Below are 57,895 nucleotides of genomic sequence, written 5' to 3' on the forward strand. Positions count from 1 at the left end.
GATTGTGGAGGATGTCACAGTATCCTGTGCCTCAGGCAGCAAAATGTCTTGTGCTGGCCCTAGAAATCTGATTCCTGCATTCCAGCCAATGGGGCTGATTTGAATAAGGGGTGCCAACTTGAATAAAATATTGAGGGTGAGGGGAGTAAGCCCTGCCCCACATAATAGATCACGAGATGTGGCGCGCGCACACCATTTGAATGGCAATGCCCATCAACTGGTGGGGGCTCAAATATTTTCGGGGGGGGGCAAGGGGACCTCAACAGAATTTAATACTATACTGTGGTTTGGTGTTACATGAGGGCACCTTGGGCTCATTTGCTTCCTCCTCTCTCACCTTGTAGCTTGCCTGACTTTCTCTTTCACAGCAATCCAGAGTTTGTTGGGCATCTGAAGTGGGCAAACTATGCATTGCACAAACCGCAGTCTGCCTGCAAATCAAAACTAGGTCTTTGGATTCATATTTGAATGTTTGCCCAGGTTGACTGTAATGAAAAACTATGGCTGGCTATGAAAGGGGATGTCGAGGAGAACACGGGCCAATAGAAAGGCAAGGGGAAGGAACATGAGCCTGAAATGTGAGCCTGAATTTATTTTACAGTCTGCACCAGCTTGACAAGGGTTATTGGATAACTTGACGTGTGTGTGTGTGTGTTTTCACCCATTTATAATGCAGCTCCATCCCTCCCCTCCCCCACTGTCCAGTGTGCCCTTGGACTTCAGCAACACATTTCTAGCTGTGGGCTTGCATTTTGCATAACTGTATAATTTACACCTAAATCTCTCGCTTAAACCAAGACTGTCATTATCACAACTGTCTAGGATGATTTCTGAAAGTCTTTGAACCCATTAACATCCCTGGCACAGCTCCCTATTAGGTCGTGTTTAGAGGATGTTAGATTGCAAAATAAATATTCTTTACCCCCCCCCCTCTTGTTTATGTGATCAGACTTTGGGCATTTCATCCTACATTTTTGACTTCTTGCTACATACTTGCTCTTTGTAAACTGCTCTGTACAGGGAGGGGGGAGGGACTACGGTTCCCAGGATTCTCTGTGTGAAGCTACATGCTTCAAACGTGCTTCCCTGGCATATTTTCAGCACCAGGCAAGTACTTAAAACCCAGCTTTTGTTGGACTGTATGGTATGGATGTGGGATGCGGGTGGCTCTGTGGGTTAAACCACAGAGCCTAGGACTTGCCGATCAGAAGGTTGGCGGTTCGAATCCCCACAACGGGGTGAGCTCCCATTGCTCGGTCCCTGCTCCTGCCCACCTAGCAGTTTGAAAGCACGTCAAAGTGCAAGTAGATAAATAGGTACCGCTCTAGTGGGAAGGTAAACAGCATTTTCGTGCGCTGCTCTGGTTCACCAGAAGCTGCTTAGTCATGCTGGCCACATGACCCGGAAGCTGTACGCCGGCTCCCTTGGCCAATAAAGCGAGATGAGCGCCGCAACTCCAGAGCTGGTTACGACTAGACCTAATGGTCAGGGGTCCCTTTACCTTTACCTATGGTATGGATGTGGTCTCAGTAACATCATGAAGGAAGGCAATCTGCAGACATCTGCTTGAAACTTGCAGAAGACTTCCCCATCGTCATTCACATGAGCAGAAAGGAATAGGCACCATTTCGACTATGGGTGCTGCCAGGTGGATATTTATTATGGAATTGGTGCTCCTCATGAATGCACATTTTTGCAGTAACCACATGGCGTTGCTGGCATCAAAACGCCTCATTAAATTTGAAACTTTCCTATTCTGGGAAAAGCCCAAATAACCAATATATTAATATGTAAATTTGCCAAATGAAGTCCCTGTTTGGAAGCACCTTGCGTTTCGCAAATATGCTTCTCGAACAACCCTACTTTTCAGTGACTCTCATGTGACTCTCCACTGCTGGCCCAAGACATTTTGCTGCCTAAAATGGAGCCCAAAATGTTCCTACCCACCACTACCAGGGGGAGCACTTGGCAAGGTTTTGCTGCACCATTCGGACACAATTTTTTGCCCCCATCTATTCCGCAGCATTGTCTGAAGCAGGTTGCTCAATCCTGCTGTGACGTAGGACCAACCCATTTCATCTTCAGTCTAAGGAAGACATTTCCAATCAAGTTTTAATCAAGGGCGATGGAGTGTTGGGGGGTGAGCCTGTGTCCTGGGTATCAAATGTTTCAGAAACTCTGTTATAGTGCCTTTTAGCAGTGCTTGTTAGAAACCCCTCCGTTCACTGCTTCTGTTCAGCAGACAGTATTAAGTTTCTGTAGTACACCATGTAACATTCTGCATGTCCTCGAAGGCATTTACAAATATCAGATGAGGGGTGAACGAAATAAGGACATCAGCACCGTCCAGTGTGAACTTACTACAGTTTTATCTCCCCTCACACAGGTATCTTCCCTGATTCAAAAGACAAATTTGTGTGTTTAATAGATTCATGTTCCACTTCTTCAAGAGGCTTTTTGAGGTGTGTATAAAGAATGAATCAAATGTTTAGAATAAAAGTAAAGTAAAATAAAAGCAGGAGGTAAAAATAGCCAGCAGCAGAACATTAAAACAAGTAACTCTAAAATGCAGAGATGAAAACTCTTAAAAGTAGCAAATAGAACTCCAAGTAGCCTGAACAAATGAATACTTTTACTTGTTACCTCTTGGTACCTAAAACTCATGTAGGCAGTGTTTTTTTCTGGGGGGGCACGCAGGGGTACACATACCCCTAAACATTTTGTGAATCTTTGTACTTTTGTCCATTTACTGTATTTATTTTTCCCAATTTCAAAAATAAAATGGGGGTTTTCTTGAGTCAAAATGAAAGTATTGCAAACTTTTTTTAGGAAAAAAGCACTGCATGTAGGGAACTGTTAGGTATATATGGACCCAGGGAGGGCATTCCAGAGCTGAGGTGCCACCACTGAGTAGGTACGATCCCTCATCCCCACTAAGCTCACCTCAGCTGGTGGGGCAGCTCTAAAAGGGTCTCCCCAGATTCACTCAAAATTTTGGGCCAATTAAGTCAGGGGTATGCAGTCCTTCAGACAGCCTGGTTGTAAACCATGCACAGGTATTGAACATTAGGTGAAGACAAACACCTTCTCAGGTGCGTACAGCAATGTAAAAATGAGATTTGAAATGCAGAGGAGAGAAACTGCATTTTAAGCCAATAATGTGTACTGTACACAGCTCTAGTCATGTTACAGTTTATACAGAATCCATTTTCACTTGATGAAGAAACATGCTGGGATCGTGTTTGTGAAATATGGCTGGCAGGATAAAACAAACCAAAATGTACTTTGGCCTTTCCCCCTTGTTTCACATTCTAGTTTAAACCAAATGAGAAAAGGGCCTTGAAAGAAGAGGGAAAACAGAATGGAAATAGGATAATATTCCCTTTGCAACTAAATGGGTTTTATTGTTATTTATGTTGCTCTTGTGATCAATTGTATTCATGTTTTTTTAGTAAAATTTGCACAGAAAAGCAGGCTCGTTTCCTATGGTTATGTTTCTCCTGTAAAAGAGCCTTTGGGGGAATTATTATAAAAGCCTGTTCAATGTTCTGAGGGCATATATCATATAGTGCCAATGGAACATTTTCAGTGGCTTCCAAAATCAAATATATTGAAGCAATGTTGAGCTTGCATTTTCTCTTTCTCCCAATTTGACTTTCTATTCCAGATTTAAACACACTAGTATACGTAGGACACCAGTCAAGTTACATCTATTTTAACTTCTTTGGGGTTCCCTGTTCTTTGACTGATAGAATAGCTATCCAGACCTCAGCGTCTATGAGTTCCCAGCATCTATGAGTTCCCAAGTCTTGCTCTCCCGGCTTCAGCAAAAGGAACCCAAAGCCTTTGGAGCGCAGTGCGAGTTCCCGCTGTGCTCCAAAGGCTTCAGGCGGCTATCCCTGAAGCCTGGAGAGAAAGAGGGGTCGGTGCGCACTGACCCCTCTCGTTCTCCAGGCTTCAGAAAAAGCAACGTGAAGCCTCCAGAGCGCGGAGGGAACGCTCCCTCTGCGCTTCAGAGGCTTCACGTTGCTATCGCTGAAGCCAAGGAGCCTGCATTCGCTCCATAAGATGCACACACATTTCCCCTTAATTTTTGGAGGGGGAAAAGTGCGTCCTATAGAGCGAAAAAAATACGGTAGCTTCTCTCTATGAGCAAATGCAGTGCTGGCTAACAGGGCCTTTACCCCATTGATGTGAGGAGCTGACGACAGCCATGCCCATGACATTTTATGCCCCTGCCTCTTTTCCTCTTCTTTTACATGGGACCTTCTACTACGCCTTCATGGCAACCATTTTGCATCATTACATACCTCAATAGCAGTCATTTTGCATTAAGCCACAATTCCTTAGTGGTCATTTTGAGACTGGTGTCTGTGATGCTTTCTCAAAATGTGCCCGCACTGGGTCAAAATATTTGGCAACCCGTGTACCGTGTGGCCATTTCTAGTTCCTCACCCTTGTCTACAAAACGCTTCCCAGAACACCCCTCTTGTGCATTTGTGTTGGTAAACACTAAAACAAATTGGGAAACATCATTTGCTGCTTTAATGTGTAACAATTTGCTTTCATTAAAAACAACTTGTTTGTAGCCTCTCTTTATGCAGAGCAAATGCATTAGAATATGTATAACTACATCATATGTTAAGAGCTAGCAATGACAAGACATTAGCAAGATCTCTCAAATTCCGCAAGAGCTCCTCTAATAGGAAGTGCCAGGCTTTCCATTATCATATCTCCAATCCGCTCTGCCAATCTACTTTATTTTTGCCCTGAGCCTTAATGTGCAGAATGAATGAATGCTAGGACAAAAGACAATCACTGAAAATATTCCAAAAGAAGACTCTGAATTGTTATTCAAGGTCATGATGAGAGCTATTGTGCAATTTATTTCTGACTTGCCTAGTCGGGATTAGGGATGGATGATTCTGTCAATGCAGGTTTCTCTGTTTTCCAGTCTTAAGTGCTATTTGTCACATTTCTGCATCAGTCTGCAATTTTTATTTTTTTATTTTTTAAAAGGTCCTAACAGAAATTGGTCAGCATTTTAGTGCACACTGCTCCCGATGTCCTCATTTTTGTATGCAAGTTTGCCTAATATGCACATTTTTGCATATATTGCATTTTTCTACATAGTTTTTGGATTGGAGAAATGCTTTGCAAATTTCAGGAAAGGGTGGGATTTCTTTCGGTTCACATATTGCTTTGGGAGGCATGCATTGGGTAGGTTTGTATTGAAGTGAGAACCAAACCTATTTCCTTATCCTTCCCGGCCTTCCATTTCTGTCTCATTAAGAGTTCCATCTCATGCAGAGTTGACCTGTACAGTGCAGGAAGTGGGCCTTTAGCGTGGTGGCACCTGCCCCTTGAAACTCCCTCCTGTTACACATCAGATAAGTTACTTTTTGGTACCTACTGATGCCCTTCCTCTTTCAACAAGCCTTTTAAGTGGATGTATTTTTCTTCTTCTTACCCCAATCTGTATCAGGATTAGGTTTGAAATTGTTTTTACTGATGAAATGGATTCAATTGGTTTTACATCTGAAATGGTTTTGTGCTTTATATTGCTGTGGTTTCTGTAGTTAAATGTCTTTGAGATATTCTATAGGAAGCATATACTGAAGCTAACTAACTAACCATGAGGGATGGGAGGGGAGCATTCCTTTGCCCCCAGCAGTCCACTTTCTCACGCACAACCTGGTACCTGGCTCATCACTGAAGCTTCTGCTCTGAGAGAGTCTAGAGAGGAAAGGAAGAAAGGTCAAGCAGCTCAGCTTACTGATGAACTGATGCAGAGATGTGGGGTGGGGGTGAACTCCCTGTGCAGCACTGTACCTCATAGCCCTGCGCTAGTCTTTCTAATGTTCTCTTGCAGAGATGCCGGCAATTAGTGGGATGGGGGAGATGAGCCTGCTCACCCCACGACACTGGGGCCTATCTTGGCAAGATAACAATGTCAACATGAAGTGCTCTTTAACCACAGAAGCTCAGTTATGTGTAAGGCCCTTGTCAGTTCTTCTGGGAAGTGCTGGCATTTTATATCAATCCCTGAAGAATTACATTAGCTGCCTTTTTGCTTCTGAGACCAAATCAATCCAGTTAGGCTCAGGTAAAAATTAGCAAATAAAAAAATTTAAAAATTGAGAGTGTTTCTCCATTTGTATAATCTACCAGAGTCTGCCACCTCTCTGTTCTACCACTTGAGACAGGGATGATGAACCATTCGGATGTTGGACTCCCATCTTCCTCAGCCAGCATGGTCAGGGAGGATGGAAGCTGTATTCCAACAACACCTGAAACAAAACTGACGGCAATAATTAGAATGCAATCTAAACAAAATCTCCAACAGGAATGGAAGTGTGTAGACAAATACATGGTTAAAAGATGCTCCAACAAAAATTATTGATATGTATAGATTGATCTCACAAAGTTAATATAAACAGAAATACAAGAACATATGTTTAAATTATTAAGATATGAGTACAATCACAATAATAAAGTTATAATATAAAAATTAGGAAGTCATGCATGGGTGAAGGGAAGACACAGGGTTAAGACATAGGGAAAAGATAAAATGCAAGTAAGAAATGACTAAATGTTGATACGTAATGAAATGAAAAATGTGAATTTGCAAGTATAATGTATATGTATATGTAATATTACACACACACACACACACACACATATATATATATAGTCTGTGTGTGTGTATATATATAATTGATAACACCTGAAAGAACAATTGCATGACCATCCATCCAGCCTTACTTCCTGCTACACTCTCCAGGCCTGTGCTCTGCCACTCCAGCTTGAAAACAATAGCCAACACCTGCCACGATCTTGGCCAATCTCCTGGAGAGACCTTGGAAAAACTTGGGCCCTCAGGAAGAACCTCTCTCACTCTGAAAACATAAAGGAACCTGCACCAGCCCAAAGCCACCTTGAAGAGCCCCAGTTCAGAGATGCCTCCTCTGTCCTGAGACCCACCTTGATCCCTGATTCTCTACCATTGTCCCCTCAGGCCTTGGGAGCAAAAGCATGGGTAGTCCTAATACTACTTAGTTTTGTTTGCTCATAACTTGGGGAGCATTTGATGATAATGTTGTGTACTTGGTGGGCAGAAGATTAAAGGCGAAGAACCACTGGTCAGCAGATTCTGTCTGCATTCTCCTCTGTAACCTGCCATCTGCTACATCCTGTAGCCGGGAGCACTGCCTTCAGGACAGGCAAAATGCCATTATGTTGGAATGGCATGAGGAGAGATCAGCGAGAGAAAATTAAGGAGGTTAAGTAGGTACAGCATTCCAAGCTGGGAACGTCACAGCAGCTGAGGCTTGGACGGCACTGCCTATTTTTAATAGGATGTGTCCTTAGACTTGGACTCCTCCTGGAGGATTGCATTTTGAGATTATTTCTGTCAGTGTGTGGGCCCAAGTGTTTCCTCCTTTGCTGAACTAATAAGCAGAATTGGGTGATTTCAAAGTCACATATATTGCTCACTCTGCCAGACCCACTTCCTACGAAACATCCATGGGATGGTTTCCACTTAGCTGGATCACAGTAATGTTAGCACAGTGCCACCTAGCCGGCCATTTAACTGAAGTGGCTCCCAACTCGATTATAGAACTATCAAACAAGCCATCAGAAATCTTATAACTGAAGCAGCAATCCCCCGCTCTATAGATCAGAACCTATATGGGAAAAGAACACCCATCATGACATCAGCACTGCCTCCAAGCTCTGCTGTCAGTTTCGGTAGAATCTGGATTCCAGCCATCCTGCTTTCCTGCTGGTGTAAACACCATGTGACCTCATCTATGTTCTCAGAAATGTAGTCCCCAGCTCCCTTCTCTAAACCCATGTGGGCTCCTTGAATGGTCCCCCAACTGCCACATTAAAGTTCACAGATGCTGCTGCTGAAGGTAGGTGCTTGTGGTGCTTGCCCAGCTTGCCTGTACTTTGAATCAGAAGGACCTCAAGATGCAAAGTCTTTCCTCCTCCTAGGTACAGTCTTCCACCTCTGTGGTTCAGCCACATCCTTTTGTTACCCCAAGTAGCAGTAGCCCGTAACCTGAGGACTGTATCCTAGGAGTTGCTATAAACCTCTTCTTCGGGGTGGGAAAGGGTTTAGCATCCTCTGTGGTATAGCACAGGTTCCTGCAACGGATTTATCGGATTTCAACTTTGCTTGTTGGAGTCCCAAAGAATAAGGCATCATTCCCAGATGAAACATTCAAGAACAACTTGAAAAGTGAGTTGGATAGAAACCTTACATATGACTCTAGAGGGATGCAACCTATGTAGAATATATTATCAAGTATGACTGGATGCATTCTAAGAAATGGGGGAACAGTCACTATATAAGTGTAGACTTGCTGATCAGAAGGTCGGTGGTTCAAATCCCCGTGACAAGGTGAGCTCCCATTGCTCGGTCCCTGCTCCTGCCAACCTAGCAGTTTGAAAGTATGTCAAAGTGCAAGTAGATAAATAGGTACCGCTCTGGCGGGAAGGTAAATGGTGTTTCTGTGTGCTGCTCTGGTTCACCAGAAGCGGCTTAGTCATGCTGGCCACATGACCCAGAAGCTGTATGCTGGATCCCTCGGCCAATAAAGCGAGAAGAGCGCCGCAACCCCAGAGTTGATCACGACTGGACCTAATGGTCAGGGTCCCTTTACCTTTCAGTGTAGAGAAACTGAGGCTCCAATGCTCTACTCAATTCCTGAGAGCAAGCTCACTGAACCAAGACATGTATAGGATTATGCTGAGAAAGACTTGGACCTATGTTTAGTTACAAAACAGGAATGGGAGCGAGACAGACTTAGATACATACACAGCAAAATGACTGGTTGAAGACTAATTTACAGATCAAAACACATAAGAGAGCTTTATTTGAGGAAAGGAAGATAAATATTCATAGTCCATTAGGTGAAGGTTGTATCAAACATGCAAAAGTTACTACTGGAGGAAGGGATCGTTCTCGAGAGCTCCTGAAATCTGTAGCACTGGAATGTGCTTGGTATTTAACACACGCAGCAGAACATTGCAGGATCAGACCCGTGTGTAAGTCCCTAGGTAGTTAGTAAACAAATAAATGGCTATCAACAAGGTTTAGCAGCAAACCAGTCTTTCCAAGTTTGTGAGTGTGTTTTTAAAGGCTACACAAATATAAGATCTATTTGCTAAATAAGGTAATATCTGAATTTAAAGGGGAAGGATATTGGAGGAAGGATATAAGATGGATATGTGCCAAAAAGTGTGCTGTAATTTATTGCAGTTAGGATCTCAAGGTGAACTTGAGTGTGCAGTAATCCTGGTTATGGAAACATAATATTTGTATCCATGCAATGACTGCTATAACCTTCTGAAAAACTTCAGCTGCATAAACCGACCGGTGCCCTTTGGTCAATGCTTGGTAAAAGCAGACATATCCAAATTAACAAGAAGCACAAATTTTAACTGAATTGTTAAGTTAATTAGCCACAGTACCAGATAAAATATGCTTTAGTTTGCAGGCTAGTATGAAGTCAAATCCCAAAAATGGTGCTATGTAAACATTGTGAAATTAGCTTGCTTAAAAGTTCAGTCTTTCTGCTTTTCTCCAAAAAACCACCCCATTTTGAGAACTGACATTGTACAACAGTATTTGGGGAAATACACCTTGGTGAACTTCAAGTTTATAGACTGAGTTATGTTTACAGCATGAAATACCTTTACATGAAATGATTGGATTACATCTAAGCAGAAGACCTCTGAAAACAAAAAGGGGGAAATCATTTGTTATCAAGCCACAAAATATACTCAATACAGGACACTTAGCATAGGAGCCAACTCCTAGGGGCTGAGGTCCCTTTGCCCCCCACCCAATAAAATATCGGGGGGGGGGCAAAGTTGATGGGTATTGCCATTCAAACAGTGTGTGCGCACCCTGTCTTGTGATCGGTTATGCAGGTCGGGGCTTATCTCCCCCCCCCCATATTTTATTCAAGTTCACACCCCTGCCACTTAACTTGGGGACCTGATTCTCACAGATGGAGAACAACCACAGCCTAAAGGGATTCTATAACTAGAGTAACCCCACATACATTCAGTGCTCAGAACTAAGACAATGAGATAGTTATGAGAATAATATTGTGTGAATGCAACCAAACATTGTTTACATTTATCATCTTTTCTTGGTGGGATCTGTTGCCAAAATTAAGCAATACATTCTGTGTAAATGGAACTATCTCCAGATTATCTAGGATGTATTGAACTCATAATTTCCTATTCAATCTGGAGACACAAAGTGTTGTTTTCCCTGTATTTTTGTTGGAAGCCGCCCAGAATTGCTGGGGCAAGCCAGTCAGGTGGGTGGTGTGTTAGAAATATTATTATGTTTGAAGCTAATAACAAATTAGTGACAATATCACATCAGTCCTGCACTGAAAAACCTTTGTGTTCTATACATCTGGAAACTGCAGAACTATAAAAACATTTGGGTGTGGATTTAATAGTTTATTTGAAGCGCCATTTTGCAGAGTATTAGCAGAGTAAAATCACCTTAAAATGTTTTCTTCCTTAAAATATAACCCAGGGATACTACATGGCTCCTCTGTGGAAAATCAGAAATCATGATTGCAAGAAATTGTATTATTTTAATATTGGATGTACAAAATGGTAAAAAAATACCTACAATATTTCCTTGTTTACTGCATGACAACATCCTCAGGTTTAACGACAGCATACATGAGAACCAAATATTTCTACTTAAAGAACAGTTTCAGAAAATCCAATTTAGACCAGCAAGAATTACAGGATGAGGCACATAATATACTTAGGCATTAAGAAGTTGAAATGCTAGAAAAGGTAACCGTATTAACCATTGAAAAAATAGTAGATCTTCTCACATAGTTCTTCTCCGTACTAATTCAGAAACATGTACCAAAGAGCTGCCTGGATATTTTGTAAGAAATAGTTTGACGTTCTTAAAAGGAAAAAAAAAAATCAGGCTTAAACAGTAACTGCAAAAAATATAATTGATGCAACTTGAAACCCTTTAATCTAAACACAGCTGAATGATTTTGTGTGATGCTATATTTTAAAAGCTTTACATAACATGAAAAATGGTTAGAGCACCTTTGTGAGTTTTTTAAATTGCAGAGGCCCCACCCCCAAAATAAAATTGTTACATTGCCGGAAAAGCACTTACAGTAAAAAGTGTACAGTAAAGAGCTGCACCCCCCCCTCCCCCCAGCTAAAACCTTGCTAATACACAATTTGAAAGGACTAGACACATAAACTCAAGTATATTTGAAGAAAGAGTTCACCACAAGCTCTAATCACATCACGGCTTGGATCCAAAGATCCTATAGCACAAGCAGAAAGCAGAAAGGGATCACACACCCCTATTGGCAGCTTCCCAAGGTCAGGTGCTCTGTAGAATCCCCTGACCCTTGGGTCAGATTTCAGGATGTGTGAGACTAGACTGCAGGTGCTGGGTGGAGATATCCAGTGTTTTTCTTTCCCTGGATTTCCTTTACTTGCACTTTATTTATCATGATTTTACATTCTTTTACAATAAGGCACAAAGGCTGGGATCTAAAGATCTGCATTACGCACATGCAATCATTTGACTCCACCCCGCCAGTTTTTGAGCAGAAAACCTTCAGCTTCAAAACTGGTTTTCTATATTACATAGAGGACTGCCTTTTGAAAAATAAAAGCCCAAAGGTCCCATGGGTATATTAGTTGTGCGGTTCTTTGGATCCTGTCTACTGAGCAAACTGCTAAACAGTCATGTAAACCAAAGTAAACCAAAATTTCATGTATCACAGATTGCCAATGTGCAGAGGGCAAACATACACTTTTCTCTTTTTGATTGTATTTTGGCACATAAACATTTCTCAAAATGAACAAAAATATCCCTTGTCCTTAAATTATCTGGACAGCTGAATTTTAGATCTGATCTTTTTTGTGTAGAACATATTGCAGGTATCTAGTAGTGAATTCCTTTAAATAGGACAACTGCCTTCCAGGAGCTTTAAAAAATAAATAAATATTGCAGCATTTAAGACTGAGCTCATTCCCATCTCCATTTACAGTGAACAGCCCACTTGGCATCAGTTTCAGGGAGATGCTTCTTGCATTCAGGTTTTTGTTTTTGCAGCCATTGAAATGGTCTTAAGTTTCTAATTGATTATATGTACGCAGATAAAAGGTACATTTTATTAATTCTCCCTGTAAGATATTAACAGGCGGGAAATCTGATAGGCCTATGATGACACTTAAAGGAAGCCACAGGCCCGGATCCCAAGGGATCCCAACAGGATTCCTGCATTCCCCTGAAAAGCTCTCCTAATGGCTAGGACCCTTCCGCAGAAGAAAGGAGCCCCCTCCGAGTACATGGTGTTTTGAACATATGAAAAGGACCCTAAATTTGACAAGTGGGGGTGGTGACAGTACCAAAAATTAATGCAGACTTGAAATAGCGAAGTCCGAAAAATATTAGCGTTACTAAATAATATGATCTATGTTGGTTTTGTGCACTAGTTATTTTTGTTCCATGATTTCACACTTGGACTCGTGCAACACTTTCTGGATTTTGGTTTGTTACTCTGAAGAAGCACCGTGGTTAAAAGGGCTTGTTTTTAATCGTCCTTTTCTACAATCACTTCGCCGTGAAGCACTTTTCTTCTTTGACGAAGCATGTGGAAGTACAGTTGTGGAAACACTATTAGGAAAGAAAAGAAAGAGCAGAGATGTGTAACTGTAGCAAACGGAATTGGGTATTTTATGTCATCCAAACCCCCCCACCATGGCTGCAGTAGGGTCACCATTGCCTTGCTGTTCACATTGGTCAGGAAGCAAGGCAGGGAGGGGCCAGGCAAATCAGAGGTGGTAATGGGGCTGGCTCAGTCTGTCCCCACACCTGGAATGCCCAGTTTCAGGGATCCAACCACAGCATTTCTTATAGGGACAGAACAGGGAATCACAGAGGGATTGGGGCATCGCTCCATGGGGTGGAGGTGGGCTTGGTGGAGGAATGGCTCCACCCACTCAAAGTCTGAATTTCAGCCATATGCCCCAGCTTCTTCTTTTTTAAGGATTCAAGACAGCTTACAAACAATCATGCAATAATTTTTAAATGCATACATCAGCCAAGTCCTAAAGCAGCAGTCTTAAAACCTCCACCAGAGAATGATGGAAACAATTTCTAAAAAGAGCAATCGTAAAGAGAACAGTTCTCAATGAAAATAAGCCGAAAGAACATGTAGCCCAAAGCTGTGTTTCATCCTGAGCAACTCATTGAAGGCAGAAAGCACAGGGTGGTTAGCGTGATTGAATTTGGAAGTATGGGGATGGTTTGGGTTTATTACATATTACTTTGTTATGGAAAGATGCAAGGTATGGTAACTGAGTAATAAAAGAAGATAGGATAAGCTTTTGAATGGCACTTTTAAAAGACAAATGTTTCTATCGATACCTACGTGGTACATAGGATGCCATGACGATGAGAAGGAAATAGTAGTAGTCAAAAGAGACATTATACTTGTTGGGAAGTCTCACTGAAAACATCCCCGATCTCTTCACGTAAGGTAAGGCAGCATAAATGGTTAAAAGCTCACCGATGACTCCCACGGGATATAAGATGATGAAAAAATTGTACCTGGAAGAAACAATATAACTAAACAAATCACTCCAACCATTATCTTTCTGATTTTCTGCTTTGGATTACAACACTTACCTGGGAGTAAGCTCCCCTAGATGCAATGGAACTTACCATGCTTGCTGCCCATGTGTTCTGGTTGAGCAAAATGCTGTAAATTCCTCAAAAGCTATAAACTCGGGTGCATGAGCCAGCCAGCTGAATACACACCTCAGTCAACTGTGGGCAGCCATGGGTCTCCCTACTGTCTTCCTCAATTGTGTTGGCTGTCAGCAATCGCCAGGGACCAATGGAACAACTCCATTTTGGGATGGAGTTTTTAATCCCTATGAAGAATTCCTTGGTGGGCGGTTATTAATATATTGTTATTTCTCCCTTTGCAATCAGGTTTACCTAAGTCTGCAATTGGGAAAGATGGTCTGATTTGCCTAGTATTTCATTTCATTGGCAGAGTCAGAACTTTTATTTATTGAACATGGAAATTTTCGATCAAGATCTGAATTTAAACTTTGGCCCCGAAGATCAGACTTTAAACATTTACCCTGAAGATACTAAAACACACACACATCCTAAGTAGAGAAATATCAGCCAATGCACTTGTGTATACAACTGCTGCTGCTGTTTGGACAAAGGAGCAGCATACAGTGGTGGGATTCAACTGGTGTGCTTGTGCTCACGAAAGAACTTTTGATCAAGTAGATGCCTCCAAAATGGAAAAGGGGGCAAAATGATTTTTGCCTATTCCCCCTGCAATCTTTCAAGCCCCCAGCCACCTTCCACCCTGTTCTGGAGGGTCTCCCAAGTCTCTGGGACTGGTTTTTGGAAGTCACTGAGGGATGCAAGGGGAAGGGTGAATTGCCAAAAGATCCTCTTGAGAAGGCATCCATGGGATCGAAAGCCCTTCCATGAGCCCAAGAAAGCTAACTAGATTCTACCCTAGTACACTCATCTGGCTTGATTAAAGTTAATAGTACAACTGTGTTCAAAAATAACTGAAAAATAATGACGTTGGGAACTATCCTTTTGAAATATGCTGGCCACATGAACCGGAAGCTGTACACCGGCTCCCTCGGCCAATAAAGCCATGACTGGACCTAATGGTCAGAGGTCCCTTTACCTTTTACTATGGACATTTGGCAGAGCCCATGGTCAATTCCGAACCATAAAAAACACTGGTCTTGAAAGGCGCAACTGCTTTATTCAGAGCATTTTGTGGGGAAAGTATTCACTGGTACAAAATACGGGAACCTCTTTTTTCCTGCTAGCCATGGAAGCAATTTTGAGCACTTTTACCTTTGGCACTTTTATCAATATACAGGTATCTGCACCTCATTTTTTACACCCCCCAAAAAAAGTACTGGCTTTAATAAACATGATATTATCTTTTTTATATTTGTCACCTTACATGCCGGACACTTAAAGCTATAAATACTTTGACAGAGGGGTTTTTTTTGCACAAGGTAAAAGCATACAAATGCAGCCATTCATAAAGAACCAGCCTCTGGAACTCAGGCAGGAAAAGGCAAAGATGGTTTGCTCCCAGGGTCAGAAGTAAATGCACCATGTGCATTCCATGACCAAAACTGGTGCAGCCAGGGAACCCGAAACCCTCAAAAGAACTCAACTCGAGTAGACTGTATGGGGTGCACAAGAGAACCAAACACATTAGCGGCATGCAAAAAGAAAGAAAGAGAATACTGCCTAGGCACATCAGAAGCCAATTAATGAAAGGAGAGTTTCCATATAGCTAAGCTGCACATATTCTCCTATGCACAAAGTGGCAAAGCTCCTCTGGCAGCAAACACAAGAGGATTAGAAAATCCCAAACTATTACAAAGAAGTACAGAATAATAGTTTGTCACATTTTTTTTAATGCGCTGAAAGGCAGGGTGCTAAATGAGTTCCTTTGAATTCTGAAATCTCATTTAAGAGATAATACACAATGGAGGGGGGCGGCGGAATCAGAATATGGTTGTCTGCTTTGCTTTGTAGTGTTTTCTCAGCAGGTGGGGAGGGGGGGAGAGATACCAAAACTCAGTGATGGAGCTCATGCTTTGTATGCAGAAAATCCTGGATCAAGCCCTAGCATCTCCACTTTAAAAGTAGCAAGTGATGGGAAGGAGCTCCAGCAAGACACTGGATAGTGACTGCTGGTCAAGAGTATATGATGCTAAAAGGAGAAATATACAGTCCTAACATTAGTTTGTTATGATTTGGCATACACATTGCGTAACATTAAACATGCCATGTATAAAACTGAATGCTCAGTTTAGAAAAGAACTCTAGATCAGTGAAATCTGATCACTTATCCAGCTGTATTTTTTTATTTAAAAAGGAACAATATCTATCCTGAGAGAAAAGAGCTGCAGGTGTTGCAATTGCAGAAGCTTTTGCCATGTATGTGAGTATGACTGGGTCTCTAAACTACCACATGCTCATCATCAGAGTGCAGTTGAAAGTGTCTGCTTCAGTTGACGCAAGCTGTTAAACAAAATGGCGACAGCACCAGCCACTGAAACTGCCAATAATATGCATTTACCAGGGAGAAGCCCACTGAACACACACACAAGCCTTACTTCCAAGCAAATATGTCTATGATTGACCCAAAATACTTGGCTCAATGTTTACAATACAAGCACACTGACCAACAGCAGCAACATGGCAAAAGGCTAGAACCACAGTTGCCAACAGATTCCAACTCTCCAGCTCGCATGACCAATGTATCAGGGAGGGAGTTGGTCTAACAATACTTGGAAGGCCACTGGTTCCTCACCCCTGGGGTAGGAAGATTTTCAGTTAAGGTTGCAGCTGCCTTCCCCCAAACTGCATCCCTTGTATTTCTTTTACCTAGTCTACTTTTGCATCGAATTCCAGCAGAATTATATCCCCAAATTGACATAACAGAAAGACTCGCACAGGTGTTGCATTTTGCAAGCTTTTGCACTTTCACTTATAAAAGGCCTTGTTTATCTATAGGCAATCCCAAAATAGCATATTATCCAAGCAAAAGCAAAGCACCTGTGAACAAACATTTTTTTCTATCTTATTCAATATGCAATTTTCAAATGACACACAAGAACCCTCTAGAAATATTAATGGCATGAACACAGGACAGGTTAATTTTTTAAAACCAGCAAACTCTGCATTAAAAGCAGACCCAAAAGTACAAACACAACTTCTCAGCTTTAAAAACAAACCACACACTGTTTATTTCCTTGCCGATTCAGCATGCATGAAAATTAGCATGCACAGAACAATGAGAGACTAAACTGCAAGGCATTCTCCACCTGGCCCATTTTATGAAGTATGGCAAGTGGTTGAGCATATTGAATGTGTAGAAGGAATATCGAGTAATCTCTGTCACAGTCCATACGACCAGAAAAAGAATAACGCTGTCCTCATTCTGGATCTGTAGAAGTATAAAGAACCAACATTTTCTGCATCCTTAAATTGTAAAGAAAGCTGGCAACAGAATGGCAAGGCAGTACGCCCAAATCAATGTTTTTAAGAAGAATGCATGTTATGCTAAACATCCCGCACCAAACTGAGAGATTGCCTATGGAACAGAGCAGTAACTAAATATAGCAAATTCACATATGCACATGGTTCTCTTCCCCCTTCCCCCACAACCTTTTTAGTTAGCTTCCCAAATAATTCTTCTTTGGCCTGTTATTCTTCAAATGTTGCTGAACAACATTTCTGATAACTCCGAACCATTGGCCATGGTGGCTGGGGCAGATGGAAGATGGAATCTGACAACATCTGAAGGGGCACAGGTTCCCACCCCTGATTTAAATCACTGACAAAACACATCTGTTTTCAACCCAGCTACTTTTAGGCCTTCGTGCCTCGTCTAGTATAGTAAACCTTCTATAGTCTCCTCTTTACAGTGCTTGATCTAAGAGTTGAGGGCGGGGGCCCTTGGGCAACCCTAATCAGAAAAAGAGGCTGGACATACAAAGTGAGAACACTCTTAGGCTGCATCTGACCTTCTTGGATGAGTAGAGGTGGTACCACTGTGCCCATGATAAGCCATCTGCTGGTTCTGGGGCCCTGGCCTTTCCAGGCCTAATATTCCCATTCTCTGGTGCCAGGCCTGTCCTCTTCAACAGGCCGTTGCAGCTTTTTCCTCTCCACATGTTTTATTTTCCAAGAAATTAAGATAATTTCACTTTGTCTTGTGCAACCAAAAGGAGGCTACAGGCTGCGAAAAGAACCCAGTGCCAGAATGCTGGCTGGAATCATTTCTGCAAGAGGATCACTTAGGCAGTAAGATCTCCAAATGTACAACATGGTGCAAGGAACTAGGCGTTGTAGCTGACTATATGCTCATCTGCAGCTTGGTCAACAACCAAGTCATTCTACTGTCTTTGCAGGTTCTAGACATCTACCAACCACTTCAAGATATCAGAGGCTACCCAGAGCTGTTGAAACAAGCAACAACAGATTAATTTCTAACTCTGCAAAGGAGGGGCAGGGATCTCTTTTATTGCGCTTTGAGAAGAGGAATTACAGATAAGTAATTTTATTTTTCGTTAAAGTGACTGAAAACTAATAAAAGCTCCGTGGGTGTCTGTGAAATAAGATAAAGCAACACAGATTTTGTTACAAGACCAGAAGGGGAACCCGTGCTCAACTACTTGACAAAATCCAAAGATCGTGAAGTTTTCAGACAGGTGAACATCTCAAGTACCACATAAGGTCAAGGAGTAGCACCAAGTGTTTACTATTGCTCTTCAAATGTTTTGTATTGATGTTCACCTAACATACTGGTGGGAATGTCAACTTGCCAATGGGTTTTGGAAACATATTATACAACAGATTGCATTGACGATAGGAGCAAATTTTAGTCTTTCTCCAATGTTGGTAAGATTGAGGATGATGTGTCTGCAGAACAGATTCTTTAGTGAAAATCTTGTTAATCACAGCCAGAGTAGTGCAGGCCAGAAAATGGAAATATCATTATGTTCTATCTCCATGGGAATGGTTTCTGAAATGCTTAGAATTAACAGAAATGGACAAACTAATTTGGTTTATAAGAGGAATGGCAATGCAGACTTGATTAAGAGGTGGCTGTACTTTGTAAATCCCTAAAACAAAATAAAAGAAAAATGTAAGGAAAAAATGTGTTGCATTATGCATGCTTACTCAGCAGCAGGTCCTACTCTGTTCAGTAAAGGGTTTACTCCCAGGTAAGTGTGCACAAAATTGCAGTCTAGTGTTGTTGTTTTTTAACAGTTTATACACAGCTTTCTATTTTTAATGTGCTGTTGCCCACCTAAAATTCTGAAGAAAGAGCAGCTTTAACAAAAATTGATTTAAAACCTTGACTGATCAAACTTCGCGCTTGTTCAAAGAGTTTCCATTCTCAGCAAATTGATGAGCATGGGTTTTCGGGAGGATTCTTTGCAATGTCTTATCCACAGCAGGTAATAAGGCTCATTTATGTGTGGGGATCTAATCTTTTGGATTTTATCCATTCTGTTACAAAAAGAGAGTGAGCTGACAGTTTATATGGATGATGAGCTTGATAATAGTTCTGTTAGCAATCCAGTTACAGTTAAGCATTTGTGCTTAAGCTCATATGTAGCCACATCCCGCAACTCTCTGCACCAGAAAAATAATGGCTTAGCATAAAGCATGTAGACCAATATCCTAGCACAATAAAAAACCTGGCAAAGATGCAGAAAGGCAGATACAGTACACTTCTTTCTACAATGCCAATGTTATCAGCTTATTTTGGACAGACTGGCTGGTTTCCCTCCTGCATGAGGAAAAAGGCTCACAGGGAACTCCCTGTGAGCAAAAAAGCATCTTCTGTGAGCATCTTCTGTGAGCAAAAAAGCATCTTCTGTGCTCTGCCCTACAAGAGACCCCTGCGTTTCGATTAGTGCTAGATGCAGAACAGAATTGCTGTCTTTTATGTTTCATGTCTTTTATGTTGCTCTTGGTAGAATCAAAAATCCATTTTTACACCTAGCGCAATCTAAGTTAATTGCGTTTGAATAACACCTTCCCTCCTTCATTTTAATTATCAGTTGCAGACTGGGGCTTATTCATCATACCTAGCAACATTATTATTATTTATCTGACCTTTTTTCTTTCTTTATTTTATGTTAGACCTTAATCGTGGTTTATTTTTGCTTTAAAATTCAGCCTCTTAGGAGCTTAGATCAGGAGTGCGGAAGTAGATTCTGATGCTGGCCATACCTCGAACTTGGCCACCCTCCACAGACCACTCTGACGGGTGGGCTGGGTTGTCCACCTGTCAGTCACCTGATGTCATATGACACCAGGTGATTCAAAATTCAAGATGGCTGCAAAGGGCTGAAAAGGGAGATTCTTTGTTTGCATCCCCTGCTGGAGTGCAAGTCACATCTGCAAAGGAGAATCCTTTGCATCCCTGGCTTGAGTTCAAATAGGATGTGAGACCAAGGAAGGGTTGGCGTGGTTGGCCCCAGATGGCCTGATGGACCATCATCTGAGTCCCAGCAGACCTTATTCGGTCTGTGGCCCAGAGGTTCTCCACCACAGGTTTAAATTATCTCAAAAGGCTGCTTTTCAGTTGTGCTAGTAAATGTATTATATGACTGTTACTTAGGGGGATGGGATGCAGGTGGCATTGTGGGTTAAACCACAGAGCCTAGGACTTGCCAATCAGAAGGTCGGCGGTTCGAATCCCTGTGACGGGGTGAGCTCCCATTGCTCGGTCCCTGCTCCTGCCAACCTAGCAGTTTGAAAGCTCGTCAAGTGCAAGTAGATAAATAGGTACCACTCCAGCGGGAAGGTAAACGGCATTTCCGTGCGCTGCTCTGGTTCTCCCGAAGCAGCTTAGTCATGCTAGCCACATGGCCCGGAAGCTGTACGCTGGCTCCCTCGGCCAATAAAGTGAGATGAGTGTCGCAACCCCAGAGTCGGTCACGACTGGACCTAATGGCCAGGGGTCCCTTTACCTTTACCTTTACTTAGGGGGAACTTCCTACTAGGCAGGGCCTCTTCCCAAACGTACTGATATATGCCAATGACTGCATGAATCTAGTTCCTCCTTCTCCTCAAATGCGGACATGGCATCTTAGGAAATAATGGAAAACATTTGTACCAAGGCATAAAAATAAAGAAAAATGAATTTGAATGTTAAACCTGTTCTATCATTTAAAAACAAGCTGTTGTGGTTCTGAGCAAACTGCACACACACAGTTTGGGATACAAATTTTTAAAAATAATAATCAGCCCAAGAGTTCTCACCTGCAAACATGTTTAAAACAAACATAAAAAGGAATGAAGAAATTATGCCGTTCATGACTATAAGCAGATAGTCAAAACTGCCACCTGCTGGTGATACAATTTAATGGCTGGGCCCTTTACAGCAAATGAATACAGAAATGAAATGGGGGGGGGGGAGCCAGGGTTAATTTTGGTTGTAACCATTAAGATATTCAAAACAAAATTGAATTGTGGAGCAACTATCACAGCCTGAAATTATGAACTATTGTAAAGCACATTCTACACTCCGTGAAAGATTGGGCATCGTCCAGCCAAAATGCCAGGGCAATCCTAAGCAGAAGTTAAGTCTGAGTTTGGATGAGTGCGACTTGCCTTCCTAGTAGGAATGCTTAGGATTCCTGCACAAATTTCCAATGGAAGCACATCCTTAACATTTACCCCAATGGAAATCAGTATGATGTTAGTTAGTGGTAATTAACATCAAGCACTAGGCTTTCACATAAAATCACTCTGGTCCAATTTAACTTTGTAATATACACCTCACCAGCCTCAGCTAATTTCCCCTGGGAGCTTAAAAGGAATGGTAGGAGTCTTTCCTTATACCTGTTATAAACACTTACTGCACATACCTAAGAACAATGACATTAATGCTAACTAGGAAAACACCTGCATGAAAGATTAATTCACATGCATTTAGCTTAAGGCTTACTTTCACTAAGTCCATTCAACATGTGCTAATTTTAAGTCCTCTCTGAAACAGGAACAGCCCAACAGCTTGGTGAATCGGTTGCCAAAGAGATGTGTCAGCCTTTGATCTTGTTTCATAGAGAGAGCAAACCAGGCAGGAGGCCAACCTAGCTCAGATATCCATCTCCAATGGCCTTTAAGTCCTCATCTCCCAAGCGTAAGGCAGACACAAATGAGGAACTTTTAAGATTTGCCTGCAGAGCTGTGTGCTGTTACAAGTCAGCCTCAGCCCTCTAAAGGTTCCTTCAGCCTTGCTGAAGACACATCTCTGTTGACTTTTAGAAGACTGCGAATTGTCACACAAAAAACCCCGCAGAGTTGAAGAGACAAACAGTTTCACGACACTTACCTGCTTTACACTATGTGTAATAAACCACACCATGAAGATTCTGGAACTCACTTGGACCCCGGTCACAAGCATAGAAGTGTGCACTACTCCTTAAAAAGAGAAACAGGTCACCTTTGTCTCACAGGGCAGGATTTTGTTTAGTTAACTGAGAAACTGAAACCATGACTCACCAAATGCACAGTGGATTATCTGTAAATTTAAAGAGAGAGAGATGGGGAGGATGAACAACTGAGTATTTCAAAAGCAAAACCGTAACAAGTCTATTAGCATCATAGTCATGTGAGAAATAAAACACAGAAATGGAACTTCTAGGCTGGGATAGAATTTAACATGGAAAATGCAAACTATAGAAGACTCACAGCAATCATGGAGAAATGAGCATCAGGAGATGACTCTACTGGCAGGTGGGCACATGACAGCATGGAGATTACCACCACCCTGTTGCAAAACTAGGCACTTCATAAACAGCAAAACAATATTATTATTTTTAAAGTTGCACATGTAGGGGCAGGAAAGGTAAAACATCTGGCAAAAGTTTCAACCACTCCACTGGAAAGCATAAGGCTTGGAATACAATGAGCATAAAAATAAAATAAAAATTACTAGAATTGTTAGCTGCACTATTTGGGTTGTGCAATGTTCTGCTATTTATCTCAATATATTTCTATGACCGCGAACTGGCTGCTGTTACGTGTACAGCCATGCACCCCTTGACCAGCCATGGCACTAGAACCCAGAAGCCAAACAGCTCACGACATTTGCAATGTTAAAGGGGCTCGTAACTCAATTTCAATTTTTGATTGCTGCCTTAAGTTGCTTAAATTGGGTTGTATATGTAACACAAGTCATATTCTCAATAGAGCCACTGAAATTAATGGTCTGGAAGTTAGGCCTGGAAACAAACTTGCAACCAATGCAGCTGTTTTAAAGCAGGGGTTATGTGAGATCTAAATGGATCCCCAGCCAGTAATCTGGCTGCCACATTTTGGACCAGTTGAAGCTTCTTCTTCAAGGGCAGCCCCACACAGAGGATATTACAATATTAGGTAAAGGGACCCCTGACCGTTAGGTCCAGTCATGATCAACTCTGGGGTTGTGGTGCTCATCTCGCTTTACTGGCCGAGGGAGCCAGCGCACAGCTTCTGGGTCATGTGGCTAGCATGACTAAGCCGCTTCTGGCGAACCAGAGCAGCACACAGAAACACCATTTACCTTCCTGCCAGAGCGGTACCTATTTATCTACTTGCACTTTGACATGCTTTTGAACTGCTAGGTTGGCAGGAGCAGGGACCAAAAAACGGGAGCTCACCTCGTCGTGGGGATTCAAACCGCCGCCACATCTGGCAAACCAGCCAGAGCTGGGAAAAAGCACCCCAAGCCACTAAGGCCACTAGAGAGTGACAGTACTGAATCCAGGAGCATCTCCAAACTGCAGACCTGCTCTTTCCAAGGAAGTTCAGCCCTGTCCAGAGCAGACCATCTTCCTACCTCCTGGCTATGAAGACTTTAGACCAGGCTTCCTCAATCTCAGCCCTCCAGATGTTTTGAGACTACAATTCCCATCATCCCTGACCACTGATCCTGCTAGCTAGGGGTCATGGGAGTTGTAGGCCAAAAACATCTGGAGGGCTGAGGTTGAGGAAGCCTGCTTTAGACATACCACACCTCTGCCTTTTCGAGATTCAGCTTCTGTTTGTTGGCCGACATCTAAGCCATCACTGCCTCCAAGCCCCTGTCTAACACCTCAACTCTCACCCCTCCTGCTTCAGATGGAAAAGAGATAGAGCTGGATGTCATCTGCATATGGATGACACTTCACCTGAAATCTCCTGATGACAGCTCACAGGGGCTTCCTATAGATGTTAAATAGCATGAGGGACAAAATGGAACCTCGCGGGACTATTTCAGAATTTTATTTATTTATTTATTTATTTATTTATTTTGGTGTCCTATTTTGGAAATAGGATTTCCAAATGAGGAAGTGATATTTTAAAAAAATAAAATAAAAATTCTATGGTTTCAAAAACACAAGAGAGTGTCTCTGAAAATAATGGTACAACTAAATAAACATTGTACATGGGACTAACAGTGAATGGCTGGTGGGCCACATCTGGGTCTATGAGGTTTCCTAAAAAATTGCCATCCTCCAAACTCCACGGAGGTCAAGAGGGCTGGAGCAAGTCTGAGATCAAATGCATGCAAGCTGTATGACATACATTGCCTGTACTGTACAATGTTGCACACCTGAGGAAGAAAACTGGTTCTGGCCAGTGGGGAAGATTCTTATGTAGACACACACACAGAGGGCCATGTTTGACAGGTGGCTGGTGTCACTCACCTGCCGATCATTCATCACAATAATATAAGGTGGCTCCTTCTGTCCTGCACAGTTTGAAATCAATCCATTCAGGCAAAAAACTGTGTGCAGTGCTTTCCAACCACCAACAATCAGCTGATAGTAGACACTTTGGAAGTGCTGTGCATGGGGCTTTGCAGGCAGTGCCAATCAGCGGTGCCTGCAAAGCCCCACATTAACTGCCCCACACCTGATGCCATATATAATGTCAGGAGAAGTGCAGGTGGATGTAGCTACCCACCCCTATTGGAGACAAATGCCATTGTGTGGTGCACTTTAATTCCCTCCCTCTCAGCTAGCTGATGAACACACCATTGGGCCTGTAAAACATATTCATGCCCAGGATCATACTATGGGACAGAATCACAGCATGGGGAGGCAACTCCAACACCACCTTGGGAACTCATGGAGCTGCAGTCACACACAAAGTGTAGGCAACAGATATAGAAAAACAGCAGGGATTCCATGAATAACTGCCAGTGAACTATATGGAAAAGAGGGTGAGAAACTTAAAATTCAATTTCAAATCAGTGGGAAACTCAAAAGACTGGTGATTTACAAAAAGCCCAAGTTAAAGTGCCTTTCTTCCAAATTCTGCATAGTTTGCAAGCTATTTCACAAAGCGCTCATAGTCACTCTAAATTATTTAAAAAATCATTATGTTTAATAATGTTTAGCAAATCTGTATGCTAGCTTTGTGTCAAGAATAAATCTGTACGACCTGGTTCATACTAGCTGGCAGCCAACCACACTGAGTGCCATCAGAGCATGTTTTAATATCTTAAAATTGTAAGCCATCTTAGATGTCGTGGAAGAAGTGGTGTCGGTGTGTGTGTGTGAAATAAATGAATAATAAAGTTGCATAATGATGACAGCTCAGATAAAGGATCACTGCAACCACACAAATCATATTCCATGAGCTAAAAATACAGCCTCCATGAGAAGGCACCCATTGATACAAACAGCACCTCCAGACAGGCCTAGAGTCAGCATGTCACATGGACTGGTAGCTGCCAGGATGGTCCCGTCTCCATATATGGAGCTTCTGACCTCAAACTCAGCAGTCCAGAGACAGTTAACTTAGGCTGCCTAATTTATGAAAACCATTCCCTCTGGCTGAAGGTATGGGAACTTCTGTTAGCTTGACAACAGACTAAACTTCTTTGGGTCCGTCAATGTTTCGTTGAAAGTATATTCCCAGACCACCACTGTCCCATTAAAAAAAAAATGCATTGCTTAAAAAACTTACCTCAAGCAAAGCAAAAGTCTGGAAAAATTTAAGTGTCTTTTGAATGTTTTTGTATAAGCCTTTGTGTGTTCCTTTTTCCATGTAAAACCGCACCATAGCAATAGCCAAAACCAGCCACCTAGAAAGAGGAGAAACAGTATTCTTAATGGAATAATGAATTCACGCAGTTAACTTATTTCTTACCAGACCTTCTACCAAGCAACGCTACTTTCCAGTCAGGCCTTTGAGGCAGGAGTCCAGCACCCCATTCCAAAGCAGGAGCAGAATGGCCTCCCAAACTTTTTGGCTTACCACATTTTGAAGTAAATGACATAAAATATGTTGCCATTGAAACAGCAGCTCCCCTATAAACCCTAAGAGCTTAAATTACCTCACTGCACCCTTTACACAAAATCTAATCTACCTCAGCTGACATTTACCACATTTAATAGAACTGCTACAATTACCAAAGTATCCTCACAGATACTTAGGCTCATCCGCGTAGTTTGTGGTAGGATAAGAACCCCAATGTGCCTCAGAAGAATGGGGGTGGGGCGTGGATTCAAGAACTCTGTTCAGCAAAATTCTTTCTTTCTATACTATATTTGCACTGGTCTGTCATCACACTGTTTTTATTTGCTGTTTCCCAAGGATTGAAAGTAGAGGCAGGGGAAGAAGGAGCAGGCAGGAAGAAAAAGGAGTGGACTCATGTCTGTAGTAAATGGTTTGATGCAGGGGTGAAGAGAATGCCTTGTGGGCAAAAGAGTGTCTCTGTGTGTGACAGTTTTAGACCTCTGGTCACTGGGAGAAGAGAAAAGAGGAATTGGAGCAAGGGCAGGTGGAACAGAGTGGAGGTAAAAGCGGCATTTGGAGGAATGTGGGATAGGTAGGGGAAGGAGGTGTGAGAGAAGAGTTTTAAGGCTTTGGTGATGGGGGAAGAAAACTGGAGACACAAAATTGGAGAGGGGGCAGATGGAAGTGAATTGAATTAAAAGGGACATGTGCAATGCTGTGAAGGAGTGAAAGGGGACTATTTCAGTGACACTTCCTTTTTGCTGTACTCAAACTTCCATTCCTCAGTTGCCTCACATGAGGGAGATAAAGGATTAAGAACCCTCAAATATTCCATAGTACTTTCATACTCAATACCATGTATTGTCCAACAGGAAGTTCCAGATTCAATGTAGAAATTATTACCAAGCAAACACCTGTATATGTACAGCATCCGTCAACTGAACTGAACTTTCTCCATCTCTACCTCTTGCTCTTAAGATTGTATTCATCTGAAAGATACAGTAACATAATGGTGGGTGGGTGTGCAAAGGAGACTGTATAATGGAAGAGAGGAAGAGGCATGGAAATAGCGGGGAGCAGGGTCTGTAGGCAAGAGGGAGGGAGTTGAGAAAAGGCAGGATGGAGAAAACAGAAAGTAAAGGTGAAAATGGGGGGTGGGGGTGCAAAGGCGGCTGCAAAAAGGAGGGAGCAGGAAACATGAAAAGGGAGGTGGAGAACAAAGCAGGGGTACAAAAGGGGCTGCAGAATAGGAGGGAACAGTGGCTTTATAATTGGACAGAAGATGAAAAGGGTGTTTAGTTGTTGCAATGTGTCACAGGAGGAAAATGTAAGAGGTTACCATGGAGGGCGTCTGCGCAAAGGAGGGCTACAGAAAGGGAGATCAGCCATAGAGCTCGCTAGCCTCACCCAGTGCTATTCTTCTCGAAAAAAGAGGTGCCAGAACTCACCATGAACACCTCCCTCATTCTCTTAGAATGGCAATGGCGCCCACCTGAGAGGTGCTGGAACTGAGTTCCTGTGAGTTCCTCCTGGAAAAAAAGCCCTAGGCTCACCTATGTCACAAGTTTGTCGGATAATTATATGTTGCTTTGCACTACTGAATGAAAGGTGGGATATAAATGTAATAATATATATAAATGTGAATTAGAATTTCCTTCCATAGCTGATATAAGACCCCTTAGGTGTTCAAAGGAATGTGTGAGAGCTCAGACTTATGTAGGAGGTTGTACTGGGTCTGCGCTGAACATGTATGTGCGTACCAGCCCTGGCCACACCTCTCCTGACCTGTGCTTTGTTGAATATGGTTAGAACCCACCCTGGAAGGGGGAAGCCTGACTATGCAGAATTCCTGATCCCAATGAGGATTCTAAGCACCTTCAACCCAAAACATTTGAAATCCCCCTTCAGACCTTCACATGCTGAAAGCAGAGCTAGAACATGTGTGGACATTGAGGGGTGAGGCTTGTGAGTATAATTCCCCCGCCCTTTAGACCTACACGTGTTCACCTGGACACCCAAAAAGAGCTATCGTATTTGCCACCATTTAAAAAAAGAATTCATTCCACATGTAGGTTTCCTAGTGAAACATCTAGAAACCATGGTCTCAACCCCACTCCAAAGTCCAATCAGGGCTTTTTACTCTAGTTCTGGAATATAAAATGTTGAGGCCAGGGTTTGCTCAAATTCCCATGGCCAATCCAACACAAAGAGCCACTCTTCCAATTCAACTTTCCTATGATAAGCATGCAATAGGATTTCAAGATCCATCCTGCTAAGGCAGCTGTTCTTTATCAGGACTGTGGTGTGCATTCAGAAGGTCCATGATCAAAACAAAATGCAAATACAAGACACCTTGTTCTACAATGATGAATGTCTATGGCACTTCTATACCAACTACCCTGGTTTCTGTAGCTCCTGTAGTTCCTCTTCAGGCTGGAATTTCACATATACAGCCCTCTTGGTCTTGTGATCTGCATGTGGGAGGCGCTTCTGAGAATGCTGTTGCTTACTAGCTGACATAGCACAGATGGACCAGCTCCTACAGACACTGAAGATGTGCCAGGCGAAAGGCACCAGCATGTTCCCCTAGTCCTCCTGGTTACAAAAGAACGAAAGAAGAGCCCCAACCAGAGAGACTCATCCAGCACTCTGGTCTCACAGTGGACCATCAGATGCCTACAGGAAGCCAAGAAGCAGGACATGAGCGCAAGAGCCCGCTTCCACTTGTGACCCTTGGCAACTGGTTTTCAGAGGCATACTACCTTGGATACTGATGTTGGTCCTTAGCCATCATGACTAGTTGTCAGTGATAGCCTTATCACTCATGAATTTGTCTAATCCCTTTTAAAGCCACCTAAGTTGGTGGCCATCACTACACCCTCAGTCAGTGAATTCCATAGTTTAACTAGGTATTTCACTTCCTTTTGTCTGTCCTGAATATTCCAATATTCGGATTCATTGGATGACCCAATGGGAAAGTGAGAGAAAAACTATGTCTATTTGACCCCATCCCATGCATAATTTTAAACACCTCTATCAAGCCTTTCATTTCCCCCCTAAACTTAAAAAGCTTCAAAGGTCGTAACCTTTCTTCATTGGTCATTTTGGTTACCCTTTTCCATACCTTCCCCAGTTCAACTATTGTTTCTGAGGTGCAGGGATTAGAACTGCATAAAGTATTTCATGTGTAGTTGCATCACAGATTTGTATAGCAGTATTATGTTATTGGTAGTTTCCTACTGCCCCTATCAATTGCTTTCCTAATGATCTGCAACACAGAATTCACCTTTATCCACAGCTGCAAAGGGCTGACATTTTCATCACACTATTTGCTAAGAACCCTCCATCCCAAGTTCTCTTTTCTGGTGGTCAGTCACCACCAGTTCAGAATCCATTATGATGCGAAGTAAGGATTTGTTTATTTTTGTCCCTATGTGCATCACTTTACATTTGCTTACATTAAGCCACATTTGCAATTTTAATGCCTATTCACTCAGATGCTTTGAAACTCCTCACAATACAAACATACTGAAAAACCACACTTAGTATATGACCACACTACAGTATATGAAGAGCACTTTCAAGTAGGAAAAAAAATGAATACTGTGAACCCCTGTGTTATTAAGTCTCATGCAAAACACGTTTAGCATATGCACGGCTTGTGGCTTGTGGAAGTGCCAGACAAGCCGTGCATTTATTATTCCACTTATTTATATCCTGCTTTTCCTTCCAAGGAGATCACCCTTCCCATTTTATGGCCCATTTTGTGAGGCAGGTTAGGTTAGACTGAGGGACAGGGACGCAGGGTCGCACTGTGCGCTGGCTGCTTCGTGGCTGAACCTCGCTCTCCAAGGTCCCAATCCTTTCACCACTGTACCAAATATATCTTTACATTTAACACGGCCGGGGTGGGGTGGGGGTTGCAACAGAATCCTTAGCGCAGCAGCCACGTCTAGTTGGCTCCGGAAGAAGCTGCCCCTGGAACAAGAGCGCTTTGCCGCCTCTCTGCTCTTTGATTTGAGTCCACGTCGAAAGCTGGGCAGCACACTTCAAGGTGGCGCACGGCTCTTCCGTTTTGGAGGGTGGCTGAGGGTTGGCTTGTGGCGTGCCCCGCCGTCTGTCCCCGCTCAGCTTCTGGCACGGCGGGCAGGTGTTCTTCGCAGGGCCCAGCAGCCTGCGCTCCTGCGGGAGGGGGAGGGGAGCGCGGCTCGCCAGGGGAAGCAAGCGGCCGCCAGTGGCCGAGCGGGGATGCGCCCTGCGCGGCAACCGCCGTAAATTATGCCGAGGGAAGCAGTCTGCCCCATGCAGCCGCCGCCGCCGCCGCCGCCCCCGTGCACCCCCGCCCGGCATTCCGGGCTGGGGCTATACTTAACCTCTGCGGCGGGTTAGAGGCATGACGTGCTCGCCTCGCTGGAAGGCTGCACCGTATTAGGAAATGCAGGCAAGCCAGAGCTTCGCCCGCCCCCCCGCGGCCTCCGCCCTTCTGTGCCGCCCGCCGCCCCCCTGGTCGGAGGGCGCCCCGGCTGCCCCTCTCTCCTCCCCGGGCCAGCGAGCGAGAGAGCGGCCGGCCAAAGAGCCCCAGCCCCGCCGGGCGCGCGCTCTCCTCCCTCACTCACCCCGCCGTCATGGTGATGTTGTAGAAGATGAGCCAGGCGGTGGTGACGGAGCCGCGGCGCCGAGGGGCGGCCGCCTTGCCGCTCTCCTTCTCCTCCAGCGAGCCGTTGCCGGCTCCGCCGTCCTCTTCGCTGGACGCCATGCTTTCCCTCCCCGGAGGCCAGGCGGAGACAGACGGACACACGTGGGGGGCGGCCGGAGGAGGCGGAGGCGAGGCGGAGGCGGAGTCGGGCGCGCAGGCAGGCAGGCAGGCAGCTGGCTTTGGCGCTCGCCCCATCCGTCTTCGCTGAGCCCGGCGGCAGCTGCTGCTTGGACAGCTGCTCGGAGGCTTCGCCCGGCCCCCTCCCGGCTGCGCAGGGGCTCCGGAGGATACCAGAGACCCGGCCGCCTCTGTGCGCCAGGATGACGAGACTCGCCTCTCAAGCTGGGACTCGTCCGCACCCTCCCCGCGCCACGTTGCTCTTTCACTCTCACAGGACCATCCTTGACAATTGTGGTGGAAATACACATTTTTTATTTTTTATTATTTTTAAAAATAAAACATATTGTTGCACGCCCAGAGTTTGGTTTCCTTGCAATGAGGGACAGTAGAGACTGTGTTGTCTTTAGGATATATGGTTTATTTACACATGTATACAACTTGTGATGTAAAAAGTAGAGACATCACCTTGCCAACAAAGGTCCATATAGTAAAAGCTATGGTTTTCCCAGTAGTGATGTATGGAAGTGAGAGCTGGACCATAAAGAAGGCTGATCGCCAAAGAATTGATGCTTTTGAATTATGGTGCTGGAGGAGACTCTTGAGAGTCCCATGGACTGCAAGAAGATCAAACTTCTCCATTCTGAAGGAAATCAGCCCTGAGTGCTCACTGGAAGGACAGATCGTGAAGCTGAGGCTCCAATACTTTGGCCACCTCGTGAGAAGAGAAGACTCCCAGGAAAAGACCCTGATGTTGGGAAAGATGGAGGGCACAAGGAGAAGGGGACAACAGTGGACGAGATGGTTGGATAGTGTTCTCGAAGCTACCAGCATGAGTTTGACCAATCTGCGGGAGGCAGTGGAAGACAGAAGTGCCTGGCGTGCTTTGGTCCATGGGGTCACGAAGAGTCGGACACGACTAAACGACTAAACAACAACAACAACAACTTGTGGTGGTTCACAGCATTAATATCCCAGAAGGTCTTGCTTCTCCCATAGTCACAGCTTTGGATTCAAGCAGAAATCAGGCATGGCTCTCACTCTCCGGTTTCTGCCTGTCTGTAGCCCAACTCAACTCTGGCTTTTGTCCTTCTCACTACTAGCCACCCATTGGCCATCCAGTAGAAAGAAACTACCTTTCTTAGACTAAGGACCACTACTTAGGGTGATTAACTCACCAAGAAACTTGCCTGGCTCCTTCAACAATGGAATCTCCCAAACACACAATATTTATAACTTACTAACCCATATGAAATACAGTGGTGCCCCGCAAGACGAATGCCTCGCAAGACGGAAAACCCGCTAGACGAAAGGGTTTTCCGTTTTTGAGCTGCTTTGCAATACGATTTCCCCTATGGGCTTGCTTTGCAAGACGAAAACGTCTTACAAGTGTTCCGATTTTTTTTCGCTCCCCCCCTTTTTCTAAGCCGCTAAGCCGCTAATAGCCTTTTAGCTGCTAATCCGCTAATCCTTTCATAGCCGCTAAGCCTTTAATAGCCGCTAAACCGCTAATAGCGCTAATCTGCTAATAGGGTTGCTTCGCAAGACGAAAAAACCGCTAGACGAAGAGACTTGCGGAACGGATTAATTTCGTCTTGCAAGGCACCACTGTATCAAGGTTTCTCACATGCATATGGTTGACCACTGTGAGAATGCAACATATAGGACGGGCCTTTGGTCGGACTAGCAGGACCCTTCTTTTGTTCCTAATGCAATGGTTGCGAAACCATTTCCCCCCATGGACCTCTTGAAAATCGCTTGATGGTCTTGGCAGACCACTCACTGGTTCTTCTGCAATCATAATGTGCTGGGCTAGGTGCTGTATGATTTTTAACTGTATTTTTATTGCTTCTTCTGTTTCTTAAATTTTATTGTCTTAGGTTTAGATTCCGTAGAATTCAAATTGTAATACAATAAAATGCAATATGAGAAATAAAAAAGGAATACAAACCCATTTATAAATTAATATAATATCAGCATGCTGCAGATCACCTGAATTAAGATAAGGGACCACAACTTGGGAATACATGTGCACCCAGAGAGACTGAACATGTGTCAAATACTCTTTTTTAATGTGCAAAGTAATCCTAATATAAAACAGATTCATGATTTTTTGTTTCTTTTTTTTAAATAAATTTTTATTGGTTTTACAAAAAATTTTAAAACAATACAAACATATAAAAAGACATACAAACACGTATAATTTCATAACTTTTTTTTTCATAAACCTTGTTTCTCGGACTCCCCCATACCTCCCCTTTCTGCATCCCAATGTCCAAAATTTCCCAGCAACCTCTAAATAGTTCTGTCAAACATATGTCCTCTTAGTCTTTCCTTCAGTCTAATCTTATATCGCTGTAACCCTTTCTTTCTCAAAACCTCGACATTCATCAAGTTTATAGTAGTCCTTAAGATAAATTTTAAATTTCTTCCATTCTTCTTCTGCCGTCTCCTTCCCCTGGTCGCGGATTCTGCCAGTCATCTCAGCCAGTGTCATATAGTCCATCACTTTCATCTGCCATTCTTCCAGAGTGGGTAGATCTTGTGTCTTCCAATACTTTGCGATGAGTATTCTTGCTGCTGTCGTAGCATACATAAAGAAAATTCTATCTTTCTTTGACACCAATTGGCCGACAATGCCCAAGAGAAAGGCCTCTGGTTTCTTAGGGAAAGTACATTTAAGTACCTTTTTCATTTCATTATATATCATTTCCCAGAAAGCCTTAATCTTCGGGCACGTCCACCAAAGGTGATAAAAGGTACCCTCGGTTTCTTTCATGATTTTTTGTTTCTGGCTCATCCTAAAGTTCCTTTCCTATAGTATTTCCAGGAGTGACCATTCAGACATCCTTGCTGAAGAATGAAATTGGCACTCTTCTGTCTCATTGAACATGTGTTTCTGCCCTTAAGCTGATGCCCAATAAGAAGGGCAGGTAGCAAATCATTCAGCACACACCTTAATTGTGAGAGTACCCTATTTTTTTTAATGATATTTATTGAAAAAAGATTTTTTTAAAAAAATACAAAGAAAAAAGACAAAAACAGAAAAAGAAAAAATAAAACCATCATTTTCAAATTCTCCACTTTCATTACCTTCTTTCCATGACCTCCTCCTCCTCCCATCTCTTGTATCTTGATTAATAATTGTCACAGCAAATCCTTTCCATAATTCATAATATTCTGTCATTACATTACCTTAATTGTGAGAGTACCCTAAAGCCTGAAGAGTGAGTGTGACAATTTGCCACAGTACCCACTGCTAAAGTAAAGAGAAAGAGGGAGGAGAAGGATATACCTGTCCTGTCCTGAGTAAGCTGAACCCAAGTCAGCTGTGACCTCCATGTGAGAGTTATGCCCTTCCTCTCAATATCCTATAACAGCAAGGCTACAGTGTCTCTTACCCGTTCCTTGGTCCATGATCCAGCAGCACTGTGGGCAACAATGTAAGCTGCTGTCTGGCCATATCCCTGAGGCTCAGGCATGCTGGACAGCTCCCAGAAATGTCAGGTGCTGCAGCTTTTGATCTGAAGGCCACTAGCTTATGCCAGGGATGGGGGTGGAGTTTCCATGCTTCCTTCTTGCCTAGCCCAGCCAGAGTTTGCTTTGCCCAATAGTGGAATATCCTACCATATATTCATTTAGCCCATTTTCTTTGCGAGTGGTGGCTGTCCCTGATGTCATAGTTTCTCCTGATTGTTGAGTGTGTGTGTGTGTGTGTGTGCGCGCATACAGGTTTTGCTATGCATTGACTCGGGTACCACTTGCCTGGTCCAGCCTCCGCATCCTCACCTGGCAGACCAGCCATCCTTACACACCTGGAACCCAGGAGATCTCATTGGAGGGACACGTAAGCGGCTTTCCTAAGCGCGCCTGAAGGGCTTTTTACTCCATTGACCCATCCACACAACCCTGTCTGGCAATCAGAAGCAGGGCTGGGAAACTTGGGACGGGGGAGAGATAAAAACGACCGCTGTTTCCCAGGCGCTTCCCGTTGGGAAGCCTCGCTGCGCCCGCCTCGCCGTCAGGCAAGTGCGGTAGACACCTCTTTTCCCCCGCCGCTCCCCGTCATGCACCGCGCGCCCGGAAGCGTCGGCGACGGAGGAGAACCAAACGGACAGAGGGAGCGCGAGGAAGAGGAGGAGGAGGGCGAGTGGGGGCGGAGCCTAAGCCGCCGCGGGGCCTCGCTCCGTCAATCGCTGTGCTGAGGCGTCTGTGGCTGTTTGTTGTTTTCCGCCCAGGAGGGGCGGCAGGGAAGCTCGCCTTGCTCAGCCGCCGCCGCCGCCGCTGCTCTCCCCCCGCCGCCCTGGGAAGATGCCGCTCTTCACCAGCAACCCCTTCGACCAGGATGTGGGTGAGTCAGGAAGGAGGCCCGGGCAGTCAGTCTGGGCCCGACCCACAGATTACCCCCCCGCCCTCCTGCCCCATCGCCAGCCCTTCCTCCCCTCCTGCGTCCTGGGTGCGACCCCCTCCCCATCTCCCCTCGGGGGTCGACCCGCCTCCCACCTGCCTTTCTTCTCCCTGCACGAGGGTCCCGCCTCGCCTTTGTCAAGTTCCCTTTCCCATATGTCAGGCGGGGTGGGGCTTAGCTCTTGAAAGGCGCGTCATGTGTCTTTTCATCGCCTTTATTTCCATCCTTTAAAGCTGTTTTAAGAGAGGACAAGGGGTCTCTTCCCCACCCCACCACACCACACTTCTTTATTTTCCAGGTTGGTTTTTTTTTTTTAAATTAAGGTTAAAATCCACCCCAGAGTTCAGGAAACGTGTAGGTTGGTTCTCCCTTTTATCGCTGCAACAAATCTTAGGAGGTAGCTTAAGTTGACAGAATGTGACTTGCCCAAAGATAAGTACAGTGGCACCTCGGGTTACAGACGCTTCAGGTTACAGACTCCGCTAACCCAGAAATAGTACCTCGGGTTAAGAACTTTGCTTCAGGATGAGAACAGAAATCATGCTCCAGCAGCGCGGTGGCAGCAGGAGGCCCCATTAGCTAAAGTGGTGCTTCAGGTTAAGAACAGTTTCAGCTTAAGAATGGACCTCCGGAACGAATTAAGTTCTTAACCCGAGGTACCACAGTACATTCACAAGTTATGTGTTCTTTCTTTAAATAAGTTGGTTACACTTGGTAGCTCTCAGCTTTTTCTATCTCCTCTTATCCCACTAAAGTAATTCCTCACTGAGTGCCTGTCCAGTAACTTTTTGTTGTTGCTGCTTCAGAATTCCTGTAATAAGACGGATGTGATTTTTAAATAGGCTGTGTACACATCATACATTTAAAGCCCTGACAACCCCTCCTGGGACAGGGGAGAATCCTGGGAACTGCAGTTTGCTTCATGCACAGATGCGGTTCTCAGCATCCTCAACAAACTATGCTTCCCAAGGTCCGCCAAAGGGGAAGTCATGGGTTTTAACTGTGTGCGGCTTCCAGTTCTAGTGGTTTGCCAGGCGATATTTGCTGTTATAAACTGTTTTGTAGAAAGCCTTGTGGGTTATAAAATCCTTACCACCTGATTAAAGTTACTTATCATGGATAGGGTTAGCTGTGCACTTGGAAGTTACAGCCATCTGTGACCTACCAGTGTGTATACTGTATATATATGGCCAGCTCCCTTTCCCACATACATACATACACACACAGGATCACTGTATATTATGGTCTGTATGGTACATTCATAACCTACAGTGTCTTCATTGTAGGAATTGTTGAAAATGAGCCACACACTCTGAATTGTTACCCATTCATATTTGGCTTATCTCTAAAATATCTTTTCTTTTTGGTAAGAGAAAGAGGAACTAAAGGCCAAAAGGCTTGGGGTAGATAGGGTCAATACTACACAGAACTTAACACTAAAGACATTAATATGTTGGAAGCAGCTATATACTGTATTTTTTGCTCTATAAGACTCACTTTTTCCCTCCTAAAAAGTAAGGGGAAATGTGTGTGTGTCTTATGGAGCGAATGCAGGCTGCACAGCTATCCCAGAAGCCAGAACAGCAAGAGGGATTGCTGCTTTCACTGCGCAGCGATCCCTCTTGCTGTTCTGGCTTCCGAGATTCAGAATATTTTTTTTCTTGTTTTCCTCCTCTAAAACTAGGTGCGTCTTGTGGTCTGGTGTGTCTTATAGAGCGAAAAATACGGTAATATGTAGAGAGGGAGCAGCTTTTGCAGTCGTAGTTTGATGACAACAGAGCTTTAGTAAGATTGTTGTCAGTTGTAAGTTGGAATTCATTCAGCTCATGACTGGCTGACTTCAGTATTTATGTAGAGTCATCAGTGATTCATAAAAACATGTGGATATTTGTCACAAGGCCACACCTGTTATTGTGGGATAGTCTGAGGGGAGCTGAAACAAAGTATGAATGCAAAATGCAGCTTTTGTATTATTTCTTCAGATGCAGAAATCCAGGGGAAACGGTTGTTTCTGAAGAGACTGAGCATAGAATGTCCAGCAAATAAGAACTTCCTTGTTCTGTCACACCAAAGAGGGGCCACTGGATAGCTGAGCACACAGTCTTATTCAGATGTTATTTTTGTATCAAGATTTCCCTGGGGAAAGATTGGGAACAGACAAGTTCATATAGTAACTTTCCTGCCTGTCCTGCACTTTCCTCCCACAGGGGAAGATTAATGTGCCAGCATCACGGGAGCTCCTGTGTTAAAAGAACTGGAATGTTAAGGTTCAAATGTTTGTTTCTCCCACAGTACAGAGAAGCAGGGAGAGGGAGTGAATATGTTTGCACAAGCCTTAAGACCTTCCAGTTTCACAATATGTGTCAAAGGGATGTCCAGATAGGCCCAAGAAGTGGTCAACCAGATGCTGCTGCAAACCTCAGAAATGAGGTGTGATGGATGTAATGGCCGATTCATCATGGATTGCAATGAAGGATTGTGCACTACCATAAAATGCATTGGATTTGTTTAGTGTTTCTGGTGTAGCTCACTAATGAAGTTGTCCAGCACTCTAGTAATGTTTGAACTGAAGGTAGAATAAACTGTTGACATGTAAAAACATAATGTTTGTTTTTATCAGAGCTTACACGGTGCTTCATTGAATTCCAGCGTGGTGTAGTGGTTAAGAGCGGAAGTCTCGTAATCTGATGAACCGGGTTCGCGTCTCTGCTCCTCCACATGCAGCTGCTGGGTGACCTTGGGCCAGTCACACTTCTGTGAAGTCTCTCAGCCCCACTCACCTCACAGAGTGTTTGTTGTGGGGGAGGAAAGGAAAGGAGAATGTTATCCGCTTTGAGACTCCTGAAGGGGAGTGAAAGGCGGGATATCAAATCCAAACTCTTCTCTTCCTTCTCTCCCTCTGTCCCACACTGTGTAGTGCTGTATGGATGAACTGCAGTGAGTCCAAGCAAAGCATTGGGCCTACAAGCTTTCATCCATATCACTTTTCAGAGATTTGTTTCCCTTTCAGATAATTTTTGCTTGTTCCGTTACACATGCTAGAAAACACAGTTTATGATAAACTCTAGTAAGTTTCTAAAACATGCCAGCTTCAAACCATTGGTTGCAAAGGTGACTTATGTAATTAACCTGTCAGCATTCCTTGTTCAAACAACATGACAAGCCAACATTCTTTGAAAAGGATACTTCATTTCCACCATAGTTTTTAACATTACTTTGCGAGCACAGTCACTGAACTCAAAAAGCTAACTACAGCACTGTCAAAACTTGGGTTGCAACTGAATACACACACATTTGTGTGTGTTCTAGTAAACATGGTGGGCCTTACTTTTGAGTAAACATTCATAGTAAAAGGCTGCATCTTGCATTAATAGTAAGTATTTAATTTTGTTTGGGAAGCAACACTGCAGATTCTATTCCTGAGAATGAATTCCATGGAGGAGCTAGAAGAGAAGTCATGCAGCTTCAATATGACTATCTTTTTCTTTCTTCAACTGAAATAGCATTGTGGTGGTGGCTGTGCGGAAGCCATTGCTTTCTTACCAGAGAAAGTTGCTGTTTGCAAACTGGGCTAAACCAGGAAATCTGATCAGTGAAAAAAATACAGTTGTTTAGGTTAGAAGAGGGCAGAAAGTAGATCAGGATTTGCAATAGATTGACAAGGATTCCTTACTTGGTTGTTAATTGCAACAACAAAATGTCTTTTCCACCTATATTAGGCTGCTTTAATAAAGAAAGTTGACTGGGATTGGGGTTTCATATGAAAGGACTGGGAGTTCAGTTCTGGTAGTGAAAATAAAGTTCAAAGCCCAAAAGGTATTCAGAAATGCACCCTGTTATTTAATTATCACTGTATATATTTTGCATGTGGCACTGGTAGATCCTTGTGTGGAAGTAAAACAATCAAAGTGGGTCCAACAGGCCTGAAGTCTTCCCACCTCTAGTTTAGATCACAAGCTTGTGGGCAGAGTTTGAGCCTTTTTAATGTAATTATTTTAATTAAATAAAATAAAGCCACAAATTAATTTAGTGCTGCTTTGAATAATGTGTTGGTGTTACCATAGTATACAGCATTTATTATTTTTTAAATTACTAATACCAGAGATTATAGAAATAATGCAGTATTACATATTTTTAGTTATACCACCATTGGGCTTCTGGCCTTTTTTGGTGTTCAAGCACTTTAGGCCTGTGATGGCAGTCAAATGCTATTAAACCCATAAGGCTCACATGCCTTATTCCTGGGTCCTTGAATGATGCTATATTACATTTTTTAAAAAATGTATAGGTTTTAACTTGCAGTTAGAATACTTAAGGTGGCTTTTTACTGCAAGGATTTATTTTGTTACAGTTTTGTTTATTGTGGACAGCTGGTGCTTGACCTAATTACTGTTGGATATGTATTAGTGTTGGTAGACAGGACAGTGCTTTGTTCTTCCTCTCCTACTAGAGGAGTGAGCCAGTCTGGGCTGATAGCAGTATTAGCATCTTGCAGGTTTACTATAGTCTGGAAACTTTCAAAGGCAGAAATTCTATTTTCTGTCATTAGTCCTGGTTGAGGGAGGTAAGCATTTTTGTTTAGTGAGTATTTACTTTAACTTAAATGGCAATAATGTCTGTCTTTGGGCAAGCCATGATGATATTTAGATGCAAAAGCTGTATTGGATATTAAAGTTATCAAAGACCCTAGCACATAGTACAAAATGGTTTAGTTTAATAATTCGTGTAATTATTTATTTAAAATATTTTTAACTTTGTTGTGTGTGAAATATTATATTGAAAGATTAAGCAAAAGAATGGTCAGCTTGTGAAAGATACATGAGAATGAAAGCATGTGCCCAACTGCCATAGTGCTGAATTGCTGGTTTCCTGGCAGAGCAGGATGTGCAGAACAGTCTCAGCTGCCTCAGCAGACTCTCAAGGGAAGGAACAGTAACGATAAGAAAGCAGTCTAATTCAACCCAGCCCCTGCCAAGACCCCACATGTCTCTTGTGCCTGTAATACTGTTCAGTCTGCTCTATATCTTGGAAATAAGGCAGGCGACAAACTGTAATACATTCTTCAGATTATCAGTCTTGGAAGTTCTAACAAGTCATAAGACAGCATTCTGATTTGACTTCTTCCCAGATTTTTTTTGGTGGGGTGGATGGGGGTGTAGTTTAATTTTTAGTAGAGATGTAGCTTCATCTGGCTGTGTGCTAGTAGGAGGGAACCGGTTTGGAAAGGAAAATATTATGTGTGTGCATAGCTGTCAACCAGAGGTTTCTTGAAGAACCAGAGCCATATAAGACTGTGTCCAAGATTGTTTGGAAAGCATTCTAGCCAGCTGACATTACAAAAAAATAAATCTGTCAATGAATTCATAAAAATAGTCTTGCTCATTGCAGAAGCAGCACTAACATTATACTGATGCCAGATCTTTGATTTCATTGTAGAAAGACATGAAAATTTGAGTTTATTATGCAAATCAAACCTTTACATTAGCTATTATCACCTTAATTCTGTTTTTAATGCGTATTTAGGATTGTGTATTGGGTATATAACAAACTTAGGTTTTACAACTTAACGCTACTCCAGGACATACAGCAAATGGTTTATTTTTGGTAGTTTCATTCCACTTGTAGCTATGTGGGATGCCATAGCATATGTATTGCAGAATGAATCTTGCAGATGAATCTTTAAGGGCTTAAGTTCATTATGCACAGCCAAGTGTTGTGACTTGGAGGAAAACTGTTTTCTTTTCCCTCCTAGAACTGTATGTATTTAAAGGTTGAATTAGCAAACTGGCCAGCTAACGATAGCACGGGATTATCCAATCAGTTATAAAATGTTGAAACAGCTGGGAGTAGTGATACTACTGAATTTCAGAAACAGGAATGAAATGGTAAACTGAAGGTTTTGCTCATTGCTACTGCCTCTGGGACCAATTCCATTCACCCGTTGCAGGACTGATATGAAAGATGATTGATTTGTCATTCTCCTTCCCCTTTCTCCAAACATATCCTTAGGAAAGAGAATGACAGTATGGAGGACTCCTGGGAGTAGAGAGTTTCAAGCCTTGCCTGAGGCCTCCAATGCTGAGAGCTGCTCCCCATTGCTGTCCCTGCTTGTAAGGCAAAGAGGGAGACCCTGTGGTCCACCAGATGTTGACCTCTTAATTCTTATAAGGCGGAGCCAGAAATGATGGGAGTCCCAACATCTAGAGGGCCACAGGTTCTTCAACTCTGTTGTAAAGGTTAGATCTGGAAAGAAGGAAGGGCTGGTAGCAGCAGAGGTATTACACAGTGGGTGGTAAGGTGGTAAAGCCCAATCTGATTTGGCCTGTTCTAACTTGTTTCAAATCTTCCTAGCCCCACCTTTGGGTCTGACTATAAGTCAGAGGAATGGTGTTTTGAGCTACATTTCAAGGCAAAGTTCAAGCAAGTACATGATAGTGTAGATGATTATTATTGGCTTGCAGGATCTACTGGAGTGGCTGCAGCAGAAATGTGTTGACTTGACAAACCAATGTGCTAATGTCTTGAGTAATGAGATGCCACTATTGAACATGTTCACACCCTCAGAACTACAAGTGTGCTATGTTTTCTTCAGAGTTCATATATTGCTTTGTTTCAACCCGAATTTCATACAATGCTACATTAGGGCTGCATCTAGGAATGTGTCAACATAATTCAGAGTAGGATGACCATATCCGTTTTGATGCATTTCTATTTAGAGTTGATACTGAAGTTTCACTTACTTGGTAAAGTTCACTCCAAGCATTTTTGTGTCACTTAGAAAAAGCAACTAGTGAAATGAATACTGCTGAAGACTGGGGGCTCATCTTAGATATTTGTGATAAAGTTGGACAGTCACGAACTGGGTAAGTATACGCTTCTTGTTTAAAACACTTTGTTATTTCATTTGGAAGAAGCAGAAATAAAACTAGATAAGATCAAACTGCATGACACCTGCTGGAAAAAATAGAAAACCAAATGTGTTAATTCCAAGTTATGTACACTGCATTCATAGCCCTAGAAATTTTGAAAGGCACTGGAAATTTGGAGAGTGCTTTCAGCAGAATTGTTTATGTGGTTAATGCATAGTATTAAAAAAAAAAAATCATTAGAAATCTTATGTTGTGTTTTGCTGTATTTGTGTAATGCACTGCTGAAATCAGTTGGATATTGAAATCTTGTTTCATCACCTTTTTTTGGCAGAAATTAAGTTCCCTCTTCTGGAATCTTCTTTCTGAAATGATCAAGCAGTTTATCATCTAATTTTTCCTCTGAGTTATCTAAATACTGTCACCTGTTGAATAAAGTGTTTCTTTTAAAAATAATTTCTCATACCATTTAAAAGCACTTTAGAAAGAGAGCTTAGAGCACACACCTCATCTTAGCAGAACCATTTGGTTGATTGATGTAATTTATCAACTCATTTTCCTCTCCCCTGTACCAATGTGTCATCGTATCGGCATGTGTAAAAGTGTAGTGCGCTTTACAACATGGTTCTGAAACTTTTTTGCAGTTCAATATTGTAGGAGTTTTTAAGCAAAATGTTTGTAACTCAAACCCATCATTACTGACATGATTAAATTGGCCTAAATTAATTAATTCTAAGTGTAGTGTCTCCATTATTCAAAGAAACAAATGCTAAAAATGAAGATTGATTTGCCTAATTCCTCCCTTAAAATGCTGTGCAACTGTCTCCCTATATAGAGTTTTAGTGAGAATATTACTTATGATCTGCCTAATTTCCCTTCAGCCAATTTTTTTTTTCTTATCTGCAAGTGTTCTGTGGACTTAGTCCTATTTAGTGCACTTAAACCTGAGCAATTTGAATCAGTCTGGGAATTGGGGGAGAAGGATGGATGTTGATATGAGAATTATCCTTTAGCTTACAGATTGGACAGATGGCAAACAGATCCCTTCAAATCTTGTCACTCCATGAATCAACTTTGCCTTACAGCATGATAGTTTATTTCATTGAATATATTATTAGGTTGCCTTTTAGGGTCAAACACAAGGCAGCTTCAAACATATAAATACAGCCATCTGAGACTCCATTTGATGATTTGATAAACTCTTTAAATATAAGGCCTTGAATGTCATATTATTTTTATAACTGAAGACTTAACAGGTTAGCTGACTGCAAGAAAATGAAATATGTGCTGCTTATGGAATAGAGCATATATTTTAATTAAAGTATCACCATAAATGCTAGTTTTTAGTGCTACCTTAACAGATTGTGATTATAAACTGCTGGTCTGTGGCCCTAATAAACTGATTGATTGATTGTGGTTATATTGATAAGTATTTTAAGTTTTGTTGAAGTTTTCCCTATTTATTTGCATATGAGTTCATAAATGCAATTTATTCATTTTCCTCCTAATTATTTTGATATAAAACTTGACAGCAGCTGCTTCTTGGAATAAGACAAGTTCACCGTTTTGTGCAGAGTGAAGTGACCATGCTATGTCACAGCATTTTCTATAATTAGTAGTGTTACGTATGAAGCAGTGGTTTGTAAAACAGACACCACCAAATATAGATTACTGAAAGCTGCAGTGTAACTTAAACTACAGCTTCCTTTATGTGGCTGGGTATCAGTGCTTTATGTTAAAATGAAATGGATACACCCCCCAAAAAGCTGCAAGCATTTTTTTTAAAGTAATCTCTTAAAGATAGAAATCTAAATGTTAGCTGCTATTTGTCACATTAGTCAATATTGTGTGAAACAGCTAAATTTCCTCACTGCAGTCTTTTGAACAAGTAGATTCTGTTATGTAGTGAAGATGGGCCACATTTACTCTCCTGTTTCTCACTAAAACATGGCATGTATAATTGCAACTCCATAGTATCTATTTCCTTCATATACAAAATATCTCTTGGTAGCAGTTAGTTACACTCTGACTGACAGTAATGCAGTCTGTTAGCTTCTGGTCTTCTACTGTGACCTGTGTCTTCTCATACTTTATCCGATGCTGAAACCTCTGTAAATAGGCTGCTGTCTGGGATGGCTAGAAGATTGGCATTTGTACCTAAACTCTGAATCTTAAGTTTATTCATCCTTCTGTTTGAGTTGTTTGTCATTCAAGCCCTTTGCTGTAGATGTTGGGCCAGTAAACGACTGATCTCTTGCTATTTTTCAGTTAGGTGGTGCACTATGTGTGCTGAGAAACTCCAGGTTCTAGCAAATCTTCCCAAGTTCTGCAGGGAGCTAACTTTGATACAGAATTGAACTGTTCATCTTGCCTAGAAAAAATTGAAGTATTTGTTATGGAAAGTCATGCTACAAAAATTTCCTGAACTGAGATGCCATAGGAGGATATACATAGGATAGAAGTGCACCAATTTTGGCTTAGTGCATTGAACCAGTCATTATTTGTGCTCTCCAGCAACCAAGACTTGCTACTTGCCATTGCCTTTTTCACTGGATTATTCTTTCCTCAGGAAGCAGAAAAATCTCAGTAAGGGAAATGAGTACTGTATTTTCTTTGCACAGTTTTTTTTTTTTGGGGGGGGGTTTGGAGAAAGCAACATCAGAACCTTGCAAAAGCCCTTGAGAAAGGGGATCATTGCATTGAGGGTGTGCCACAGCGACTCTTGCCACTGGAAAACAGGCAAATTATGTTATGGAGTGCCTCCGTCATTTTCAAACACATTTTCCTTAGCTGCTAGCTTGTAAGAGAGGGTTTTGCTACCTCCCAAGTAGCTGAATCAAAAGCTTGCTCTTGCTCTCTTGTTGTGTGTGTCCATCCCTTTCGTTGTAATGCATATTGTTGTTTATGCCAGTATATTTAAAGAACTGCTTATCTTATTTATCAGGCCTAAGGACTGTCTTCGGTCTATTATGAAGAGAGTGAACCACAAGGATCCCCATGTTGCTATGCAAGCACTGACCGTATGTGGCCTTTGAAAAAATAATTTTGCTTAATTTTCACATTCTACTATAAAATACTTTAGTTCTAATCTCTCTCTCTCTCTCTCTCTCTCTCTCTAGCTTTTAGGAGCATGTGTCTCAAACTGCGGTAAAATATTTCATTTAGAAGTATGTTCAAGAGATTTTGCTAGTGAAGTAAGCAACGTGCTAAATAAGGTATTCTGTTTTGAGTCTTTTAAATTTGGTTATGTTAAGTTAAATGATTCCTGAAGTGGGGTAAAATACATTTGGGCAGTGGAGTCATATACATGTGGACGAAATGAGGGATAGCCTTGTTAGTCTGTTGTTACAAAAACAAGAAGCATTTTGTGGCCCTTCAGTCCACAAAAGCTTGTGCCATAAATTTGTTAAGCCTTTAAGTTACCACAGGGCTCTTGCTTGTGACTTTAGAGTGGTTTCCGAGATAAAGTTGTTAATCTATAATACTTCCTCTGCCTCAAGATAACCAGAAGACCCTTCTTTCTTCTGATTTAACTTCTTCAAATGCTGGCCCAAACTAGAGTTAGTTGGGTTTGGGTGATCTCCCAGTGACAGAATCTCATCTCTCTTTGGTCTTGTCATCTGAATACAGTGCTTAGATGGGTGAGGATTAAGACTAAGAGGACTCTCAGATTTTAGGGAAGCAGGCCACACCTATGGCTTGGGAAATCTGAGCCATTTTAGAGCTAGTTGGTAAATAAATGGGAAGCCTTTTGAACATCCCGAAAGCTGCTAACTTAAATATATATCCCAGTATTGATTTCACATGGTGGCTCTATTTATCTTTTAAAGGCGCACTTAATGATTTGAGGTGGGGGGTAGATTTTAAACTGGTTTGGGGTTGATATGAACAAACATAGCAAAACAATTTGTGCTTCTTTTTGAGGGTTATAGTGAACAGCACTGAAATCAGTGTGAAAAGTTAGTTGTTATAAGTTACATCAAACTGATTTAAGTGGGACCCAAGTGCAGTTAATATGGACTAGACCCAGTTTTGTTGCTAAGGCTCTGGAAATGGTTTTTTGCTAGTTGATTTTTTTGGAGGGTTTTTTATGTTCAAATTTTATTACATTATTTTTATACTTGTATTTTATTTGCCTCATTCAGTGGACATCGTCCAGAATGGCTGCTTATAAATAAATGACTGTTTACAAATAAATATACTTGTAAACTATATTAGCATTATCCTTTTTACAGGGTCATCCAAAAGTCTGTGAAAAATTGAAAGCACTCATGGTGGAATGGACAGACGAATTCAAGAATGATCCCCAGCTTAGTCTGATATCTGCAATGATAAAGAACCTTAAGGAACAGGGTGTTATGTTTCCAGTTATTGGTTCACAGGTAAAGTGCTAATTTGCAAAAACTGTGGTTAATGTGAGATGTAATACTAAGAAGGCCTACGAATTATCAGTCTGCTGTTTTGCTTCCTGAATATAGCTGTTGTTGATTCTTTCCCATGTCACTGTTCATAGAAATGCACACCAAGTCATTGTTTTCAATGAAACATCTCTTTCTCAATTTAAAACTTTCATCTTCTGATGCAGACCCTTACAATGCCAAATCGACTTGGTAGCCATGCAAAAGTCAGAGAAGAAGGTCCAAACACTTTTGTGTGCCAGAATGGTGTTGCCAGATTACAGCCTTAATTTACATGAGTGAAGATGAGAGCTTTGATATGTCAAAGGCTTTCATTGAAATAAGTTTGAGCTCATTAATTTAATATATGGGTGGGCAACATGATTCTGAAAGTGCATATAGTCTCAATTTTTGAGTGGTGGAAATGTCATCCCTACCCATCATTATGAAGAACATCCACGTGGCTTCCAAGTTCATATCCTTTGTAATTGTTTAAATTGTTATCTGAAAATGGCTCAAGCCTACATCTTGGAAGGCAATAAGTGCAAAGTACTAGTCCATGTTTTCTTGTTTATTTTCATGGCAAGGGAACGTGTGTGTAAAGCAGTGGTAGGCAATTTGTAGCCTTCCAATGTTGTTGGCCTGCAATTCCCATCAACCCCATTCAGCATATTCAATGGTAGGGGAGTTGTAGTCTGGCAGTATCTGGGGGACTACAGCTTCTTAAAATAAGTAAGTAAATAAGTTTGCTTGCTTGCTTGCTTGCCAAATAATTAAATTCAGCCAAGGGCAGTTCACAATATAAAAACAAAGAAATAGATAACAGACAAAACAGGAGCCTCCCCTCTAAGTTTAAAAGGCCATAGATTGTTTAATTAGCCACAGGCCTGGGAGAAGAGGAATATGGAATAATAATAATAATAATAATAATAATAATAATAATAATAATAATAACAACAACAACAATAAATAAATAAATAAATAAATAAATAATACCCTGACCACTCTGGGCGGCTTCCAGCAGAATATAAAAACATAATAAAATATCAAACATTGAAAACTTCCTGACACAGGGCTGCCTTCAGATGTCTAAAACTTGTGTAGTAAGCTTCTCCATGATTGCCCCCCTCCACTTCTTCACTGATCAGAGATTACAGCATCTGGGAGCAATGTGTCCAAGGAGAGAAGTAAAAGGGCCACAGAAAAGGCTGTTGAACCAGATGGGGAACCCACAAGCCAGAGGTTCCCCATTCCTTGTCCTAATACCACCTTGCTAATTTAACAGACCATTCACAAAATGTTCTGTGACCTGCCAAGAAAATACTGTAACAGTAATTTACCCATGGTTTCTAGTTGCCAATTCAGATGTAACATGAGATGAGTTACACGGCTCATTTTGAGGAAGGTTTTTCATTTGTGTGCGCTGATGCAACCACTAACCATTACTGCGAGGTGAACTCTTAAAAGGTCAGCTTCCCCGCCCCTTCCTCAAAAGAAGCTGATTTTTTTTACTAATATATTTCTGATATGGTCACAAATGCTGGATTTAATATATTGCGTTGAATTTTCAAATAACATCTACCCTCTTTGCTCCTGTAAGGCTGCAGAACAAGCAAAAGCAAGCCCAGCTCTAGTAGCCAAAGATCCTGGGATAGTAGCCAACAAGAAGGAGGAAGAGGATCTAGCTAAAGGTTGGTTATTGCTTGATCAGAATCTTCAGATGATCACAGCTGATGATTGGGGCTCCAGATTTCAACCCCTCTCCCCATGGGCTGGATCTACATACTGTGAATAGAACAGTACCATTCTGATAGAGACGGAAGAGGGAGCTGATTATGGCAGATTCCCCCTGCCCTTTGCAGCTTCCATCATCCCCTCAGTGCTGTTCCATAGGCTTCCCTCGTGTGAATAAATTCAGAGAGAAATCCTTATTTTGTTTTGCTTACACTTAAGTTGGATTTATTACTTTTTTCCAGCTATTGAATTGTCACTTAAGGAACAAAGACAACAACAAACGCCGCTTTCCACTCTTTATCCAAGCACCTCAAGCCTCTTAACTAATCACAAGCATGAGGGCCGAAAGGTTCGGGCTATTTATGACTTTGAAGCTGCTGAAGATAATGAACTAACATTTAAAGCTGGAGAACTTATCACTGTACTTGATGACAGGTAAATCTGCTGGAGTCCACAAATCACATTTGCACAGTAGATATTTGGGGCAGGCAGACTCGTGAAGCTGCAATTCACAGTTGACACACTTGCAAGCTCCATTTACTAGCGCTTCTATTTTGTCAACCGTACAGGATTGTGATATAAATCTTGAAGCCCTTTTTGCATGCTTACTTCCAAAGAGACCCAGGAGTTTTATATCTTAACTTCATTGGATTGGATCGAGAGTATGTTGTCATTCCCATAAAAGTGGATCCTGTATTGTCTTTCCTTCCATACTGTAATGAACCAGAAGAAAAATCAAAGGCCCAAATGGCTGCTAGAATGATGAAAGGGCCTCTTGAAATTTGTCCTTCAGGGTGGATAGAGATGGAATTGGCCTAATGTTTTTGACCATTGAACTCTTCCTCTCACATGCATAGAATCATAGACTTGTAGAGTTGGAAGAGACCATGAAGATCATCTAGTTCAGCCTCCTGCAATGCAGGAATCCTTTTGGCCAATACAGGACTCGAACCCACAACCCTGAGAATATGAGGCTCATGTTTTCCAATCTTTTATGTCTAATTCTTTTTCCCCTAACCTATAGTGATCCAAACTGGTGGAAAGGTGAAACGCATCAAGGGACAGGATTATTTCCTTCTAATTTTGTAACTGCTGATCTTACTGCTGAACCAGAAATGAGTGAGTAATGTAATGTTCACATAGAAAAGTGCATTGCTTTTAGCACATTAAAGCTTAATACATCAAATGCAAGTCCCTGTTTTACACCCCCCTCTACATAGATTATATCATTTTACAAACAGTCTTAATAGTTATTTCTTGAATTGTTAGCTTTATTATTTGATAGGAACGTTTCATAATTTTGTCCTCTTAGGATAATTTATAATTTCATAATTTAGCCCTCTCAGAAGGACTAGTTATGTGAGAGTTCTGAAGCTAACTTATGTAATAGAAAGCTCGATTCCCGCCTCTGCGTATTTTCTAATATTGTTACAAATTCAGATAGGCAAAGAGGATGCCTTTTGTCTCCAAGAGAATACCCTGGGTTATGCTAGATATGGCCTATTCCCTTCACTGATCCCTTGATGCAGGGGGAAATGAAATATCAAAGAAAAGTATTCTGTAATTTTTTTAATGTGGGAATCTCTGATTGTGTGTGCCATCTTGCAAAGTCAGACAGGTTTTGTAAAAGGCTCCTTCTTCCACCATTCACTTAATCTTATTACGTTAGCATGCTATCTCCAAGAGCCAGTCCAAAGGCAAGTTAGGGTTGTATTCTGTGTAAGTTTTACTCTGGGTAGACCCACGGAAAGTATTACTCGCAACAAACTTAATTTCATTGGGTCTACTGTGAGTAGACTTAGTTGTCTACAACCCTTGGTTTAGGTTTAGAATGCCTAGATATCCAAAACATAAGTCTTTTCTAGTCTGAGTATAATATGAATAAAACACGAATGTCTAAACTTATGTGACGATGACCCATTTTATCTTCAATCTTATTTTCCCCCATTGGCTTTACTGGTGTGTGTGTTAGGTGGGTACTTCTACTTTCCTTTGTTTAATTCTAAATGTGCGTTGAGGCAGTCCTGCATGTAATTTCAGTATTGTACATCTGTACATGAAATACGTTTTTGAAAATGATCCCCTCATTCTTCCCCCCCCTTTTTTCCATTTGGAAGATTCCAGTTATTGAAAACTTCAATATTAGCATAACAGTGAAGAGACTTGAGTTACAACTCACTGGCCTGAATCTGAAATCTGCCATCCCCTACCTGGTTAACCCAGCACACTCCCTCTGAGCCTGTCTCCCCATCTGCAATGCAGGAGATAGCGATATCGATTTAAGACTGTTATAACAATTATAAGGACGCATGTGAAGTGCTACGAATACTTGAAAGTACCTTGCAAATGTTAAGATGGTGATGATAATTTGTTAAAAACCACAGAAACATCTAAACAAATATCAATAGACTAGAATCCGGATCCTGAGTGACTGCTGCACTTATGCACAGAGGTCCCACTTATTATACTCCCAAAGTCACACCCACCCAAGGTTTGAGGTCCTTTCAGAGTGGCACCATAAGAGGTGACTGTCAGAAAGAAATGTTGTTCTTGCCACCATGTGTGAACAGTGTTTTCCACTTGCTGGTGATGATGCAGGATCTTGTCCACAGAATCATATTGAGACCAAATACCTTTATGTCATGAACTATAAACAAAATAGTTTATAAACAAAATATAAACTATAAAAAAAATAGGGACGCGGGTGGCGCTGTGGGTTAAACCACAGAGCCTAGGACTTGCTGATCAGAAGGTCGGCGGTTCGAATCCCCGCGACGGGGTGAGCTCCCGTTGCTCAGTCCCAGCTCCTGCCCACCTAGCAGTTCGAAAGCACGTCAAAGTGCAAGTAGATAAATAGGTACCGCTCCAGCGGGAAGGTAAATGGCGTTTCCGTGCGCTGCTCTGGTTCACCAGAAGTGGCTTAATCATGCTGGCCACATGACCCGGAAGCTGTACGCCGGCTCCCTCGGCCAATAAAGCGAGATGAGTGCCACAACCCCAGAGTTGGCCACGACTGGACCTAATGGTCAGGGGTCCCTTTACCCTTTACCTTATAAACAAAATGCCTCGATTACATTTTTTTTCTCAGTCTAAAATTTTGTGTTTCTGTTCAGTATTCTGTCAACTTATATTTTCGCAGTGAAAACCGAGAAGAAAACCGTGCAATTTAGTGATGAAGTTCAAGTTGAAACAATTGAACCGGAGCCTGAACCAGTTTATATTGATGAAGTAAGTATAAAAATGTAGACCAACAAGGGGTATATGATAGTATTTATAAAACTTTTCAGTTTGAGACTTGGAAGCACTTTTTTCAACTTACACAAATACTAATGCTTTCCTTCATTTTTAAAATGTGATTAGATTTTTATAATAACTTCAAATATTTTTATTTTGAAGCAGAATATAATGGTATTATTGTGTCTCCCCATCTTTGTGCTTCACTTTCTGTCTTAATTTAAAGAAGTAGTCCACACTACTGTCTGGACTTCCTTAAACTGTCTTGTTCTGACTTCTCCTGTATTCAGTAACCAGGTCTCCTGAATTGTGTTCAGCATTAGTCATACTTGCAGTGGACCCAATGAAATGGATGTCATGGCTAACATTTCCATGGGTGCATTCTGAGTAGAACTTAGTTGGACACAGACACAGCCTTTATTAGAAATACTAAACACACTTACTTCTGAACAATTCCCATTGAATGGCAAGACTTATTTCAGGTAAACCTTTGTAGTGTTGCACAGGTGAAGTACAAAAAAGGGAAGATTATAAATCTTAAAAGTCCAGTGTGTTACTTTTCTGCATCAAGATTTTTGAAAAAAGAAAGGAAAACACCTATATCTTGAACTCTGTTGAAACATTTCTTAGCAGAGACCACCAAATATTACATGCTGAATACCTGATACTGGTTTTTATCACGGTGTTCCATTGTGCCAGAAGCGGTTTAGTCATGCTGGCCACAGGACACAGAAAGCTGTCTATGGACAAACGCCGGTTCCTTCGGCCTGAAAGCAAGATGAGCGCCACAACCCCGGAGTCGCCTTTGACTGGACTTAACCATCCAGGGGTTCTTTACCTTTACCTTTTTTTTTACAGTGTTTCTGTATTTGTTTTATTAAATGAGGCCCAGCTTACTCTCACAGTGTATTCATAGCAAATTCTTGTATTTTGTGAAGTGTTTGCCTTCTGGATTATGAGCTTGAATGGCTGTGTTCTGTGTTGTGTAGTTTCTATTTTTATTTTCTTATTTTTATATCCTGCCTCTCCTTTGTCATGGAAGCCAAGTTGGTTCCCAGATTTGGTCACCCATCTAGGCATTGGCCAGACCCAGATCTGCTTAGTTTCAGCAAGGTAGTGGCCTCATGTGTCTTCAGATCATATCCTGGGATATTTCTGCCAGAAAAAAAATCCTTGTCACATTCATAAATATTTGCAGATGCACCACTGGGTGGCAGTGATGCTAGTATAAGTAACATTAACTACTGGCATTCCACTTCAGAAATTCTTACAGAGTGACAGTTGAAAACAGCTTATGTGTTTGAAGGATATAGACACTGTGAACTAATTCCACAGTGTGTTGTGGATGTGGGTGTATTATTATTTACTTGCATATCAAAAGACTTGCATATAAAAAGTTGCTAAGAACCATGTTGGTAGATGTGCAGTTTCCAGAGACTGTTATTTCTATTGTATTCCAGTTAACTAATCAATTTAAAATATTTAGAAAAGTCTCCAATTAATTGACTCATTTATTTATTATTGTACAAACTTACAAAAACCGTGGATGAGAGGCAGCATCTTCGAAGAGGGAATGCTGCTTGCAGCACTTTTAAAATAAAGTGTTTTTCCCCCTTCAGAACTTAAATGCTGTGCAGTTTAGTGAATTAAGTAATTGAGGTCCGTATAATTTTAGATTATTTGTTTGGGTGACTCCAGTACACAGTATATGCATTATAAATTTTTTAGTTGAAAACTTCCACCAGGCTGTTCATAGAAGGGACATCCTTATTGTTAAGACCTTGAGAGGAAAACATGCCTATTGTCAAACCTGCTTGTGGAATGTGTTGTCAGTTCTGGCACTGTTTCTCTCATAGAACGACAGAACATTAACAGCTAATAAACGGTTCGTGTGATGTTTTTATTAGAACTATTGTAACACTTCAGCTGTGCTGGTAGAAAAAATGCAAATAGTTTCTCATGCTGAAGTGGACCCTGGACTTAATATTTCCGATTCAGCAGCCACCCACATGCTACATGCCAGAAAACTTTTAGAATTAAAAGTTTCTGATCTTTTGAAAGCACTTTCTGATATGTCATGGAGGTCTGCTGTTGGAAAAAAAAATAATGCTGTTGGCTGTGCTGAAGTCATTGCGTGTGCTCAAGTTGCTGGGAGTGCCTACAGTAATTCTTTGAAACATAAATTATGGACTGCTCATAGATCTGAACCCAAATAAATAATGTGTGTGTGCTATTCTAGGATAAAATGGACCAACTGTTGCAGATGCTGCAAAGTGCAGATCCAGGTGATGATCAGCCAGACCTCCCAGAGCTGATCCACCTTGAAAGTAAGATTTCTTTCCCCCTGTTCTGTCCTCATAGTCACAAACAAGTTCCCACCTAAGGACTACAGGATGCTAACTTCATCATTTCTCTAAAATCTTTACTTGATTATCTCAAGTCATCTTGTTTGTTTTGTGGAAAGTTTTCTCTTTTAGTATAACTTTTTCTTAGCTAGCTTGATGTTCATTATTAAAAAAATTATTGAGATTTATAGTTTTTCTATTTACATTGTGTTTCTAGCAATGTGCCATCAAATGGGACCTCTCATTGATGAAAAGCTAGAAGACATTGACAGGTAAGAACAGATATCAAGAGAGAAACACCTGATATTGCAAAGCAGCAATTGTTTTGTTTTAACCACTTATGTGTCTTACTTCTGAACTTCGTAAGCTACTCTTGCATCCTTTTTGGATTAACAATGGGATAAAAAACCCTTTAAATTAAATAAATAACTTTAAAATGAAATGGGTTTATCTTTAGAGATAGGGTAGCTATTTCAAAACAGAAGGTCTTGTGCATTTTCAGTAATGACAGCTAATGCAGCTTTTTAAAGTTATGGACCAGACATTTGACTAGTATTTGTACATAGACAACTTTCTTTATATCCTGTACTAATTCTTCATGGTAAGGATCACAATTCCCTGTCTCCACCCCCCCCCAAAAAAAAATTGTGGTCATTTTCTCATAGTAGGAGGTATGGATGACTTCCCTGGCAGCTATCTGTTAGTTATCTTTGAGTGTCTGTATACTACTTTAGGGCAGGCATTCAATTCTCAGTCTTACTTCCTTTCATGAAGTCTCCATACCTGGTTCCCTTGCATAAATTGAAACATCCGCTGTCTCTGTGTAGCACTTCGGTTCTTTAGGAGGTTGGAGGAAGAGGATAGAAGTTGCCTTAGTTGCTGCTGTCAAAAAGCATGAGAGCGCTCTTTCTCTTTTAAAGACTTTGACTGCAACTTTACCGTTCCTCCATTTGCAGTAGAATGATGCCTCCTTCCATGGATAAGTCAAGGTTGGGGAGCCTGTGGCCATCCCAATGTTGGGCTACAGTTCCCATCATCCCTGATCATTGGCTAGACTGGGAGTTGTATTCCAAAAGGATCTGGAGGTCCAGCCACCCTATGATAAACTATAAAGCTAGTATCTGTTTTGTGTAAAATAATGTTCATTGATATTGAAATGTTTCATTCAGGAAACATTCTGAGCTGTCAGAGCTCAATGTGAAAGTGATGGAGGCACTCTCATTATATACCAAGTTGATGAATGAGGATCCAATGTATTCAATGTACTCAAAACTACAAAACCAACAATATTATATGGCTCAGTCTGGTGTTTCTGGCTCTCAGGTATGTATTTGGAGGCTGTAAAGATCTGAGGTAGATAATTGTGTTGTGGCATTGATCCAAGAAACTGGTGGATAATGCATAATTCAAGTGATAAAGCCAGTTACGTATAGTTGAACCCTTCAACATTAACATTTATAAATTAATAACTTGTGAGGGCTCCTGTACCCAAATATAATGAGGTTATTATTATTTAACAGATTTCACAAAACATCATTTACTATGCCTCCCAATTCATTGTATATGATCAAGAGACACAAGAAACTGCAACTTCCAAGCATTATGGGGGGAAATGATCCAGGCTTCTGGAGTTTGTAGGGGTGGGGTTAAGCCCAGTGGTGTGGGGGTGCTCACAATTGGGGGCGGGATAGAGTCATTAGTTAGCACTGTTTACATAAACTAGCTTTTAAAGCGGTGACTATTAAGATGGTTTCGAATCCTGTTTTTATGGCTTTAAGTGGAACAAAATAATAAGCCTCACTTGACATTAGCCTATTCCTGTGTTTATCTCTTCCCAATATTTGTGTGTTTAGGTTTATCCAGGACAACCTCAAAGCAATGCATATTTGGTGGCAGGAAATGCACAGATGGGTCATGTTCAAGCCTACAGTCTTCCATCAGAGCAGCTACCACCTCTGAATCAAGGCACAATTACTCCAGCAGCAAGCTCTGGATTACCTAGTCAGCCAGTTCAGACATCTTACACAAAGTAATTGTGAAACTTCAAATGTCCAAAACTTGCATGTAATGTTAGCTAGAAATGCTTAAGGGAAATAATAATTGACAACTTGATCACTAAAGCTATCTTTGTGACACCTGCAGTATGTTTGGATTGGACATTCTGTTTCAGGTTACAGAAACCTCTGCTTTCCTTAGGTTTGCAAAACAGGCTCAAGGCGTGCAGTGGGGTGGGGAGACCTGTTTGTTTTTTAAGATGAAGGATCCAATTTCCATTTTTGTTTTGTTTCGTACCTCTTTTCAGTCTACTTACTCTTTTTTCTCCCCTCTCACCCTTACCTCTAGCACAATGGTTGGTTCTGTTCCAGGAAGCACATATTCTAGCCAAGCTTCAGTCTACAGCCCACCCCCAACTGCTGCTACTGCTGATGTTGCTGCTTACCAGAATTCTGGAACTATATCTCAGGTGCCAAACTATAACTTAGTCGCCTCATCCCTGCCGCAGCCACCAGGCAGCCAACCACCACCACAGCAACAACCTCCATCATCACAACAAAACACTTATTCCCAGAAGGCACTACTATAGGATAGAGGACTTCTGATTCCTAATCTACTCTAACCTCTGCTGACGGCAGTTTACAATGTTATGAGTTTATTCCTTTAATATCTTAAACGTGGGTTATCCTCGGCTTAATAGGAATCTTTCTTGGTGAACAAGTATAATGATTCTATTTGCACTGACTTTTTAGGATTATTATTTTTTTAATTTGCAAAGGAATTAAAATACTTAGGACATTTAATTCCTTTAAAAATGCCTAAAATTGGTACAAGGTTATTTATGTCTGCTGAAACTGGCTAGTTTGTGACGAGTCAACTTGGCAAACTGTTGTGGCATATATGTTTATAGTGTGTTTGTGTTAGTGGCCGTTTTGAATTACTATGGTGATCATGTGAATATATAACACAGTGTTAAAATAATTTACTGTTTTATTAATCATGAACAGATGGAACATGTTCATGGATTTTATAAGGATGTTTGTTCAAAGTGTAGGAGAAGGCTCTAACCTGCATATCACAAATACTTACTGGCTATGGATATGCTCTTGAAACTGAATTGCCTAGTTTTTTCATTAATTGTACATTGAATGTGAGTGTGTCCTTCCTTCCTGTAGCCTTTGGGTGCTACTAGATGACACTATCTACCAAAGTAAGGGGTCTAGAACTTCAGACACTCTGCATTCAGAAAAGATTCTGCTTTTATGAATAATGGTTTCAAAATAATAACTTGCAAGCTGCTAAACATATGGGACCATGAAACACATCTGAACCATTTTATCTTTTATTGTTTAAATTATGTAACTTACATTTTCATGCTAGTTTTGTGTCACCTGAATGCTGAATAGTTATATTCTGTGTACGTTGGTGGAGATCACACCAAAGACAGAGAGGGGGCACTTTGGATGTGAGTGAGTGGCATTTTTAAACTGGAACAAGAAGAAACACTACATTTATTAAAGTCTTGTTAAGGACTGCCATAATTGTCAGATTGCTTCGTTATGTGTATGGTGTTAAAGTATTGTAGCCTTTTTATCCTTCATAGTCTCTGTGTAGTTCCAGAGTATGTCTACTGCACCTACTGCAGATCATCTCCCAAGTACATCCTGAAGTTATAGCCATGGAAATGGTGTTTATGCCCTCTGTTTTCATGGGGAGACTTCCGATTAACTGTTCGTGCCTTGAGCGGTGGAGCAAGCTTAGTTCTCTCTTCGCAGCAGCTTGGGGAACATTTTCTGTAGAATTCATCAGCGAACTTTAGCATTTATCTGAACATAGAATAGTGGGTACCTCTTTCTTTCTCTGTTGTTGTTGTTGTTGTTTTTAATTCCACTTATTTCTTTCTACCTGCAGGTATTGCTATTTCCCTGCAGGTATTTATCTCTGTCTTTTGCTGCACACTTAGGGCATAGCTTTTTAGAAGTAGTGCCTGGTATGCATTTAAGAATTTCCCACCTTGCAGGAAACAATATTGAGCATTATGAGATCAGATCAAACAATGGATCTTCGATCTGTGAGTACAGAGGAGATAAGCTGCTCACTATTGGCTCATTTGGCGCCTGTTGTGGTACCCACCACATCTGTTTCTGCTATCCCTTTTGCTGTTGTATCTGCTTCTGACGCCAGCATGATAGCTGCTTTGGGTTTGGGTTTCTAAGTTTGCCTCAATAAAGCAATATCTAATAGGCGATGAATAAAGATTGTG

At 41.8% G+C, this 57,895-nt stretch overlaps 2 protein-coding genes across 4 annotated transcripts; one reads left to right on the plus strand and one right to left on the minus strand.

The window, feature by feature from the left end:
- Window positions 1-10,611: 10,611 nt before the first annotated feature.
- Window positions 10,612-30,883, minus strand: HACD1 (3-hydroxyacyl-CoA dehydratase 1). 3 transcript variants are annotated; one of them, XM_082193236.1, is made up of 7 exons: window positions 30,457-30,883; window positions 25,568-25,685; window positions 22,133-22,151; window positions 21,963-22,048; window positions 16,930-17,051; window positions 13,464-13,642; window positions 10,612-12,706 (listed from the first exon to the last, which is right to left on the minus strand). In XM_082193236.1, the coding sequence occupies exons 1-7, from the start codon at window positions 30,729-30,731 to the stop codon at window positions 12,624-12,626; spliced, it is 882 nt and encodes a 293-aa protein (XP_082049362.1). In that variant the 5' UTR covers window positions 30,732-30,883; the 3' UTR covers window positions 10,612-12,623. The 3 variants fall into 3 exon arrangements, with proteins under 3 accessions (XP_082049362.1, XP_082049363.1, XP_082049361.1); XM_082193237.1 differs by having other exon boundaries at window positions 21,963-22,045; window positions 30,457-30,882; XM_082193235.1 differs by having other exon boundaries at window positions 21,963-22,051; window positions 30,457-30,879.
- A 3,894-nt stretch (window positions 30,884-34,777) lies between these two features.
- Window positions 34,778-57,173, plus strand: STAM (signal transducing adaptor molecule). The gene is made up of 14 exons (XM_082193218.1): window positions 34,778-35,004; window positions 41,840-41,924; window positions 44,872-44,947; window positions 45,047-45,142; window positions 46,163-46,309; window positions 47,925-48,015; window positions 48,301-48,493; window positions 49,083-49,177; window positions 51,198-51,286; window positions 53,532-53,619; window positions 53,855-53,909; window positions 54,807-54,960; window positions 55,491-55,666; window positions 55,981-57,173. Exons 1-14 carry the CDS (start codon window positions 34,965-34,967, stop codon window positions 56,219-56,221), a joined length of 1,626 nt encoding a protein of 541 aa, XP_082049344.1. The 5' UTR covers window positions 34,778-34,964; the 3' UTR covers window positions 56,222-57,173.
- The last annotated feature ends 722 nt before the right edge of the window (window positions 57,174-57,895 follow it).

Source organism: Podarcis vaucheri, assembly GCF_965113315.1.
Source record: "Podarcis vaucheri genome assembly, chromosome: 12".
Classification (NCBI taxonomy): Eukaryota; Metazoa; Chordata; class Lepidosauria; order Squamata; family Lacertidae; genus Podarcis; species Podarcis vaucheri.

What these genes read in the sequence shown, in the direction of transcription:
- STAM (XM_082193218.1), top strand. Translation starts at nt 34,965, where the DNA reads ATGCCGCTCTTCACCAGCAACCCCTTCGACCAGGATGTGG. An exon ending in TAAGCAACGTGCTAAATAAG is followed by an intron (nt 45,143 to 46,162) that starts GTATTCTGTTTT and finishes TCCTTTTTACAG; the next exon opens with GGTCATCCAAAAGTCTGTGA. An exon ending in AGAGCTGATCCACCTTGAAA is followed by an intron (nt 53,620 to 53,854) that starts GTAAGATTTCTT and finishes TTGTGTTTCTAG; the next exon opens with CAATGTGCCATCAAATGGGA.
- HACD1 (XM_082193235.1), bottom strand. Translation starts at nt 30,731, where the DNA reads ATGGGGCGAGCGCCAAAGCCAGCTGCCTGCCTGCCTGCCTGCGCGCCC. An exon ending in AACATCACCATGACGGCGGG is followed by an intron (nt 25,686 to 30,456) that starts GTGAGTGAGGGA and finishes TCCTCTTTCTAG; the next exon opens with GTGGCTGGTTTTGGCTATTG. An exon ending in CATGGCATCCTATGTACCAC is followed by an intron (nt 12,707 to 13,463) that starts GTAGGTATCGAT and finishes CTTTCCTAATAG; the next exon opens with TGTTTCCACAACTGTACTTC.